Source organism: Heptranchias perlo, chromosome 20, assembly GCF_035084215.1.
Source record: "Heptranchias perlo isolate sHepPer1 chromosome 20, sHepPer1.hap1, whole genome shotgun sequence".
NCBI lineage: Eukaryota > Metazoa > Chordata > Chondrichthyes > Hexanchiformes > Hexanchidae > Heptranchias > Heptranchias perlo.
Window position 1 is genome coordinate 15,126,604 of NC_090344.1, and position 65,433 is coordinate 15,192,036.

At 44.5% G+C, this 65,433-nt stretch overlaps 8 non-coding genes across 8 annotated transcripts; 6 read left to right on the forward strand and 2 right to left on the reverse strand.

Moving 5' to 3' along the window:
- Positions 1-1,166: 1,166 nt before the first annotated feature.
- trnak-cuu (transfer RNA lysine (anticodon CUU)) lies at positions 1,167-1,239 on the forward strand. The gene has a single exon. It is a non-coding gene; the product is annotated as a tRNA-Lys (tRNA).
- Positions 1,240-2,257: 1,018 nt separating this feature from the next.
- On the forward strand, positions 2,258-2,330 carry trnaf-gaa (transfer RNA phenylalanine (anticodon GAA)). Its single transcript has one exon. It is a non-coding gene; the product is annotated as a tRNA-Phe (tRNA).
- Positions 2,331-6,032: 3,702 nt separating this feature from the next.
- trnaf-gaa (transfer RNA phenylalanine (anticodon GAA)) lies at positions 6,033-6,105 on the forward strand. Its single transcript has one exon. It is a non-coding gene; the product is annotated as a tRNA-Phe (tRNA).
- Positions 6,106-10,653: 4,548 nt separating this feature from the next.
- trnaf-gaa (transfer RNA phenylalanine (anticodon GAA)) lies at positions 10,654-10,726 on the forward strand. The gene has a single exon. It is a non-coding gene; the product is annotated as a tRNA-Phe (tRNA).
- A 7,106-nt stretch (positions 10,727-17,832) lies between these two features.
- Positions 17,833-17,903, reverse strand: trnag-gcc (transfer RNA glycine (anticodon GCC)). The gene has a single exon. It is a non-coding gene; the product is annotated as a tRNA-Gly (tRNA).
- A 5,380-nt stretch (positions 17,904-23,283) lies between these two features.
- trnas-gcu (transfer RNA serine (anticodon GCU)) lies at positions 23,284-23,355 on the reverse strand. Its single transcript has one exon. It is a non-coding gene; the product is annotated as a tRNA-Ser (tRNA).
- A 10,521-nt stretch (positions 23,356-33,876) lies between these two features.
- Positions 33,877-33,948, forward strand: trnac-gca (transfer RNA cysteine (anticodon GCA)). Its single transcript has one exon. It is a non-coding gene; the product is annotated as a tRNA-Cys (tRNA).
- A 3,731-nt stretch (positions 33,949-37,679) lies between these two features.
- On the forward strand, positions 37,680-37,751 carry trnac-gca (transfer RNA cysteine (anticodon GCA)). The gene has a single exon. It is a non-coding gene; the product is annotated as a tRNA-Cys (tRNA).
- The last annotated feature ends 27,682 nt before the right edge of the window (positions 37,752-65,433 follow it).

Below are 65,433 nucleotides of genomic sequence, written 5' to 3' on the forward strand. Positions count from 1 at the left end.
TCAATCCTCTCTTCCACGAGCGGACTGAGTCTTTCAACATACAGGTGTTTAATGGCAAGGTGAGTTTAATTTTCAGAAATAATACAGAACAGATTTTGACTCGTGCAAGCTGCACACATTTTATTTTGGAAAAGTAAACTGATTGGAAGAAAGCTGTTACATTGAGTGCGGCAACCTGAAGCGTCAGCTCGATGAATTAGTCCTTGAACATTTGGAGGTTCTGTTTCTGTGGCGCAATTGGTTAGCGCGTTTCGCTGCGAACTGAAAAGTTGGTCGTTAGAGGACACGAAGGCAACCTTTTACCTTAACATTCATTGTCTCGCAAATTCTTGGGTTCGAATGTGTGTCTTGTCTGCCAGAAAATGTACCGCAAGCATTGCCAGCTGAGTGCGTCTGATTTTCCACCATTTATTCTGCGGTTGGATAACAGGCATATGAAAAATATCCAAAAAAACGAGGTTGGCTTGAACGAAGTCGGAATACTACTTGACAGAGAAGGTTCGAAGGTTGCAAGCGAGCTCCTTCACACTGACATGGATATTTCTGCAGTGAGCGACATCAGACTGTTTCCACAATGAATGTCACTCCCTTTATTTTGGAAAAGTGAAATGGTATTCACATTCCAACTGGTTTCAGTTGATTTGTGAGAGATCGCTAAAGGATCAATCTCCGGTGAAGACGGCCTTTTACTCTCTCTCTGTTGGCCGAATCCAAAATGAAATTGGAGCTGGACGAATCATGCAAGAAATCAGGAATCACTTTCGCAAACAAAATACGGCCGAAAGCTGGAACTCTCTCATCCCAAAGGATGTGGATTGTGGTTCAATTCATAACTTGAAGTCTGATATTGACAGATCATTTTTCGATTCGGGTACCAAGGAATATGAGTCCAAGACGGAGAAACAGAGATGAATTGCAGATCAACTCATGATCCAATTGAATGGGGCAGCAGGTTCGAGGGGCTGAATGGCCTTCTCTTGTCCCGATGTTCCGATACTGCTCAGCGCGGAGCTGGACGAATGGTAAAAGACATCAGACTAACTCCAGAATGAAAAAACGGGTGTTCAGAAGTCGATACCCTGAGATTGTGGAACGAACTGAACTCCTGCAGCAAAGCCAACAGTTGTCTCTCTGCAATGATAAGATGGGAAGAATTTCAGCAGTCGGCCCGGCTAGCTCAGTCGGTAGAGCATGAGACTCTTAATCTCAGGGTCGTGGTTTCGAGCCCCACGTTGGGCGATTTGTGTTCTACTTTTCACACTCGGTGATAAAATTTTTAAAGTGCAACCTGTTGTCTCCAGATTCGAAACAGGCACAACCCTGAGCTGTGTGAAAGGAAACCGTGAGCGTTGCCAAATATCCACTCCCTATCGATTCTCCCTTCTCGTTCCCACCACATGGGACACGGACAGGTTATCGGTTCAATTGGATTCACTTTTTGTTGTTATTAAAAATGTTGAAGGTCAGAAAATGTAATATTTAGGAGATGCCAACGCTGGAACAATTCGCCTCTCTGATACCTCCTGATCCCCCCTTACCCCATTTGATTCTCCCTGTGCTCCTTATCATCGCTGATACGCTCTGTCTCTTACCTTCTCCGATACCCTCAGAGAGTCCATGATTCACTTTGAACCTTGTCAGCGCCATTCACCTGCTCTGATACCTATTGATTGCCCCTTACACAGATGCGCCCTGAGCCGCCTTACACTCTCCCTTACTCGGCAGTCCTTCCCCTCTCTCAGATCTTAAAACACTCTCTGATGCCATCTGACTGACCGCTCTCCTCTTTGAGCCCCCTTACACTCTCTGATGCCCTCTGATAGTACCTTCCCCTCTCTGAGATGCCCTTGCCACAATGGATCGCCACTAAGAAGCGATTCGACGCCCTGAGGCCTTCTCAGAAGCAATTACCGTCCCTGCTATCAAAGTGCGGTGTAACTTCACAGGGAGATCTACCGGTCTGTGTTAAGGAGGAGATCAAGAGTTTGATCGGTCGCTGCTGCTTCCGCCTCTGAGAGCTCTGTCGGCGGTCGGTACCGATCTTCCTCCCACAAACTGGGTGTGGATGTATGAGTGCGCTGTTGATTTATAAACTTTGGTAGTTTACGTATGACAACGATGTTTATATATGAACTGTGGGTGTATCTCTACGAGTACGGTGTTTATATATGAATTGTGGAATGAACAGGAGGGGCAATTCCTCCTGGGCTTATATTTTCTTCCACGACAATAACACAAAGTAACCGTTGGGTACAGAGCCGAAATAGCTCAGTTGGGAGAGCGTTAGACTGAAAATCTGAAGGTCCTTGGTTCAATCCCGAGTTTCGGCAGTTTTTGTTTGTTGACTTTCTTCTTCCTTGCTTCGATTCTCGGATTCATTTGCAGTGAAATTTAATTCCCGCCACTGAAGGATTGGGGATTGAATGGAGAGAAATCAAGGATGGGAATTATTAATAACGTTTGTATTTGGCTGTTATTTCACTGTTACCTTCTGCCTTTTTCTCTTGGTTTTGTCTCTCTCGGTGCCAGGTGACTATTTGATTTGTCCGAAACTGTTCCATTTTCCACATCTCGGGGCGGTCAGACCCGCTCTGTCTGTCTGTTGCCGCTGATGATCATTAATGGGAACAGGCCGCGAGTTAAACGTTTATCTGCAAATTGGAGAAAGACAAATCAAAAGAAAGACGTGTTTTTCTTTTGATTTGTCCTCCACAGCACCGAGTTTCTCACCATTTAGAAAATACTCTGATTTATCTTTCTTAGATTTAAAGTGTATGACCTCGGTCTCCCCCACATTGAACACTATTTGCCACAGTTTTGTCCACACACTTAATCTGTCAATTCCCACTTTTCAATTTCCTGCTACCATCTCCGTTTCTTCCTGCGTCACCAGAAGGCTGCGTGTTCAAAACACGGGGTAACCGTTGCCTTTAGAGATGATCGGATTCTGTATCGTTCCGGAATGAATGTTTCATCTGCTTTTTCTCAATAAACAGAACCTTGCTCTAAATTCTGGTTCTCTGGTTCTCAAATTTCAGCAAATCGTTTCATTTTGCCCTCGACTTTTGATCTTGTGCTGCGGATGAAACTTTTGCAAAGAGGGAGAAGAAGTCCCCAAATCGCCCCACGTGTATCTCAAACGCTTTGGGAAGAAGTTCTGTGTCAACAATCAGGAATTTAAAGGCACCTCAATGACCTGCACTTTCATTGAATGAGTTTTTTTCGCCATTGGAATCGACGAGAAATCGCTGTCGGCTTTCATCTCACGGAAGTGGAGAGTGTGGCCGCCTTGTATCGGTCAACGTGTTAGTGACGAGTTTGGGTTAAGCACGGGTCGCGTTTATTTCTGAAATCTCACCAAGCACCGGGGAAAAGAAACTTAGAATCAAACTGTCCCTGTAAGTGATGAATTGAAGGGAATATCGCTCCAAGCAGATCTGGACAATGCGCAGCGCAGCCGCACAGGAGTTACAAATCCACCCTCTCACCACTCGGCAATCGCATTAACTGAACTTTACTCTGGCCCGTGTCACCGCGCTGAAATCGAGTCTTTCTCGGCCACATTTTTTGTTAACATAATAATTACTGGTTCAAGAGTGAAGATTGTCGGCTGCTGAACTGTAAGGGCAAGAGACAACTTTGTAGACACCGTGTAGTGTCACAGATCTGCTGGTTTGTCCTGCTCATTTCATCTTACCTCATTTTCAGCAAACCTGAATATTACTGGAACAGAGAATGGCGAAAATCAGCTCAAAAATCAATCCTCTCTTCCACGAGCGGACTGAGTCTTTCAACATACAGGTGTTTAATGGCAAGGTGAGCTTAATTTTCAGAAATAATACAGCACAGATTTTGACTCGTGCAAGCTGCACACATTTTATTTTGGAAAAGTAAACTGATTGGAAGAAAGCTGTTACATTGAGCGCGGCAACCTGAAGCTTCAGCTCGATGAATTGGTCCTTGAACATTTGCAAGTTCTGTTTCTGTGGCGCAATTTGTTTGCGCGTTCGGCTGCCAACTGAAAAGTTAGTGGTTCGAACCCACAAGAGGACGCTAAAGCAACCTTTTACCTTAACATTCATTGTCTCGCATTTCTTGGGTTCGAATGTGTGTCTTGTCTGCCAGAAAATGTACCGCAAACATTGCCAGCTGAGTGCGTCTGATTTTCCACCATTTATTCTGCGGTTGGATAAAAGGCATCTGAAAAAATCCAAAAAATCCGAGATTGGCTTGAACGAAGTCGGAACACTTCTTGACAGAGAAGGTTCGAAGGTTGCAGGCGAGCTCCTTCAGACTGAATCACACTGACATGGATATTTCTACAGTGAGCGACATCAGACTGTTTCCACAATGAATGTCACTCCCTTTATTTTGGAAAAGTGAAATGGTATTCACATTCCGACTGGTTTCAGTTGATTTGTGAGAGATAGTAAAAGGACAATCTCCGGTTAAGACGGCCTTTTTCTCTCTCTTTGTTGGCCGAATCCAAAATGAAATTGGAGCTGGACTAATCAGGCAAGAAATCAGGAATCACTTTTGCAAACAAAATACGGCCGAAGGCTGGAACTCTCTCATCCCAAAGGATGATGATTGTGGCTCAATTCATAATTTGAAATCTGATATTGAGACATCGTTTTTCGATTCGGGTACCAAGGAATATGAGTCCAAGGCGGAGAAACAGAGATGAATTGCAGATCAACTCATGATCGAATTGAATGGGGCAGCAGGTTCGAGGGGCTGAATGGCCTTCTCTTGTCCCGATGTTCCGATACTGCTCAGCGCGGGGCTGGACGAATGGTAAAAGACATCAGACGAGCTCCAGAATGAAAAAACGGGTGTTCAGAAGCAGATACCCTGAGATTGTGGAACGAACTGAACTCCTGCAGCAAAGCCAACAGCTGTCTCTCTGCAATAATAGGATGGGAAGAATTTCGGCAGTCGGCACGGCAAGCGCAGTCGGGAGAGCATGAGACTCTTAATCTCAGGGTCGTTGGTTCGAGCCCCACGTTGGGCGATTTGTGTTCTACTTTTCACACTGTGTGGTAAAAGTTTCAAAGTGCAACCTCTTGTCTCCAGATTCGAACCAGACACAACACTGAGCTGCGTGAAAGGAAACCGTGAGCGTTGCCAAATATCCACTCCCTCCCGATTCGACCTCCTCGTTCCCTCCACATGGGACACGGACATGTTATCGGTTCAATCGGATTCACTTTTTGTTGTTATTAAAAATGTTGAAGGTCAGAAAATGTAATATTTAGGAGATGCCAACGCTGGAACAATTCGCCTCTCTGATACCTCCTGATCCCCCCTTACCCCATTTGATTCTCCCTGTGCTCCTTATCATCGCTGATACGCTCTGTCTCTTACCTTCTCCGATACCCTCAGAGAGTCCATGATTCACTTTGAACCTTGTCAGCGCCATTCACCTGCTCTGATACCTATTGATTGCCCCTTACACAGATGCGCCCTGAGCCGCCTTACACTCTCCCTTACTCGGCAGTCCTTCCCCTCTCTCAGATCTTAATACACTCTCTGATGCCATCTGACTTCCCGCTCTCCTCTTTGAGCTCCCTTACACTCTCTGATGCCCTCTGATAGTACCTTCCCCTCTCTGAGATGCCCTTGCCACAATGGATCGCCACTAAGAAGCGATGAGACGCCCTGAGGCCTTCTCAGAAGCAATTACCGTCCCTGCTATCAAAGTGCGGTGTAACTTCACAGGTGGATCTACCGGTCTGTGTTAAAGATGAGATCAAGAGTTTGATCGGTCGCTGCTGTTTCCGCCTCTGAGAGCTCCATCGGCGGTCGGTACCGATCTTCCTCCCACAAACTGGGTGTGGATGTATGAGTGCGCTGTTGATTTATAAACTTTGGTAGTTTACGTATGACAACGATGTTTATATATGAACTGTGGGTGTATCTCTACGAGTACGATGTTTATATATGAATTTTGGAATGAACAGGAGGGGCAATTCCTCCTGGGGTTATATTTTCTTCCACGACAATAACACAAAGTAATCGTTGGGTATACAGCCGAAATAGCTCAGTTGGGAGAGCGTTAGACTGAAGATCTGAAGGTCCTTGGTTCAATCCCGAGTTTCGGCAGTTTTTGTTTGTTTGCTTTCTTCTTCCTTTCTTCGATTCTCGGATTTATTTGCAGTGAAATTTAATTACCGCCACTGAAGAATTGGGGATTGAATAGAGATACATCAAGGATGGGAATTATTTATATCGTTTGTATTTGGCTGTTATTTCACTGTTACCTTCTGCCTTTTTCTCTTGGTTTTGTCTCTCTCGGTGCCAGGTGACTATTTGATTTGTCCGAAACTGTTCCATTTTCCACATCTCGGGGCGGTCAGACCCGCTCTGTCTGTCTGTTGCTGCTGATGATCATTAATGGGAACAGGCCGCGAGTTAAACGTTTATCTGCAAATTGGAGAAAGACAAATCAAAAGAAAGACGTGTTTATCCTGCCCAGGGGCAAAGTTACAACGGATGTAATTCAAAAACGGTCCCCGTGAATTTTTCTGTTGATTTTCTTTTTAAAGCTTCGATTTCAAAAGTTACAAAAACGCGAAATAAATAAAGTAAATTACAAGAATCGAGTCCGTGATCATTATGTTACAGTATACTCTTTGCAAACGAGTTAACCGGCCGTACCAACGGCACATTAGGCTGTTTAATTAATTTTTGTACCTGCAGCGATTTCTGTACTTGGACCCCTAAATCTCTCTGCTCCTCCACAGCACCGAGTTTCTCACCATTTAGAAAATACTCTGATTTATCTTTCTTAGATTTAAAGTGTATGACCTCGGTCTCCCCCACATTGAACATTATTTGCCACAGTTTTGTCCACACACTTAATCTATCAATTCCCACTTTTCAATTTCCTGCTATCATCTGCATTACTTCCTGCGTCACCAGAAGGCTGCGTGTTCAAAACACGGGGTAACCGTTGCCTTTAGAGCTGATAGGATTCTGTATCGTTCCGGAATGAATGTTTCATCTGCTTTTTCTCAATAAACAGAACCTTGCTCTAAATTCTGGTTCTCTGGTTCTCAAATTTCAGCAAATCGTTTCATTTTGCCCTCGACATTTGATCTTGTGCTGCGGATGAAACTTTTGCAAAGAGGGAGAAGAAGTCCCCAAATCGCCCCACGTGTATCGCAAACGCTTTGGGAAGAAGTTCTGTGTAAACAATCAGGAATTTAAAGGCACCTCAATGACCTGCACTTTCATTGAATGACTTTTTTTCGCCATTGGAATCGACGAGAAATCGCTGTCGGCTTTCATCTCACTGAAGTGGAGAGTGTGGCCGCCTTGTTTCGGTCAATGTGTTCGTGACGAGTTTGGGTTAAGCACGGGTCGCGTTTATTTCTGAAATCTCACCAAGCACCGGGAAAAAGAACCTTAGAATCAAACTGTCCCTTTGAGTGATGAATTGAAGGGAATATCGCTCCAAACAGATCTGGACAATGCGCAGCGCAGCCGCACATGAGTTACAAATCCACCCTCTCGCCACTCGGCAATCGCATGAACTGAACTTTACTCTGGCCCGTGTCACCGCGCTGAAATCGAGTCTTTCTCGGCCAGATTTTTTCTTAACATAATAATTACTGGTTTAAGAGTGAAAATTGTCGTCCACTTCACTGTAAGTGCAAGAGACAACTTTGTAGACACCGTGTAGTGTCACAGACCTGCTGGTTTGTCCTGCTCATTTCATCTCATCTCATTTTCCGCAAACCTGAATATTACTGGAACAGAGAATGGCGAATCACAGCTCAAAAATCAATCCTCTCTTCCACGAGCGGACTGAGTCTTTCAACATACAGGTGTTTAATGGCAAGGTGAGTTTAATTTTCAGAAATAATACAGCACAGATTTTGACTCCTGCACGCTGCACACATTTTATTTTGGAAAAGTAAACTGATTGGAAGAAAGCTGTTACATTGAGTGCGGCAACCTGAAGCTTCAGCTCGATGAATTAGTCCTTGAACATTTGCAAGTTCTGTTTCTGTGGCGCAATTGGTTAGCGCGTTTCGCTGCGAACTGAAAAGTTGGTCGTTAGAGGACACGAAGGCAACCTTTTACCTTAACATTCATTGTCTCGCAAATTCTTGGGTTCGAATGTGTGTCTTGTCTGCCAGAAAATGTACCTCAAGCATTGCCAGCTGAGTGCGTCTGATTTTCCACCATTTATTCTGCGGTTGGATAACAGGCATATGAAAAATATCCAAAAAAACGAGGTTGGCTTGAACGAAGTCGGAATACTTCTTGACAGAGAAGGTTCGAAGGTTGCAAGCGAGCTCCTTCACACTGACATGGATATTTCTGCAGTGAGCGACATCAGACTGTTTCCACAATGAATGTCACTCCCTTTATTTTGGAAAAGTGAAATGGTATTCACATTCCGACTGGTTTCAGTTGATTTGTGAGAGATCGCTAAAGGATCAATCTCCGGTGAAGACGGCCTTTTTCTCTCTCTCTGTTGGCCGAATCCAAAATGAAATTGGAGCTGGACTAATCATGCAAGAAATCAGGAATCACTTTAGCAAACAAAATTCGGCCGAAAGCTGGAAGTCTCTCATCCCAAAGGATGTGGATTGAGGCTCAATTCAAATTTTCAAATCTGATATTGATAGATCTTTTTCCGGTTCGGTTACCAAGGGATATGAGTCCAAGGCGGGGAAACATTGATGAATTATTGGTCACTTCATGATCTAATTGAATGAGACAGCAGGTTCGAGGGGCTGAATGGTCTTCTCCTGTAATGAATTTCCTCTCCTGCTCAACGCGGGGCTGGGCGACTGGTAAAAGGCATCAGACTGACTCTAGAATGAAAAGCGGGTGTTCAGATTCAGCCACCTTGGGATTGTCGGACAAACTGAACCCCTACAGCAACGTCACCACCTGCCTCTCTGCAATAATAGTATGAGAAGGAGCCCTGCCGCTGGCCCGGCTAGCTCAGTCGGTAAAGCACGAAATTCCTAATCTCAGGGTCTGTGGGTTTAAACCACAGATTGGACGTTTTGTTTTCTATTTTTCACAGTGGGTGATGAAAGGTTCAAAGTGCAATCTATTCTCTCCAGTTCATGAAATCCAGTTATTTAAAAAAAAACACTGGGCTGTGTGAAAGGAAACCGTGAGCGTTGCCAAATATCCAGTCCCGCCCGATACTATCTTCTCATTCCCTCCACATGGGACACGGCAGATACCGTTTCAATCGGCTTCATTTTTGCTGTTATTAAAAATGTTGATGCTGAGAAAGTGTAATATTTAGAAGATGCCAACTCTGGATCCATTCGCCTCTCTCATACCTCCTGAGCCCACCTTACCCTCTTTGATTCTCCCTGAGCTCCTTATCTTCTCTGATACCCTTAGAGATTCCATTGTCCTCTTTCAACCTTGTCAGCGCCCTTTACACTCTCTGATACCCGCTGGGTGCCCTTCACCCACTGATACTCCCTCAGAGTCCTTAATCTCTCTGATACCCTCTGGCAGTCCTTCCCCTCTCTGAGTCCTCAATATATTCTCTGATACCTTCTGATTTTCCCTTCCCTTCTCCGAGCCCCGTTACACTCTCTGATGCCCTCTGACTGTCCCGTCCCCTCTCTGTGATCCCCTTACACTCTAAGATGCCCTCTGAAAGTTCCTTTTTTCTCTGTGAGATCCCCTTGCCGCCAGTGCATCGCCACTAAGTAGCCATTAGAAGCTCTGAACCCTTCTCAGAACCCATTACCCTCCCTGATACCCAAGTGCGGTGTAATTTCACAGGTGGATCTACCGGTCTGTGTTAAGGATGAGATCCAGAGTTTGTTCGGTCGCTGTTGCTTCCGCCTTTCCAACTCCGAAAGCTCCACCGACGGTCGGTACCGATCTTCCTCCTATAAACTGGGTGTGGATTTGTGAGTGCGCTGTTGTTTTATAAACTGTATGAGTTTCTATATGACAGCGATGTTTATATATCAACTCTGGGTTTGTATGTATAATTGTGATGTTTTTATATGAAGTATGGGTTTGATTGGATTAGTGTGATGTTTATGTATTAACTGTCGGTGTGTATATATGCGTGTGATGTTTATGTATGAACTGTGGGTGTGTATATATGAGTGCGGTGTTTGTATATGAACTGTGGGTGTGTATATATGAGTGCGGTGTTTATATATGAACTGTGGGTGTGTATATATGAGTGCGGTGTTTATATATGAACTGTGGGTGTGTATATATGAGTGTGATGTTTATATATGAACTGTGGGAGTGTATATATGAGTGTGATGTTTATATATGAACTGTGGGTGTGTATATATGAGTGTGATGTTTATATATGAACTGTGGGTGTGTATATATGAGTGTGATATTTATATATGAACTGTGGGAGTGTATATATGAGTGCGGTGTTTATATATGAACTGTGGGTGTGTATATATGAGTGTGATGTTTATATATGAACTATGGGCGTGTATATATGAGCGTGATGTCTAAGTATGAAATATGGGTGTATCTATATGAGTGTGATGTTTATACATGAACTGTGGGTGTGTATATATGAGTGCGATGTTTTTATATGAATTGCGGAATGAACAGGAGGGGCAATTCCGCCTGGGGTTATGTTTTCTTCCAAGACAATGACATAAAGTAAAATTTTGCTATGGCGCTGAAATAGCTCAGTTGGGAGAGCGTTAGACTGAAGATCTAAAGGTCCTTGGTTCAATCCCGAGTTTCGGCAGTTTTTGGTTTCGTTTTTTCTTCCTTGCTTTTCAGTGAAATTTAATACCCGCCACTGACGGATTGGGGATGGAATAGAGAGACATCAAGGATGAAATTTTCGCAGAGAGGGAGAAGTCCCCAAATCGCTCAACCTGAATCTCAAACGCTTTGGGAAGAAGTTTCGTGCAAACAATCAGGAATTTCAAGGCACCTCAGTGACCTGCACTTTCTTTGAATGAGTTTTGTTCGCCTTTGCATTCGACCGTGAAATCGCTCTCGGTTTTCATCTCAATTAACCAGATTGGAGCCGCGTTGTATCTGTCAGCGTGGAAGTGACGAGTTTGGGGTAAGCACCGGTCACCTTTATTTTTGAAATCTCACCAGGCACCAGAGAAAAGGAACTTAGAATCAAACTGTCCCTGTCAGTGATGAATTGAAGGGAATATCGCTACAAGCAGATCTGGACAACTCGTAGTGCAGCCGGACACGAGTTCTAAATCCACCCTCTCGCCACTCGGCAATCGCATTAACTGAAATTTACTCTGACCCAGTGTCACCGCGCTGAAATCAAGTCTTTCTCGGTTACATTTTTTCTTAATGTCACATTTAATGGTTTAACAGTGAAAACCGCCGCCCGCTTCACTGTAAGTGGAAGAGACCACTTTGTAGACACCCTGTAGTGTCACAGACCTGCTCGTTGGACCTGCTCATTTCAACTCCTCTCATTTTCTGCAAATTTGAATATTACGGAAATCGAGAATGGTGAATCACAGCTGGAAAAATCAATCCTCTCTACTACTGGGGGACTGAGTCTTCCAACATACAGGCATTTCGGGGCAAGGGGAGTTTGATTTTCAGAAATAAGACAGCACAAGCTGCATACCCTTTATGATGGAAAAGTAAACTGATAGTAAGACAGCTGTCATATTGATCGCTGCAAGCTGAAGCTTTAGCTCGGTGAATTACCGATTCAGGATCTACAATGTGATCTCTCTGTGGCGCAAATGGATAGTGCTTTCGGCTATTTAACTGAAAAAGTGGTGACGACTGGGTAACTTTTACCTTAACATTCATTGCCTCACATTTCCAAGTTTCGAATGTGTCTCTTATCAGCAAGAAAATGTACCGTAAACATTGCCAGCTGAGCGTGGCTGGTATTCCACCATTTGATCTGCGGTCGATAACAGGCATCTGAACAATATCCAAAAAACCGAGATTGGCTTGAAGGAAATCGGTATATTTCTTTACAGACAAGGTTCAAAAGGAGGAATCACTGTTAAAGTAAAATTGTTTTCATATTCCGACAGGTTTCAGTTTATTTTTGAAAGATCATTAAAGGATCCTGCATCGCTGCCTCCGTTAATACCAACAGCTCGAAGCCGCATTTTTTACGCAGCAACAATCTCATCAGTTTTCCGCTGTTCCCCAGCTCCCCGAGTGAGTGAGGCCGTGACAACAGCAACATTGTCCGGCCCTGCTCTCTCCAATCACCGGCTGCCGACGGAAAGCAGCGAATGCAGTCTCAGACCGAGTTTTGCTGCCTCTCCCTGGGAAAATGAATACCACGGCCCGACCAAACCTCCACATACACAGGAGCACGGGCACAGGAAAATCCGGGGAGATTGCATTCTGGTCACTTGGTCTTCCAGCAGGATTTACCAAGAACCAGAGAGAGTGAAACGGTAATCAGGCCCTCCTGAGAAAATCAGGGTCATTAAACTAAAGCTTTTGGAGTCAGGATGACTGAATGGTTTAAGGCACTGCGTTCAGGTAGTAGTTTCCCTTTGGAGGTGTGGGTTTGAATCGCACTTCTGACGTTCAGTCCTTTACAATTACAAAACTATTTTTGTGCCCTCGGCTGGAGGTGATTTTTCTGCTCAGTTGATTTGTTCCTTCCAGAAAACCAACCCGACATCCGTCCCCGGCAGGTTTGTTTTTATTTGTTGTTAGAATGTGTATTGTTGGGGGTCAGCAGAACACGGCCCGTGGAATCAATCCACTGTGGCATTGACCAGTATTGGCCAATACCATAGACAATAGCCTCATCTGGCTAAATGGGAATCCAGAAGTCGTTAACTGCAATTGCGATTATTAAATAAAAACATGAGTAATGGGCACAGACTTTGTGCCTGTGATCTCAACACTAAAATTTGCATGACGTATGCATGTGAACTTTAACCCTTTCTTGTGTTGTTGATAAAATTGTAAGATGGAAAGCAGAGTGTGCGAGTGTTTTGATCGTTGTGAGGTATTTACTTCCTCGGGTACTGAATGGTGGGAGATGTGTGTTATGAGGTATAAACATATGAAGTACATCTCACTGTATATTGTGTGTGTGTAAAATGTTTTCTACTTCAATCCCTTCATGTGGCTCAAAGGGTATCGCCAAAGCCACACCTGCAGCTTGTCAGCAATTTCTATCGGATCACACTGGCATAGAGCATGGCGGAGTTTTATTTATATTCGTTCATGGGATGTGGGCGCCGCTGGCGAGGCCGGCATTTATTGCCCATCCCTAATTGCCCTTGAGAAGGTGGTGGTGAGCCGCCTTCTTGAACCGCTGCAGTCTGTGTGGTGACGGTTCTCCCACTGTGCTGTTCGGAAGGGAGTTCCAGGATTTTGACCCAGCGATGATGAAGGAACGGCGGTATATTTCCAAGTCGGGATGGTGTGTGACTTGGAGGGGAACGTGCAGGTGGTGTTGTTCCCATGTGCCTGCTGCTCTTGTCCTTCTAGGTGGTAGAGGTCGGTGTGCAGTCGCACCCCCAGCTTTGGAAGACAGCGAAACTTTACACTGGCTGCACGAAGCAAGTAACAGCTCTTGGTTGATCCAGATGCATGATTCTCGCTGAGGGGCTTCAGTTGATTAATATCCGAAAGTTCAACGTTCAAATGCCCGATGAGCCTTGATGTCCCACTAATTTGAGTGAAAAGACAGCAATTGGCTTCTGACATCTTTTCAGTATTGCTGTTGGTAGGATTGAATTACATGCAGAGCATGTCTGAGCACCAGAGGACAGAGTGCTGAAGTTCTCAGGGCGCAACACATGTAAAGTAAATAAAATGTCTCAAGATGATGAAGAGATTGATGCTGAATGTGAATTTCCCCCAGGTCAGGCGGTCTCATTGATATTAGATGACGGGATAAAGAACGACATATCGAAGTTTGCCGATGGCCCCAAAATGGGGAGCGTTGTAAGCAGTGTAGATGAACGCATAACATTCCAGAGAAACATTAATATAATAAATGAATGGCCAAAACCGTGGCAAATGGATTTCAATTTTGGCAAGTGTGAGGTCATCCACTTTGGACTTCACAAAGATAGATCAGAATACTTTACAAAAGGTGAAAAATTCGAAACTGTGGAGTTCCAAAGGAACTTAAGTTTCCATGTACATAGATCAATAACATGTCAAGGACAGGTACAGGAAATAATCAAAAAGGCTAATGGAATGGTGGCCTATATATTTAGAGGACTAGAATAAAAGGGAATAGACGTTATTCTAGAGCTACACAAAGCTCTGGTTGGACCAAACCTGGAGTACTCTGTTCAGTTCTGGACACCGAACCTTAGGAAGGATATACTGTCCTTGGACGGAGTGCAGTGTAGATTTACCAGAATGATACCTGGACTCTAAGCGTTAAATTGCTAGGAGAGATTACACAAACTATGGTTCTATTCCCTGCAATTTAGTCGATTAAAGGCTGATGTGATCGAAATTATCAAGGTATTAAGAGGAACTGATGGGGTAGTTGCAAAGAAACTATTTCCGCTGGTTGAGGTCTCGAGGACTTGGGGGCATTGCCAAAACATTAGAGTCAGGACTTTCAGGAGTGAAGTTATGACACACTTCGACAAGCAAAGGGAGGTAGAAGTCTCTTCCACAAACGGCAGTTGATGCGAGCTAAATTGTTAATTTCAAACTCGTGATTGAGAGATTTTTGTTAACCAAAGGTATTTAGAGATATGGGACTAAGGCGGGTTCAGGGAGTTCGGTCACAACTCAGCCATGATCTCATTGAGTTGCGGAACAGGCTGGAAGGACCAAACACCAAACTCCTGTTCCGAAGTTCCTCCTTGGTGCCGAATGCAAAATGATCGTGCATTGGCTGGGAATCGAACCCGGCTGTCCCGCGTGGTAGTCAAGAATTCTACCCCTGAAGCACCAATGCTGGCTTGTGTAGTGCTTGCATGTTTCTAAATGGAATCCTGTCTGAACGAACATGCCGTTTTGCAGCTGCGATGGCCGAGTGGTCAAAGCTGTTGTCTCAAAACTCCAATGGGGTTTCCCTGCCTCGGTTTGAATTCGGCTCGCAGTGCTTCGGCTTAAAGATCTCTTCAATGCTCAAATACATTAAATGGAATTGATTGACCGCGTTTACCTCTCTCTCAGCATGAGAGACACTTCAAAAGTGGCCGGTGCTTTTAAACGGTCGTCCAGTCTTCTCTTCTAAGATTTCAAGACCCGAGAAGGAATCTTTCCAAATCTCTAACTTAAATTCTGCTAGTTTGCAAAACCTGACATTTATACTCTTTATTTTATTTGCATGCATCTCTCCATCTTTCCCTGTCTCTGTCTCTTGTCTCTCTGTGTGACCCCTGATAGACTTCTCAGACTTCCTTGAACGGCGAAGGCTCATCTCACCTGCTACACCAGCAGAGAAGTGTAAAAAAAGGCACTGAGACGGTTGGAAAAGTAAAGGTGCAACCCAGCTGCTGCAGCTATTGTCTACACACTTCAGTCTCTTCGCTCTCACAGTGAAACAAAGCACCGATTTGATTGAAGTATACTTATGGTAGAGTGTATGTTATCACGATGCCGAGACAGACGGCAATCATAACATAGAATCCTAGAAAGTTAGACGATAGAAGGAAGCCATTCTGCACATCGTGCCAGTGCCGGCCGAAAAAGCTGTACCAAGCCTCATCCCAATTTCCAGCGTTTGGTCCCTAATCCAGTTGGTTACGGGTCTTGACGTGTATATTGAAGTTTTTATTTTTCAATGCGATGAGGGTTTCTGCCTCTCCCACCCTTTCAGGCAGTGATTTCCAGACCCCCACCACCTGCTGGGTGGAAAAAAAATCTACCGCTCCCCTCTAATCCTTCTACCAATTATCCTAGATCTATGTAACCTGATTATTGACATCCGTGCTAAGGTAAATAGGTTCTTACTATCCACTCTATCTAGGCCCTTCTTAATTATATACACCTCAATTAAATCTCCCAACAGCCTCCTCAGTTCCAAAGCAAACAACCCGAGCCTATCCAATCCAATCTCATAGCTAAAATTCTCATGTTCTGTCAACAGTGTCGTAAATCTCCTCTGTACCATCTCTAGTGCAATCACATCTTTCCTGCAATGTGGTGACCACAACTGTATGCAGTATTCTTGCTGTGGCCTAACTGTAGTTTCATAAATTTCTACCATAACCTCTCTGCTCTTACATTCTATGCCTCGGCTAATAAAGGAAAGTATCTTGTATGCCTTTTTAACCACCTTAAATACCTGTCCTCTTACCTTCAGGGATCTGTGGACATGCACTCCAAGATCCCTCTTTTCATCAACACCTCTCAGTATCCTCCAAAGCAATGTAGTTTCAAAGCAACCAATTCTGAAACGTCTTACTTGATAATACAAGTCGGACAGATGAAACCAATTTCTTAAAGGGAAACGAATATTGGTGACACTAAATAGTTAGTGTACAACTTGATATTACTGCATACCGGAATAGAAAACGAGGTTGGATGGATAGAAAAGTTCTGAAAGGATGGCTGATCTGCTTTGTGAGACAGCGAAACTTTACACTGGCTGCACGAAGCAAGCAACAGCGCTTGGTTGATCCAGATGCATGATTCTCGCTTTGGGGCTTTTGTTGATTAATATCCAAGAAGTTCCGGGTTCAAATCCCCGATGAGCCTTGCTGTCCCACGACTTTGAGTGAAATGACACCAATTGGCTTCTGACATCTTCTCAGTATTGCTGTTGGTAGGATTGAATTACATGCAGAGCATGTTTGAGCTCCAGAGGACAGAGTGATGGAGTTCCCAAGACGCAACACATGTAAAGTAAATAAAATGTCTCAAGATGATGAAGAGATTGATGCTGAATGTGAATTTCCCCCAGTTCAGGCGGTCTCATTGATATTAGATGACGGGTTAGAGAACGACATATCGAAGTTTGCCGATGGCCCCAAAATGGGCAGCGTTGTGAGCAGTGTAGATAAAAGCATAACATTCCAGAGATACATTAATATAATAAATGAATGGCCAAAACCGTGGGGAATGGATTTCAATTTTGGCAAGTGTGAGGTCATCCACTTTGGACCTCACAAAAATAGGTTAGAATACCTTACAAAAGGTGAAAAATTCGAAACTGCGGAGTTCCAAAAGAACTTAGGTGTCCATGTACATAGATCATTAACATGTCATGGGCAGGTACAGGAAATTATCAAAAAGGCTAATGGAATGGTGGCCTACATATTTAGAGGACGAGAATACAAGGGAATAGACATTATTCTAGAGCTACACAAAGCTCTGGTTGGACCACACCTGGAGTACTGTGTTTAGTTCTGGGCACCGCTCCTTTGAAAGGATATATTGTCCTTGGAGGGAGTGCAGTGTAGATTTACTAGAATGATAACTGGACACGAAGCGTTAAATTGCTAGGAGAGATTACACAAACTATGGTTGTATTCCCTGCAATATAGTAGATTAAGGGCTGATGTGATCGAAATTATCAAGATATTAAGAGGAACTGATGAGTTATTTATATAGAAACTATTTCCGCTCGTTGGGCTGTCTCGGACTTGGGGGCATAGCCTAAAAATTGGAGTCAGACTTTCAGAAGTGAATTTGGGACAACTGTCCACGAGCAAAGGGAGGTAGAATTGTGGAAGTCTCTTCAACAAACGGCAGTTGACGCGAGCTCAATTGTTAATTTCAAACCCGTGATTGAGAGATTTTTGCTCACCAAAGGTATTTCGAGATCTGGGGCTCAGGCGGGCACAGAGAGTTTGGTCACAACTCAGCCATGATCTCATTCAGTTGCGGAACAGGATGGAAGGACCAAACACCAGACTCCTCTTCCGAAGTTCCTCCTTGGTGCAGAATGCAAAATGATCGTGCATTGACCGGGAATCGAACCCGGGTCTCCGGCGTGGCAAGCGAGAATTCTACCCCTGAACCACCAATGCTGGCTTATACAACAGCTGCATGTTTCTCTATGGAATCCTGTCTGAACGAACATGCCGTTTACAGCTCCGATGAACGATTGGTTCAAGCGGTGGTCTCAAAACTGCAATGGGGTTTTCCTGCCGAGGTTTCAATTCTGTTCGCAGTGCTACGGTTTAAAGATCTCTTCAATGCTCAAATACATTAAGTGGAATTAATTGACCACATTTACCTCTCACCCATCATGAGAGATACTTCAACGTGGCCGGTGCTTTTAATTGGGCGTGCAATCTTATCTTCCAAGATTTCAAGACCGAGAAGCAATATCTCCCAATCTGTAACTTGAATTCTGCTAGATTGAAAAACCTGACATTTATACTCTTTATTTTCCTTGCATGCATCCCTCTATCTTTCCCTGTCTCTGTCTCTTGCCTCTCTGTGTGTCCCCGATAGACTTCTCAGGCTTCCTGAACGGCGAAGGCTGAACGAAACTGCAACACCAGGAGAGAAGGTAATGAAAAGTACTGAGACGGTAGCAAAAGTAAAGGTGCAACCCAGTTGCAGCAGCCAATGTCAACACACTTATGTCTCTTCGCTCTCACAGTGAAACAAAGCACCAATTTGATTAAAGTATACTTATGGGAGTGTGCATATTATCACGATGCCGAGGCAGACGGCATTCATATCATAGAATCCTCGAAAGTTACACCACAGAAGGAAGCCATTCTGCACATCGTGCCTGTGCCGGCCGAAAAATCGGTACCGAGCCTCAAACGCCTTTCCAGCGTTTGGTCCCTGATCTTGTAGGTTACGGATCTTCACGTGCATATTGAAGTTTTTATTTTTCAATGCGATGAGGGTTTCCGCCTCTCCCACCCTTTCAGGCAGTGATTTTCCGACACCCATCACCCTCTGGGTGGAAAAAAATTCTTTCGCTCCCCTCTAATCCTTCCACTAATTACCTTAGATCCATGTATCCTGATTATTGACCTCTCTGTTAAGGGAAATAGGTCCTTACTATTCACTCTATCTCGGCTCGTCATAATTGTATACACCTCAATTAAATCTCCCAACAGCCTCCTCAGTTCCGAAGCAAACAACCCCAGCCTATCCAATCTAATCTCATAGCTAAAATTCTCCAGTTTGGCAACATTGTCGTAAATCTCCTTTGTACCCTTTCTCGTGCAATCACATCTTTCCTGTAATGTGGTGACCACACCTGTACGCAGTATTCTTGCTGTGGCCTAACTATTGTTTTATACATTTCAACCATAACCTCCCTGCTCCTATATTCTATGCCTCGGCTAATAAAGGAGTTTATACTTGATGGCTTCTTAACCACCTTATCGACCTGTTCTGCTACCTTCTGGGATCTGTGGACATTCACTCCACTGTTCTGCTGTTTCTCTACATCTCTCAGTCTCCTCCCAAGCAATGTAGTTTAAGAGCAACTAATTCTGAAACGTCTTACTTCATAATTCAAGTCGTACAGTCGAAACCAATTTGGTAAAGGGAGACTAATATTGGTGACTGGAAGTAGTTAATGCACAACTCGATCTTGCTGGGTACCGGAACATAAAACGAGATTGAATGGACAGAAGAGGTCTGAAAGAATGGCAGATCGGCTGTGGGAGGCAGCACACCTTTAAATTGGCTGCACGTTTTTAGTATTAGCGGTTCGTTGGTTTCGGGATATTATTCTCGCTTATGAAGGTTATGCTAGGCGCTATACGCAAGATCTCAGCTTCAAATCCCGCACGATCCATGCTGTTTCACTGCTTTTAGTGAAAAGTCACCAATTAGCTTCCGACATCTTTTCGGTTTTGCTGTTGGTCGAATTGAATTCTGTCCAGAGAATGCTTGAGCTCCAGAGGACAGAGTGCGGAAGTTTCCAAGGCGCAACACACGTGAAGTAAATAAAATGGGCCCGATTTTACCAGGGGTGCGGGTACTCGGCGGGTAGGCCAGCGGGCGCGGTGAAATTAGTGGGTTGCCCGCGCGATCGTAGCAGGCAACACACGAATTGGACCCACTGACCTGCTCCTCCGGGTTCCCCGATGCTGATCAGCGCGTTGGGCGGGCTGCGCATGCGCAATAAGATCTGTCAGCTGGAGGCGCTCTATTTAAAGGGGCAGTCCTCCACTGACAGATGCTGCCACAAACAGCAAAAATTACATCATGGAGCAGCCCAGGGGGAAGGCTGCTCCCAGTTTAATGATGCCTCACCCCAGGTATCATTAGATGGGGTGAGGAGGAGGGGGAGGACAGAGATCTTCCCCCCGGCGGGCGGGAGGAAGCGGCCCACCTCTGCCACCAAGAAGGCCTGGCTCGAGGTGGCAGAGGGGGTCACCTGCGCCACAAACATATCGCCCACCTGCATACAGTGCAGGAGGCGCTCCAATGACCTCAGTAGGTCAGCAACAGTGAGAACACGTTGTCTTTCCCCTACACTACGCCTGCCACAACACTGCCCCCACCCCACATCTCCTTCGGCACTGCCAACACTACTCTGTCACATGACCCCTCATACCCACTCAAACCTCATCCTCAACTTACCTGCACCTACTCACCTCGCGAGTACTCACCCCGCCACTACCACGCAACCCAATCCTCATACAATCTCATGGCTCTATCCCATACTCACCCTCTCGTGCATCTCTCTCACGGCCAGCCTCACTCAACCTGCCACCACCTGTGCTCCAGCCACAGGGCATGCATCACATATGTGCAGTAGGCAGCGTAAGGCAAACGTGTCGTGAGCATGAAGGGGATGCACAAGGGTGTTTGAGGGATTGTCTTGGTTCTTACTTCTATTGAATTAAAGAACAACTCACATCACACATTATATTGGCACCACTACTGCCATGTCTTCGCGAATCCTGTCCGGTTTGTGCAATAATGCTCGCTCCTGGGGATCCCTATGAGGACCCACCACTGATGCCACCCAGTGTGTCACTGCAGAGTGGGTGTAGGTGTATTTGCAGGGTTCTTCTGCGAAGACGACTGAGAGACATCGGGGATGTCCCCGGTTGCAGCCTGGAAGGCTGTGGAGCAGAAGTTCGGGAGGGCAGTGGTGACTTTGACAGCGACAGGTAGGAAGCTGGTGCACGGGCCAGCCAGGAGCAGCTCGGCATAAAAGAGGCTGCAGATGTCCAAGGCTACATGTCGAGTGACGCTGAGCCTCCGTGTGCACTGCTGCTCAGAGAGGTCCAGGAGGCTGAGCCTCGGTCTGTGGAACGTGTGGCGAGTGTAGTACCCTCTGCGACGCATCTCTCTCTGCGGTAGCCCTCCCTCCTGCTGTACAGGTGGATGTGTCACAGCACTGTGTTGTGGAGCTCCACGTGTCAGAGGTGGACGGCGTGGATGGCGAGGCTGGTGAGGCTGGTGATGCCGTTCGCCCTCCGAGGAGGTCATGACTGCAGCTACGGCGGCCCCCATCCGCAAGATGTACATCTGAGGGGTTCCGCAAGGTAGGTACATGTCTCCGGACCCCGGGGTAAGTGTGCAGGTTGGTGACTTCGACCATCAGGAGGAGGGTGGTGGAGGCCAAACTTTGTCCCAAGTGACAGAGCGGCCTCCTGCAATGGCTGAGGGTCTCCCCCCACCCCACCTGTCAAATGGACCTTTGCAGCTTCCACAGGCTGACGGCTGCAACACGTCCATTTCAACTGGGACTGTTTCCCCCAGTGTGTGAAACGGTCCCATGTTTATCCAAAATCACACACAGTCCCTTAATCAGGTCAGTTAATGACCTGAACAACCAAAGTAAATACACTCAAGTGGCATCACGTTGGCTTTAATTGCCTGCGGGATTCCCACCAGCGGGGGCTGCGCACGTCAGCGCGGAACCCGGACGTGGGCGGGATCCGGTCCCGCTCCGGGATTTCGGGATTTTTGGGGCCCCCCCGCCGAGAACGCACCCAGTAGCGGGTGCTAAAATCGGGCCCAATGTATTTATATTTGCAATAGTGCCTCTGCTAGCTCTTCCCTAACTACTTTTGAGATGTATTGATCCACTTTCTCCAGACCTGAGGTTTTGTCCTCTCTAAGTTTGATTAGTTTATTAATTAACTCTCACTTTTTTTCTTCAATGTCTTTACACCTTTTCTGATCTCTTCTTCTAATGTCCTGCCCACCTTGTTAGTCTCCTCTGGTAAATACTGAGGCAAAGTAAGCATTCAATTTTTCTGCCATTTCACTGTCATTATCTTTGAGTTTATCTTGTGTATCCCTTAGTGGCTCAATTAATTTGGTAAGTATCCTTTTGTTATTGATGTGTCTGCAGAATAATTTATTATTTCTTTTTATATTCCTTGAGAATTAATTTCCTAGATTCTCATTGCTTTCTGAATTGTTTTTTGACACCCTTCCTAACCTCTTCCTATTGCCTTTTGCCCAGAGCCTGACACCTCCCTGAAAGTCTGAAGGCTCCTCCAGAGTCTGACTCCTCCCCCAGAGCATGACTCCTCCTCCAGATCCTGACCGCTTACTCAGAGCCTGACTCCACCCTCAGAGTCTGACTTCGCCCCAGAGTCCGGACTACGCCCCCAGAGACCTGACTCCCCCGCACAGTTTCTGATACCTCCCCAATGTCTGACTCCTCCTCCATAGTCTGACTCCTCCCCCAGAGCCTGACTCCGCCCCCAGAGTCTGACCCCTCCCCCAGACACTGTCTCCTCCCCAGAGGCTGATTCCTCCTCCAGAGCCTGATTCCTCCACAAAAGCCGGCCTCCTCCTCCAGAATTTGACTCCTTCCCCTGAGCCTGATTCCTCCGCTTGCCTCAGTTTCTTTGACTTTGATCAGGCACTGTACAGACGCAGAATCTTACGATCATAGACTGGTTACAGCACAGAAGGAGGCCATTTGGTCCATCGAGCCGGTGACAGCTCTTTGTAAGAGCAATCGAGTTAGTTCCATTCCCCCGCTCTTTCCTTGTAGTCTTGCAAATTTAAACCCTTCAAGTGTTGATCCAATTCCCTTTTTAAAAGCTGCAATTGAATCTACCTCCACCGTCCTATCAGGCAGCACATTCCAGATAAGGAACACTTACTTTAAGATAATTAAAAGGTTCCATATGGCGGACAGAGAGAGGAAATGTTTCTATCTTGCGTCGGAGGCCAGAACGAGAGGTCATCGATATCAGATGGTCTCTGATGTGGTAAGAATGAGGAACTCGCCACCTCGAGGAGCAGTCGGAGCAAACAGGACAGATGGATCACAGTGGAAGATGGAGGAGATGAATTGGGGAGGGAGGAGGCTCGTGTGGAGCTTGAACCGTGGCATGGACCAAACGGGATGAGTGGCCTGTTTCCCTGCTGTCGACTCGACGTAAACATCAATCCTGTTGCTGCACGGAAGGCAGACTGAGTTTGTGATTCCCAAGATAAGAACTTAAAAGGTAGAGAGGGCATCTGGATTTGAACCAAAGCCCTCTTAATCAGCAGTCAAACGCTCTACCACTGAGTTACACCCCCCACCTCTATGATGACTTCTTGCACACACAAGTTAACGGAGCTCAGTAACTGGCCGTCACCAATTTTGATACAACCAACCTGAATAGAAGCTTCATCAGTTATTCTGGGAGACAAATAACTATGGCAATCAGAAATGTTTCATGAATGGAGTGAGTCACACTGTTGTATACAGATGCGATGTACAACCCAACATGGACAGTGTTGTCACTGAGCTTCAGTGAACACATCCTTACCACAGAACGCAGAACTCGAAGCACCAGATAAACGACACCTGAATTTCAACGAGACGTTTATCCAGCTGCAGTCAAATGCTCGCTCACTGTGCTCTGCTCCCAGCTCTTTAGATCGTTGCAGTCAACACAAGAAACACCAGGTTCAATGTGCAGTTTCTCAACATCATGCTCTCAGTGCCATATATGGAAGTGTACAGAATATCGCACCAATGTAATAAATATTCATCCAGCAGGCATTAGGCAAGTGTGGACAGGAGGAGACAGTGTGTGAAGCGACTGTAACTTGTATGAAGTCAATAAACTCGTTTGCAGGTTGCGGAACAGAAGCAGGTCTTAATGAATGGAAACGTATGTAAATTGCAGAATTCACATCCTGGCCATGAAATAAGAGGCTGTGAAAGTTCAAAGTGTGAATCCTCCAGGAATTGAAAGTGGAAAATGCGAAAAAAAGTATCTTTTCATCCATCAGATGCAAGCAGAAAGTTCTGGTGACAGGGTTGCGGCCGTCTTTCTCAATCATTATTTTAAACCTTATTATGTTATCATCGCTATTACCTCGATGTTTCCCTACCCTGACATTTCTTAACTCCTCCGTTTCACTTCCCATTACGAGATCCAGCAGTGATTCATCTCTTGTCTGCCTGTCTTTGTTTTATCATTTCATCACTCCAGCCTGCTCTCCCTGCCTCACTCTCCCACTCAATCACTCACTCATTCACTTCTTCAATCACACACTCACTCATTCACTCACACACTCACTCACAAACTCACTCATTCACTCACTTACTCAGTCGTTCATTCGCTCATTCACTAACTCACTCACTCATTCACTCATGCACTTACTCGTTTACTCGCACACTCAATCACTCACACTTTCACTTAATCCCTCACTCGCTCATTCACTCATGCACTCATTCACGCACTCACCCGTTCACTCATACACTCACTCACTCAGTCACTCTCACTCACTCACTCACTCACTCAGTCTCACTCACTCACTCACTCAGGCACTCACTCACTCACTTATTTACTCTCACTCACTCACTCACTCACACAATCATTCCACCCGAAGAGATTGAGAAAGACATAATTAAGACAAGGACCAAAGTGATAAATTGGATCAAAGCTCCTTTTGAGGGGATCAGAATGGAACTACGTCAGATAAACTGGAAAACATTTTGACAGACAAAGAGATAGAACAGCAGAGGGAAAAGTTTAAAACGGAGATCAGGAGAAATATATTCCTCAAAATAACATGAACAAACTAGTCAATAATGAAACACCATTTGGTTGCCCATCCCAATATGTACACAATATATAACATAATAAAATTACATAATATTATAAAAAGGTTATAGGGGCGTTGGAGAAGATGCAAAAAAAAAACGATTTACTAGGATGATACCAGAACTGAGAGGATGTAACTATCAGGAAAGATTGAACAGGCTGGGGCTCTTTTCTCTAGAAAAGAGAAGGCTGTGGGGTGACCTGATAGAGGTCTTTAAGATTATGAAATTGTTAGACATGGAGAAAATGTTTCCACTTGTGGGGGAGTACAAAACCATCGGTCATAAATATAAGATCGTCATTAATAAATCCAACAGCGAATCCAGGAGAAACGTCTTTACCCAGAGAGGTGAAGAAAAGGTGGAATTCGGTACCACAAGGAATAGTTCAGGCCAGTAGCTTAAATGCATTTAAGGGAAAGCTCGATAAAATAACGAAGGATAAATGAATGGAAGGGTTTGCTGATAGGCTTAGATGTAGTATGCAGGAGGTTCACGTGGAGCATCAATGCCGGCATAGACCAGTTGGGCCAAATGGCCTTTTTCGCTGCTGCAGACTCAATGTAATTCAACATAAAGAAGATTCCTGCAGCTGCCGGGAAGGCAGACTGAGGGTCTGACTCACAACAGGATGAACTTAAAAAAAAAGGGGGCGGTTGTATTTGAACCATAGCCCTCTTAATCTGCATTCAAATACTCTACCACTGAACGACACTCCTAGATCTCCGAAGGTTTTTTGCACACACAAGGTAACGGAGCTCAGTACCTGTCCGTCACCAATGTTGATGTAACCAACCGGAACAGACGCGTCATCAGTTATTCTGGGAGACAAACAACCATGGCAATCAGAAATGTTTCATGAATGGAGTGATTCACACTATTGCGCACAGATGCGATGCACAACCGCACATGGAAAGTCTTGTCACTGAGCTTCAGTGAACACAACCTTACCACAGAACGCGGAACTAGAAGCACCAGATAAACGACACCTGAATTGCATCCAAATGTTTCTCCAACTGCAGTCAAATCTCTTTCACTTTGCTCTGACCCCAGCTCTTTCGATCGTTGACGTCTACACAAGCAACACCAGGTTCAATGTGCAGTTTCACAAGATCATGCTATCAGTGCCATATATGGACGTGTACAGCACATCGCATCAATATAATAAGAACATCAGATAAGAACATAAGAAATAGGAGCAGGAGTAGGCCATACAGCCCCTTGAGCCTGCTCTGCCATTCAATCAGATCATGGCTGATCTTCGACCTCAACTCCACTTTCGCTTTCTATCCCCAAATCCCTTGATTCCCCGAGAGTCCAAAAATCTCTCCATCTCAGCCTTGAATATAATCAGCGACTGAGCATCCACAGCCCTCTGTGGTAGAGAATTCCAAAGATTCACAATCCTCTGAGGGATGAAATTCCTCCTCATCTCAGTCTTAAATGGCCGACCCCTTATCCTCAGACTATGCCCTCTACTTCTAGACTCTCCAGAAACATCCTCTCAGTAACTATCCTGTTAAGTCCCCCAATAATCTTGTATGTTTCAATGAGTTCATCCCTCAGTCTTTTAAACTCCAGAGAGTATCGGCCCATTCTACTCAATCTCTCCTCATAGGACAACCCTCTCATCCCAGGAATTAATCTTGTGAACCTTCGTTGCACCGCCTCTAAGGCAAGTATATCCTTCCTTAGATAACGAGACCAATACTGTACACAGTACTCCAGGTGAGGTCTCACTAAACCCTGTACGATTGCAACAAGACTTACTTACTTATTTACTCCAACCCACTTGCAATAAAGGCCAACATGCCACTTGCTTTCCTAATTGCCTAATAAATAAGCATCCAGCAGGGATTCGGCAAGTGCGGAGAGGAGGAGCTCGTGTGCAAAGCAATGATGACACATGTTGAGTCAATACATTCAGTTGCAGGTTTCGGAACAGAAATGGGTCTGTACTAAAGTCACCAAACAATATGCGTAGTGGGGAAAGTAATAAATCAACTTCACCATAAGAGGCTAAAATGACCCAATAGTAAGGTGTTTTGATGGATTTGAACCAAGCACTCTTACGTGATTTCTGGTCAAGTGTTCTATTGCTGAACTAAACCCACACAGGATAATATGCAATGTTACACCCTGGTTCAAAAAAGGGTGTATGGATAAACCCGGCACCGACAGGCCAGTGAGTTCAACCGCAGTGGTGAGGAAGGTTTTATAAGAATAATCCAGGATAGATTTAATAGTCACTTGGACAAATGTGGATTAATAAAGGAAAGCCAGCACGGATTTGTTGAAGGCAAATCGTGTTCAACTAACTTGGAATATAATCATAGAAATGTTACATCACGGAAGGGGGACATTCAACCCATCAAGTCCGTGCCAGCTCTATGCAAGAGGAATCCAGCTCGTCCCACTCCCCCGCCCAATCCCGATAGCCCTGCACATTTTTTCGTTTCAAGTACTTATCCAGTTCCCTTTTGAAGGCCGTGATTTAATCTGCCTCCATCAGCCCCTAGTGCAGTGCATTCCAGATCCGAACCACTCGCTGTGTAAAAAAGTGTCCTCATGTATTATGTACCGACGAGGATCCACAAACAAGTGTTCTTTTATTATTGGCCCGATTGTTCTTCTGTTCAGAGGAATATATTGCTACTGAACTCTATTGGTCTCCGCTTTAAATATTTGCCTCTCCTGTTCTATCTCTTTGTCCGTCAACATTTATTGCAGTTTATCTTCCTGGTTCCATTCTCATACGCTCAAAATGAGCTTTGTTCTAATCTATCACTTTGGTCCTTGTCTTACTTCTGTCTTTCTCAATCTTTTACGGTGGAGGAATTGAGGGAGGGAGTGACTGTGTGAGGATGTGAATGAGTGAGTTACTTAGTGAATGAGTCTGAAAGTGAGAGAGTGTGAATGTGAGTGAGTCTGTGAATGAGTGAGTGAGTGATTGAATGAGTGTGAGATAGGGGCTGGGACGGCTGGCAGTATCAACGAAATCACAAAATGGAGACAGGCAGACAAGAGAGGCATCGTTTCTGGATCTCGTCATGGCAAATAAAACGGATGAGAAACGAAAAGTAATCGTAGGGGAACATGTCGGCACGAGCGATCATAACATAATAGGGATTATAAGAATGATGGAGGAAGAGGGCCAGAAGTTGTCATCAGCACTTGCTGGCTCCATTTTACGGTCAAAGATAGCCTTTCAGCATTTTCCACTTTTATTTCATGGACAATTCACACTTTGAACACTCACAGCTTCTTATTTCATGGCCAGGATATGAATTCTGCAATTTGCACGCTTTCCATTCATTAAGACACACTTCTGTTCCGTAACCTGTAACTGAATATATTGACTTGACACGTATTACAGTCACTTCACACACTATCTCCTCCTGTCCACACTTGCCTAATGCCTGCTGGATGCGTATTTATTACATTGATGCGATATTCTGTACAGTTACATATATGGCACTGAGAAACGGCCCATTGAACCTAGTGTTTCTTGTGTTGACTGCAACGATCTAAAGAGCTTGGGACAGAGAACAGTGAGAGAGCATTTAACCGCAGCTGGAGAAAACTCTGGTTCAAATTCAGGTTCCGTTTGTCTGCTGCTTCTATTTCCACGTTCTGTGGTCAGGATGCGTTCACTGAAGCTTAGTGACAAGGCTTTCCATGTTGGGTTGTGCATCGCATCTGTACACAATATTGTGACTCTTTTCATTCATGAAACATTTTTGATTGCCGTAGTTATTTGTCTTCCAGAATAACTGATGGCGTTTCATTTCAGCATAGCGATATCAATATTGATGATGACCAGGTACTGAGCTCCATCACCTTGTGTGTGCAAAAAAACCGCCTAGGTGTGGGGGTTTAGCTCGGTAGTATAGCATTGGATTGGCGATCAAGCGGTCTTTGATTCAACTTCAGGCGCCCCCTCGATCTTTAAAATGTTTTCTCCAGAGAGTCATACAGTAAGTCTGTTCCTGCAGCTGCAGGTTTGTTATTTACGTTGAGTTGCATTGAGTTCACAGCAGACCATTTGGCTCAAGTGTTCTGTGCCAGCATCCAGACTCGTTCATCTAAAACTCTCCATCGACCGTTCCATTCCTTTCTCCTTCGTGTGGTAAGTTAGTTTCCCCTTAAATGCATCGAAGTTGTTTAACTCAACTATTCCATGTGGTCGCCAGTTCAATATTCTTACAACCTTTTGCTTCAGGAAGTTTCTCCTGAATTCCTTATTGGATTTATTAGTGATTATCTGATATTGATAACCTCCAGTAATGGACTCCCCACAAGTGGAAACATTTTCTCTCCCTTTACCCGATCTAATGTATCCCCTAGTGGTCCTAATAATCTTGCAAGTGTACTTTTGTTATTGATGTGTCTTTAGAATAATTTACTATTTCTTTTTATATTCCTTAAGAATTAATTTCCGAGTTTCTCATCGTTTTCTGAATTGTTTTTTACATCCTTCCAAACCTCTTCCTATTCCCTTTTGCCTGACCAAACCTCCAGATTCTGACCCCGCTCTCGGCGTCTGACTCCTAACCCAGAGACTGGACTGCTACCCCAGAGTCGGACCCCGCTCCTAGCGTCTCACGCCTGCCACAGAGTCTAACCCCTCCATAGAGTCTGATTCCACCCACAGAGTCTTAATCCGCCACCAGAGCCTGATAACTCATCCTGAGCCTGACTCCTCCTCCAGACACTGACTCCTCCCCCAGAGGCTGAATCCTCCCCCAGAGTCTGACTTCTCCCAATGCTTCAGTTGCTTTGACTTTGATCAGTCACTGTGAAGACGTAGAATTATAGAATCATCGATTGGTTACAACACAGAAGGAAGCCATTTGGCCCATCGCACCCGTGCCAGCTCTTTGTAAGGGCAATCCAGTTATTCCCATTCCCCCGCTCTTTCCCCGTAGCCCTGCAATTTTAATCCCTTCAAGTGTTTATCCAATTACCTTTTTGAAAGCTGCAATTGAATGTGCCTCCACTGTCCGATCAGGCAGCGCATTCCAGATCATAAACACTTTCCTTAAAATAAATAATGGCTTTGATAAGGTGGACTGGGAGAGAGGAAATGTTTCCATCATGTGGGGAAGACCATAACGAGAGGTCATCGCTCTCGGATGGTCACCAGTGTGGTGAGAATGTGGAACTCGCCACCAGGAGGAGAAGTCGGAGAAAACAAGACAGATGGGTGAAAGGGGAAGATGGATGAGCACAGGATGGGGGACAGGGACGGAAGGGGAGTGTGATTGGGTGAGATGAAGTGGGGAGGGAGGATGCTCGTGTGGAGCATCAACAGCGCCATGGACCAAAGGAGATGAGTGGCCTGTTTCCCTGCTGTCGACTCGATATAAACATCAATCCTGTTGTTGCAGGGAAGGACGGACTGAGTGTCTGATTCCCGAGCTAAGAATTTAAAAGGAGGAAACTGGATTTGAACCAGAGACCTCTTTATCTGCAGTTAAATGCTCGGTGATGATTTCGTGCACACACAAGGTAACGGAGCTCAGTATCTGGCAGTCACCAATGTTTATATAACCAACCTGAACAGAAGCTTCATAAGTTATTCTGGGACACAAATAACTATGACAATCAGAAATGTTTCCTGAATGCAGTGAGTCACACTAATGTGTACAGGTGCGATGCACAACCCAACATGGAAAGCCTTGTGACGAAGCTTCAGTGAACACATCCTTACCGCAGAATGCGGAACTAGAAGCACCAGACAAACTAAACCTGAATTTCAGCCAGATGTTTCTCCAGCTGCAGTCAAATGCTCTCTCACTGTGCTCTGCCCCAACACTTAAGATCGTTGCAGTCAACGCAAAATACACCAGGTTCAATGTGCAGTTTCACAGCATCATGTTCTGTCTGCCATATATGGAAGTGTACTGAATATCGCATCAATGTAATAAATAATCGTCCAGCAGGCATTAGGCAAGTGTGGACGGGAGGAGACAGTGTGTGAAGTGACTGTAAGTTGTTTTAAGTCAATACATTCGTTTGCAGGTTGCGGAACAGAAGTGGGCCTTAATGAATGGAAAAGTGTGTAACATGCAGAATTCACAACCTGGCCATGAATTGAGAGGCTGTGTGTGTCCAACATGTGAATCCTCCAGGAAAAGAAAGTGGAAAATGCTGAAAGGTCTCATTTTGTCCGTCAGATGGAGGCAAAAATTGGTGGCGACAGGCTTGTGGCCGTCATTCTCAATCATTATTCTAAACTTTGTTATGTTATGATCGCTATTGCCTCGATGTTCCCCGAAATTGACATTTCTTAGCTCCTCCGTTTCACTTCCCATTACTAGATGCAGCAGTGATTCCTCTCTTGTCTGCCTGTCTCTGTTTTATCATTTCATCGCTTCAGCCTGCTCTCCCTGCCTCCCTCTCGCAGTCAATCACGCAAACACTCACTCATTCACACACTAACTCATTCACTCACTCACTGCCACAATCCCTCTACCCGAAGAGATTGATAAAGTTATTAGTAAGACAAAATAATAGATTGGAACAAAGCTAATTTTCAGAGGATGAGATTGGAACTACGTTAAATAAACTGTAAAACATTTTGACAGACAAAGAGATAGAACAGCAGAGGCAAATATTCAAAACGGAGATCAATAGAGTTTACGAGAAATATATTCCTCAAAAAACAAACTAGTCAATATTGAAACACCATTGGGTTGCCCATCCCCATCTGTAGACAATACATAAAATAATAAAATCACACAATATTATAAAAAGGATATCGAGGCATTGGAGAAGGTGCATAAAAGATTTACTAGGATGATACCAGAGCTGAGATGAGACATCTATCAGGAAAGATTGAACAGGCTGCGGCTCCTTTCTCTAGAAAAGAGAAGGCTTAGGGGTGACCTGATAGAGGTCTTTAAGATTATGAACATTTTAGTCACAGAGAAAATGTTTCCACTTGTTGGGAGTCCAAAAGCATAGGTCATCAATATAAGATCGTCACTGATAAATCCAATAGGGAATTCAGGAGAAACTTCTTTTCCCAGCGATCGGTGAGAATGTGGAACTCGCTACGACAAGGAATAGTTGAGGGGAATAGTGTGGATGCATTTTAGTGGAAGCTGGATTAACATATGGGGGAGAAAGGAATAGAAGGATAGGATGATAGGGTCAGATGAAGTAGGGAGTGAGGAGGCTCTTGTGGAGCATCAATGCCAGCATAGACCAGTTAGGCCGAGTGACCTGTTTCTCTGCTGTCGACTCAATTTTAATCAACAAATACAACAATCCTGCAGCTGCAGGGATGATAGACCGACTGAATGACTGCCAACAGGATGCAGTTAAAAAAGGGAGAGCGGATATCTGGATTTGCACCAACGACATCATGATTTGTAGTTAAATGCTCTACCACTGAGCTACACCCCCACATCTGTGATGATTTCTTGCACACAAAACGTAACGGAGCTCAGTACCTGGCAGTCAGCAATGTTAATATAACCAACCTGAAAAGAAGCTTCATCAGGTTGTATTTGCACGAAATCATCACAGATGTCAAGGTGTGGCTCAGTGTTAAAGCATACAACTGCAGATTTTTGTTTCAAATCCAAACGCCTCCTTGCACGTTCAACTTCTTACCTTGGGAATCGTGCACTCAGTCTGCCTTCACTGCAGTAGTAAAATTGTTGTTTATATCGAGTCGAAAGCAGGGAAACAGGCCGACTCGTTTGGTTTCTGCCATCGTTGATGCTCCACACAAGCATCCTCCCACCCGACTTCATCTCACGCGATCTCCCTCCCCTTCCGTTCTTTTCTCCCTCGTCTGCTGCTCCAGCGAAGAAACATAGAAAATAGGACCATATTCGGCCCTTCGAGCCTGCTCTGCCATTCAATATGACCATGGCTGATCCTCTATCTCAATACCATATTCCCGCTCTCTCCGCATACCCCTTGATGCCTTCAGTGTCTTGAAATCGATCTCTCTCATTCTTCAATATATTCAGTGATTTGACCTCCACAGCTTTCTGTGGTAGAGAATTCCACAGGTTCACCACCGTCTCAGTGAAGAAATTTCTCCTCATCTCAGTCCTAAATGTCCTACCCCGTACCTGTGACCCCTTGTTCTGGACCCCTCGGCCAGCGGAAACATCCTCCCAGTATCCAATCTGTCTAGTCCCGTCAGAATTTTTTTGTTTCAATGAGATCAGCTCTCATTCTTCTAAATTCGAGTGAATACAGGCCGAGTCAACCCAATCTCTCCTCTTCAGGGTCAGGCCCTGAGGGCGGAGTCAGATACAGGGGCGGGTTCACTTTCTGGGGGAAGAGTCAGATTATCGGGTCGGGGTGGGTGTCTGGCTCTGAGGCAGGATTAAAGCTCTGGGGAAGAGTCAGGCTCTGGGGGAGGAGTCAGTCTCTGTTCGCGGAATCAGGCTCTGGGGGAACAGTCAGACTCGGGGGAGGGGGCCGACTCTGAGGGAGGAGTAAGGCTCTGGGGAGGAGTTAGACTCTGAGGGAGGAGTAAGGCTCTGAGGGAGGACTCAGACGCTGTGGAGGTGTCCGGCTCTTCGGGCGGAGTCAGTCATTGAGGTAGGAGTCAGTCATTGGGGGAGGAGTCAGTCATTGGGGGAGGAGTCAGGCTCTGGGACAGGAGTCAGACTCGGTGTCGGGTCAGACTCCGGGGGAGGTGGCAGATTCTGGGGCAAGGTTCAGACTCTGGGGGAGGAGTCCGACTCTGGAGATAGGGTCAGACACTGGGGGAAGGGTCAGACTCTGGGGCAGAGGTCAAAGGCTGGGGGAGGGGATCCGACACTGAGTGCCGTGTCAGATTCTGAGGGCGGAGGCAGACTCGAAGGGAAGAGTTAGATTCTGAGGGACGGGTCAGGCTCTGGAGGTGGAGTCATATTCTTGCCTTTCAGAATAACTCATGAAGGTTCTTTTCAGAATGGTGCGATCAATGTTGATGATGGCCAGGTGCTAGACTCCATTGACTTGTGTGTGCTAACGCTTCATGCAGATGTGGGGGTGTAGCTCAGCGGTAGAGCATTTGACTGCATATCAAGAGGTCTTTGGTTCAAATCCAAGCGCCCCCTCTGTCTTCTAATTGTTCCCTGTCGGAAGTCATGCAGTCAGTCTGTTCCTGCAGCTGCAGGATTGTTATTGACATTGAGTCCACAGTTGGTCATTTTGCCCACTTGTTCGATGCCAGCGTCCATTCTCCACACAGGCTCTCATCCTCCCTCGTTCATCTCACCCTTCCATTTCCGTCCCCTCTCGACTTTGAGGGAGTGCCAGAGAGAGATTAATCACCTTCTTAAATATTTCCCACTCCTGTTCTATCTCGTTGTCAATTTTTTTCAACTTCCCCAGTTCTATTCTAATCCGTTCAAAATTAGTTGGTTTCAAATCAATGACTTTGTCATTTGTCTTACTTAAGTATTTCTAAATATTTTACTGAGGAGGGATTGAGGGAGGGAGGGAGTGAGTGAGTTCGTGAGCGTTTGAGTGAATGAATGAGTGAAAGCGAAAGGGTGACGGATAGAGCAGGCAGGAACGATGTAATGATAAAAGGGAGACAGGTGGGCAAGAGAGGAATCACTGCTTGATCCAATAATGGAAAATGAAACGGTGCAGGTAAGAAAAGTAAGTGTAGGAGAACAGCCAGGCACTAGCGGCAAGATTTAAAATAATGATTGAGAAACACAGCCACAAGCCTGTGGCCAGCAATTTCTATTCGAATCCGGAGGGTCAAACAGACGCTTTTGAGCATTGTCCACTTTGGACATTCACGGTCTCTTATTTCATGGTTAGGATGTGAATTCTGCAATTTAGACACTTTTCCATTTGACAAACCAACTTCTCTTCCGTAACCTGTAACTGAATATTTTGACTTAACACATGTTACAGTCGCTTCACACACTATCTCCTCCTGTCCACACTTGCCTAATACCTGCTTGAAGCTTATTTATTGCACTGATGCGATATTCTGTACACTTACATATATGGCACTGAGAGCATGATCTTGTGAAACTGCACATTGAACCTTTTGTTTCTTGTGTTGACTGTAACGATCGACAGAGCTAGGGGCAGAGCAGAGTGAGAGAGCACTTGACAGCTGCTGGAGAAAAATCTGGTTGAAATTCAGGTGTCCTTTTTCTGGTGCTTCCAGACAAACGTTCTGTGGTAAGGATGTGTTCACTGAAGTCTGAGGTAGAGAGTGAGTGTGTGAGTGAGTGAGGGAGGGAGGGAGTGAGGGAAGGAGGTAATGAGGGATGGATAGAGTGAGTGAATTAGCGTCTTCGTGAGTGTGCGAGTGACTGAATGAGTGAGAGCGAGAGGGAGGCAGGGAGAGCAGGCAGGAGTGATAAAACTACAAAAGAGAGACAGGCAGACAAGAGAGGAATCACTGCTGGATCTAGTAATGGGGAATGAAACGGAGGAGATAGGAGAAGTAAGTGTCGGCGAATATCGAGGCACCAGTGATAAGGTTTAAAATAATAATTGAGAAAGACGGCCACAAGCCGATTGCCAGCACTCTCTGCGAGCATCCGAGGGCCAAGTGGAGGCTTTCAGCATTTTCCACATTTATTTCCTGGCGACGTCACACTTTCGACACTCACAGCTTCTTATTTCATGGCCAGGATGCAATTTACACACTTTCTCTTTCGTTAAGTCCCACTTCTGTTCCGTAACCTGTAAATGAATCTGTTGACTTAACAAATATTACAGTACTTCACACACTATCTCCTCCTGTCCGCTCTTGCCAAATGCCTGCTGGATGTTTATTTATTACATTGATTCGATATTCTGTACACTTACATATATGGCACTGAGAGCATGATCTTGTGAATCTGCACATTGAACCTGTTGTTTCTTGAGTTGACTGTAACGATCGACAGAGCTAGGGGCAGAGCAGAGTGAGAGAGCACTTGACAGCTGCTGGAGAAAAATCTGGTTGAAATTCAGGTGTCGTTTGTCTGGTGCTTCCAGTTCCGCGTTCTGTGGTAAGGATGTGTTCACTGAAGTTTCGTGACAAGGCTTTCCATGTTGGGTTGTGCATCGCATCTGTGCACAATATTGTGACTCACTCCGATCATGAATCATTTCTGATTGCTGCAATTATTTGTCTCCCAGAATAACTGATGAAGCTTCTTTTCAGATTGGTTCTCACTTCAGTGATGACTGCCAGGTACTGAACTCCGTTGCATTACTTCATCCGTGGACGATATCAGTGGGTGCATTGCTTAATTGCAGTGTTTCATTGTAAATCAAGCGATCGCTCGTTTAAATCCCGATACTCCCTCTTCTTTCTAAATGATTTTGTGATTCATACAGTATGTCTGAATTCCCTGTAGCAGCAGGATTGTTGTTTACATTGAAGCTTCAGCAGAGAAACAGGTTAGCTATCTCGATTGGTCAATTTCCGTATTTATGCACCACATGAGTCACCTCCTGCCATATTTCATCTCGTTCTATCAGCCATACATTCCTTTCTCTTTCATCTCTTTATCTAGCTTCCCTTTTAAAGCATCTATGCCATTTGCCTCAATTATTCCGTTTGGTGGCGAGTTCCACATTCTTGCCGCCCTTTGGGTCAAGAAGATTCTCCTGAATTCCCTCACAAATGGAAACGTTTTTTCTACGTCTACCCTACCGAACCCTTTCATAATCTTAAAGACCTCTATCAGGTCACCCCTCAGTCTTCCCTTTTCCAGAGAAAAGAGCTCCAACCTGTTTAGTCCTCCTGAGAAGTATATGCTCCGAGTTCTATTATCATCCTTGTGAATCTTTGTTTCAGCTTTGCCAATTCCTCTTCATTCTTCCTAAAATCTGGAGACCAGAATTGTTCACGTTACTCCAAGTGTGGTTTCCTTTTTCACTTCACCTCTGAACTTTCCATTCTCAGCCTGGTTCTGACTTGTATTATCAACCTGACATCTGCCATACGGCCACTTCCTCTGCTTCATTTTATTCTCTATCTCCTTCGTCATCCACAGAGCTCTGGTTTTAGTTGCCCGACCTTTTCCTCTTGTGGGAATGTACACAGACTGTACCCGAACAATCTCCTCTTCAAAAGCCGCTCTTTGCTCGATTACAGTTTTGATTCCATTTTACCAGGGCCGGATCAGTTCTCAATCCTCTGTAATTGACCCTCTTCCAATTAAGTATTTTTACTCTAGATTACTCCTTCTCCTTTTCCATTGTTATTCTAATCCTTATGATACTCTGTTCGCTGTTCCCTAAATGCTCCCCAAAGGACACTTGCTCCACATTAACTATCTCAATCCCTGGAACCAGGTCCAGCATTGCCTCCTAACTAATAGGTTACAGTTGCTTCACACACGAGCTCCTCCTGCCACACTTGCCAAATGCCTGCTGGATGCATCTTTATTATATTCTGTACACTTACATAGATGACACTGATAGCATGAACTTGGAAAACCACGCTTTGAACCTGGCACTGCATTTGTTGACTGCAAGTATCTAAAGAGATGGGGGCAGAGCACAGTGACAGAGGATTTAAAGCAGCTGAAGACCTCTGCTTGAAATTCTGATGTTGTTTGGCTGGTGCTTCGAGTTCCGCGTTCTGTGGTGAGGATGTATTCAATGAAGCCGAGAGACAAGGCGTTCCAAGTTGGGTTGTGCATCGCATCTGTACACAATAGTGTGACTCACTCCGTTCATGATTAATTTCTAATTGGTGTAATTATTTGTCTCCCAGAATAACTGATGAAGCTTCTTTTCATGTTGGTAATATCAACATTTGTGACTGCCAGCTACTGAGCTCCATTACATTGTGCGTGCAAGAATGGTCAACAGATGTGGGGGTGTAGCTCAGTGGTAGAGCATTTGACTGCAGATCAAGAGGTCTCTGGTTCAAATCCAGGTGCCCCTTTGCACATTCTAAGAGCTTCTTTTGGGGATTCAGAAAATCAGTAATCTGTCGCTGTCGTTGTTCATATTGAGTTTGCAGCACAGATTCAGGCCTTTTGACCCAACGGGTCTGTGCCAGCCTTCATGCTTCACACAAGACACCTCCCTCCCTTCTTCATTTGCCCCCATCCGCACACTCTTCCATTCCTTTCGCCCCGTGTGTTTATCTAGTTTGCCATTTCATGTATCGATGTTATTTGCCTCAAGTACTCCTTAAGGTAGCGAATTCCACATTCTTGCAACTCTTTGGTAAAGAAGTTTCCCATGAATTCTCTATTGGATTTATTAGTGACTATCTTATATTGATAACCGATAGATTTAGAGTACCCTACGAGTGGAAACATTTTCTCTCCGTCGACCCAATCAAACCCTTTCATTATCCAAAGACCTCCATCATTTCAGCCATCAGCCTGTTAAATCTATCCTGACAGGTATTATCTTTCAGTTCTGGCATCATCATTATTTTCACCTTCGCCAATTCCTCGATATCCTTTTTATAATAGGGAGACCAGAAGTGTTCACAGTGCTCCAAGTGTGGTTTAACCTAGGATCTCGGACGACAGGTACACAAATCACTAAAAGTGGTGACGACATAAAAAAAACAAGCCAAGCACTGGGGTTCATTTCCAGGGGGATAGAATTGAAAAGCGGAGAAGTTATGTTAAGCATGTATAGTCTCCCTGATAAATACTGAGGCAAAGTAACTATTCATTATTCCAGCCATTTCACTGTTATTACCTCTGAGGATATCTTGTGCATCCCTTGTTGGCCCTATCCCTATCCTGATGTTATTGACGTTTCAGTGCAATAATTGACTATTTCTTGATAATTTAATTTTGTGTTTCCTTTCTGCTTTCCTGATTGCTTATTGACATCCTTCCTAACGTCTTCATTTTCCCCTTTATCATCATTTCATTTATTGTCCATTTAGTTAGAATATGCATTTGTTCAATTTCAATCTTACCCTTATCTCTTTATTCATCCACAATGTTTCATTATTGACTATTTGTTGATTTTTTTCTTAGAGGAATGTGTTTCTCTTGAACTCTATTGATCACCGTTTCAAATATTTCCCAAAACCTGTTCTCCATCTTTGTCAAGATTTTTTCCAAGTTCACCTTCCCAGGTTCCAATCTCATCCCCTCAAAAATAGTTTGTTTCCAATCTATTAATTTGGTCTTTGTCTTACTGATGTCTCTCTCAATCTTTACGGTGGAGGGATTGAGGTAGGGAGTGATGTGTGAGTGAGCGAGGGAGGGAGTGAGGGAAGGAGGAAATGAGGGATGGATAGAGTGAGTGAATTAGCGTGTTCGTGAGTGTGCGAGTGACTGAATGAGTGAGAGCGAGAGGGAGGCAGGGAGAGCAGGCAGGAGCGATAAAATTACAAATGAGAGACAGGCAGACAAGAGTGGAATCACTGCTGGATCTAGTAATGGGGAATGAAACGGAGGAGATAGGAGAAGTAAGTGTAGGCGAATATCGAGGCACGAGTGATAAGGTCTAAAATAATAATTGAGAAAGACGGCCACACGCCTATTGCCAGCACTCTCTGCGAGCATCCGCGGGTCAAATAGAGGCTTTCAGCATTTTCCACTTTTATTTCCTGGCGACGTCACACTTTCGACACTCACAGCTTCTTATTTCATGGCCAGGAGGCAATTTACACACTTTCCCTTTCGTTAAGTCCCACTTCTGTTCTGTAACCTGTAAATGAATCTGTTGACTTAACAAATATTACAGTCACTTCACACACTACCTCCTGCTGTCCGCTCTTGCCAAATGCCTGCTGGATGTTTATTTGTTACATTGATTCGATATTCTGTGCACTTACATATCTGGCACTGAGAGCATGATCTTGTGAATCTGCACATTGAACCTATTGTTTCTTGTGTTGACTGTAACGATCTACAGAATTGGGGCAGAGCACAGTGAGAGAGCACTTGATCGCTGCTGGAGAAACATCTGGTTGAAATTCAGGTGTCGTTTGTCTGGTGCTTCCAGTTCCACGTTCTGTGGTTAGGATGTGTTCACTGAAGTTTAGTGACAAGGCTTTCCATGTTGGGTTGTGCATCGCATCTGTGTACAATAGTGTGACTCAATCCGTTCATGAATCATTTCTGATTGCTGTAATTATTTGTCTCCCAGAATAACTGATGAAGCTTCTTTTCAGATTGGTTCTTTCAACAGTGATGACTGCCAGGTACTGAACTCTGTTGCATTCCCTTGTCTGTGGACGATGTCAGTGGGTGAATTGCTTAATTGCAGTGTTTAATTATAAATCAAGCGATCGCTGGTTTAAATCCCGATACTCCCTCTTCTTTCTAAATGATTTTGTGATTCATACAGTAAGTCTGAATTCCCTGTAGCAGCAGGATTATTGTTTGCTTTGAAGCTTCAGCAGAGAAACAGGTTTGCTATCTCGATTGGTCACTTCCGGTATTTATGCACCACATGAGTCTCCTCCTGCCATATTTCATCTCGTTCTATCAGCCATACATTCCTTTCTCTTTCATCTCTTCATCGAGCTTCCCCTTTAAAGCATCTATGCAATTTGCCTCAACGATTCCTTTTGGTGGCGAGTTCCACATTCTTACCGCCCTTTGGGTCAAGAAGATTCTCCTGAATTCCCTCACAAATGGAAACGTTTTTTTCTCCGTCACCCAATCGAATCCTTTCAAAATCTTAAAGACCTCTATCAGGTCACCCCTCAGTCTTCCCTTTTCTCGAGAAAAGAGCTTCACCCTGTTTAGTCATCCTGAGAAGTATATGCTCCGAGTTCTATTATCATCCTTGTGAATCTTTTTTTCAGCTTTGCTAATTCATCTTTATTCTTCTTATAATCTGTCGACCAGAATTGTTCACGTTACTCCAAGTGTGGTTTCCTTTTTCACTTCACCTCTGAACTTTCCATTCTCAGACTGGTTCTGACTTGTATTATCAACCTGACATCTGCCATACGGCCACTTCCTCTGCTTCATTTTATACTCTATCTCTTTCGTCATCCAGAGATCTCTGGCTTTAGTTGCTTCTTGTGGGAATGTACACAGACTGTACCCGAACAACCTCCTCTTCAAAAGCCGCCCATTGCTCGATTACAGTTTTGATTCCATTTTACCAGGGCCGGATCAGTTCTCAACCCTCTGTAATTGACCCTCTTCCAATTAAGTGTTTTTACTCTAGATTCCTCCTTCTCCTTTTCCATTGCTATTCTAAACCTGATGATACTCTGTTCGCTATTCCCTAAATGCTCCCCCAAGGACACTTGCTCCACATTAACTATCTCATTCCCTAGAACCAGATCCATCATTGCCTCCTAACTACAGTTGCTTCACACACTAGCTCCTCCTGCCACACTTGCCTAATGCCTGCTGGATGCATCTTTATTATATTCTGTGCACTTACATATATGGCACTGAGAGCATGATCTTGTGAATCTGCACATTGAACCTGTTGTTTCTTGTGTTAACTGTAACGATCTACAGAACTAGGGGCAGAGCACAGTGAGAGAGCACTTGATAGCTGCTGGAGAAACATCTGGTTGAAATTCAGGTTTCGTTTGTCTGGTGCTTCCAGTTCCACGTTCTGTGGTTAGGATGTGTTCACTGAAGTTTAGTGACAAGGCTTTCCATGTTGGGTTGTGCATCGCATCTGTGTACAATAGTGTGACTCAATCCGTTCATGAATCATTTCTGATTGCTGTAATTATTTGTCTCCCAGAATAACCGATGAAGCTTCTTTTCAGATTGGTTCTTTCAACAGTGATGACTGCCAGGTACTGAACTCCGTTGCATTACTTCATCCGTGGACGATATCAGTGGGTGCATTGCTTAATTGCAGTGTTTCATTGTAAATCAAGCGATCGCTCGTTTAAATCCCGATACTCCCTCTTCTTTCTAAATGATTTTGTGATTCATACAGTATGTCTGAATTCCCTGTAGCAGCAGGATTGTTGTTTACATTGAAGCTTCAGCAGAGAAACAGGTTAGCTATCTCGATTGGTCACTTCCGGTATTTATGCACCACATGAGTCTCCTCCTGCCATATTTCATCTCGTTCTATCAGCCATACATTCCTTTCTCTTTCATCTCTTCAACGAGCTTCCCCTTTAAAGCATCTATGCCATTTGCCTCAACGATTCCTTTTGGTGGCGAGTTCCACATTCTTACCGCCCTTTGGGTCAAGAAGATTCTCCTGAATTCCCTCACAAATGGAAACGTTTTTTTCTCCGTCACCCAATCGAATCCTTTCAAAATCTTAAAGACCTCTATCAGGTCACCCCTCAGTCTTCCCTTTTCTAGAGAAAAGAGCTTAAACCTGTTTAGTCCTCCTGAGAAGTATCTGCTCCGAGTTCTATTATCATCCTTTGAATCTTTTTTTCAGCTTTGCCAATTCCTCTTTATTCTTCTTATCATCTGTCGACCAGAATTGTTCACGTTACTCCAAGTGTGGTTTCCATTTTCAATTCACCTCTGAACTTTCCATTCTCAGCCTGGTTCTGACTTGTATTATCAACCTGACATCTGCCATACGACCACTTCCTCTGCTTCATTTTATACTCTATCTCTTTCGTCATCCAGAGATCTCTGACTTTAGTTGCTTCTTGTGGGAATCTACACAGACTGTACCCGAACAACCTCCTCTTCAAAAGCCGCCCATTGCTCGATTACAGTTTTGATTCCATTTTACCAGTTCTCAACCCTCTGTAATTGACCCTCTTCCAATTAAGTGTTTTTACTCTAGATTACTCCTTCTCCTTTTCCATTGCTATTCTGAACCTGATGATACTCTGTTCGCTATTCCCTAAATGCTCCCCCAAGGACACTTGCTCCACATTAACTATCTCATTCCCTAGAACCAGATCCATCATTGCCTCCTAACTACAGTTGCTTCACACACTAGCTCCTCCTGCCACACTTGCCTAATGCCTGCTGGATGCATCTTTATTATATTCTGTGCACTTACATATATGGCACTGATAGCATGATCTTGGAAAACCACGCATTGAACCTGGCACTGCATTTGTTGACTGAAAGTATCTTAAGAGCTGGGGGGCAGAGTACAGTGACAGAGCATTTGACAGCAGCTGAAGACCTCTGCTTGAAATTCTGATGTCGTTTGTCTGGTGCTTCGAGCTCCGCGTTCTGTGGTAAGGATGTGTTCACTGAAGCCGAGAGACAAGGCTTTCCAAGTTGGGTTGTGCATCGCATCTGTACACAATAATGTGACTCACTCCATTCATGAAATATTTCTGATTGCCGTAATTATTTGTCTCCCAGAATAACTCATGAAGCTTCTTTTCATGTTGGTAATATCAACATTGTTGACTGCCAGCTACTGAGCTCCATTACATTGTGCGTGCAAGAATGGTCACTAGATGAGGGGGTGTAACTCAGTGGTAGAGCATTTGATTGCACATCAAGAGGTCTCTGGTTCCGAATCCAGGCGCCCCCTTGTACATTCTAAGTGCTTCTTTTGAGGAGTCAGAAAATCAGTAATCTGTCGCTGTCGTTGTTTATATTGAGTTTACCGCACAGATCCAGGCCATTTGACCCAATGGGGCCGGGCCAGCCTTTGTGCTTCACACAAGACTCCTCTCTCCCTACTTCACTTACCCCCAGCCGCACACTCTTCCATTCCTTTCGCCCGCGTGTGTTTATCTCGTTCGCCATTTCATGTATCGATGTTATTTGCCTCAACTACTCCTTAAGATAGCGAGTTCCACATTCTTGCAACTCTTTGGTAAAGAAGTTTCCCATGAATTCTCTATTGGATTTATTAGTGACGATCTTATATTGATAACCGAGAGTTTTAGAGTACCCTACGAGTGGAAACATTTTCTCTACGTCGACCCAATCAAACCCTTTCATTATCCAAAGACCTCTATCATGTCAGCCATCAGCCTGTTAAATCTATCCTGACAGGTATTATCTTTCAGTTCTGGCATCATCATTATTTTCACCTTCGCCAATTCCTCGATATCCTTTTTATAATAGGGAGACCAGAAGTGTTCACAGTGCTCCAAGTGTGGTTTAACCAAGGATTTCGGACTGCAGATACACAAATCACTAAAAGTGGTGTCGACAAAAAAAGAACAAACCAAGCACTGGGGTTCATTTCCAGGGGGATAGAATTGAAAAGCGGAGAGGTTATGTTAAGCATGTATAGTCTCCCTGATAAATACTGAGGAAAAGTAACTATTCAATATTCCAGCCATTTCACTGTCATTACCTGTTAGTATATCTTGTGTATCGCTTGTTGGCCCATCCCTATCCTGATGTTATTGAAGTTTCAGTGGAATAATTGACTACTTCTTGATAATTTAATTTTGTATTTCCTTTCTGCTTTCCTGATTGCTTTTCGACATCCTTCCTAACATCTTCATTTCCCCCTTTATCATCCTTTCCTTTATTGTCCATGTGGTTCGAAGATGCCTTTGTTTAATTTCAATTTTACCCTTATCTCTTTATTCATCCACAATGTTTCATTGTTGGCTATTTGTTGTTTTCTTTAGAGGAATATAGTTCTCTTGAACTCTATTGATCACCGTTTCAAATATTTCCCAAAATCTTTGTCAAGATTTTTTCCAAGTTCACCTTCCCAGGTTCCAATCTCACCCCCTCAAAAATAGTTTGATTCCAATCTATTAATTTGGTCTTTGTCTTACTTATGTCTCTCTCAATCTTTTACGGTGGAGGGATTGAGGTTGGGAGTTAGTATGTGAGTGAGTGAGGGAGGGATGGAGGGAGTGAAGGAAGGAGGGAATGAGGGATGGATAGAGTGAGTGAATTAGCGTGTTCGTGAGTGTGCGAGTGACTGAATGAGTGAGAGCGAGAGGGAGGTATGGAGAGCAGGCAAGAGTGATCAAATTACAAAAGAGAGACAGGCAGACAAGGGAGGAATCACTGCTGGATCTAGTAATGGGAAATGAAACGGAGGAGATAGGAGAAGTAAGTGTAGGCGAATATCGAGGCACTAGTGATAAGGTTTAAAATAATAATTGAGAAAGACGGCCACACGCCTATTGCCAGCACTCTCAGCGAGCATCCGCGGGCCAAATAGAGGCTTTCAGCATTTTCCACTTTTATTTCCTGGCGACGACACACTTTCGACACTCACAGCTTCTTATTTCATGGCCAGGATGCAATTTACACACTTTCCCTTTCGTTAAGTTCCACTTCTGTTCCGTAACCTGTAAATGAATCTATTGACTTAACAAATATTACAGTCACTTCACACACTATCTCCTCCTGTCCGCTCTTGCTAAATGCCTGCTGGATGTTTATTTATTACATTGATTCGATATTCTGTACACTTGAATATATGGCACTGAGAGCATGATCTTGTGAAACTGCACATTGAACCTGGTGTTTCTTGTGTTGACTGTAACGATGTAAAGAGCGGGGGGCAGAGCAGAGTGAGAGAGCATTTGACTGCAGCTGGGCAAAAGTCTGGTTGAAATTCAGGTGTCGTTTGTCTGGTGCTTCATGTTCCGTGTTCTGTGGTAAGGATGTGTTCACTGAAGCTTAGTGACAATGCTTTCCATATTGGGTTGTGCATCGCATCTGTACACAATTGTGTCACTCACTCTATTCATGAAACATTACTGATTGCCCGAGTGATTTGTCTCCCTGAATAACTGATAAAGCTTCTTTTCATGTTGGTTTTTCAACATTGATCACTGCCAAGTACTGAGCTCCGTCACCTTGTGTGTGTCAGAAGCGGGGCTGGTTGTGGGGGTGTAGTTCAGTGGCAGAGCATTTGACTTCAGATTAAGAGGTATTTGGTTCAAATCCAGGTTCCCCTTTGCAATGTAATTGCTTATCGTGTGATGCGTAGGGTAAGTGTACCCTCCCTGCAGAAGCAGGATTGTTGCTTATGTTCTGTTAAGTTATGCCGACAGCAGTTGAGAAGTCCACTCATCTCGATTGTTCCATCCTGATGTTTACGCTCCACATGAGTCTCCTCCCTCCCGACTTCATCTCACCCGATCACCCTGCCCTTTACTTCATCTGCTTATCTTGCTTCCCCTTTAAAGCATCTATGCCATTCGCCTGAACTATTCCTTTTGCTGGGAGTTTCACATTCTTACCAAACTTTCGGTAAAGATGTTTCTCTTCAATTCCGATTGGATTTATTAGTGACTAGCTCATGTTTATGACCTCTCGTTTTGGTCTCCCTCACAAATGGAAACATTCTGACGACGTCTACCCTACCAAACCCTTTAATTATCTTAAAGATCTCTATCAGGTCATCCCCCAGTCTTCTCTTTTCGAGAGAAAAGAGCTCCAACCTGTTGAGCCTTTCCTGATAAGTATTTCCTGATAAGTCCGAGTTCTATTATCATCCTTGTGAATCTTTTTTTGCTGCTTTGCCAATTCCTCTCTAATCTTCTTATAATCTGGAGACCAGAATTTTTCACATTACTTCAAGTGTGGTCCAACCAAGGTTCTATTCCTGCTTATCATCTGGTTTTCAATTGTATCCCTTAGTGGTCTCAGCCCGGATCCCTGTGGAATACCACTTCTCATCTTTTGTCAGTCTGTGTAACTACCCTTACCCTTACTCTCTGTTTTCTGTTTTGTAGCCAGCTTGCTATCCATTCTGATACTTGTCCACTGACTCCACATCCTCAGACCTTAGATATGAGTTTATAATGCTGAACCTTATCGAAGGCTTTTTGAAAATCCAAATGTATTAGGACTACTACATCAGCCATGTCTATTCTTTCTGTTACTTCTTCAAAGAATTCAATAAGATTGCTGAAGCATGACCTTCCTTTCTGAAATCCGTGCTGTCTATTATTTATTATAATTTAGTTTTCTAGATATTTTTTCTATTGCATCATAGAGTAATCATTCCATTATCTACACTAACACCGATTATAAACTCACTCTTTTGTTGCTCCCTGGGCTTGTTCTATCTCCCTTGTTTTATTTTAGGAATAAGATTGCTGTCTATCAGACCTCTCACACTATTCCCTTTTCAATGAATGTTTACACATATGAAAGAATGTCTCCGCTATCTCTTCTCTAATGTCTATTAACATGCGCGGCTGCAATCGATCCTGACCGGGGGTCCTTTCCTCTCCAAGTTTGATTAGTTTATCAATTATCTTTTATGTTTTGTAGTGAAATTGCAGTTAAGGAGGAGGAGTGTGAAACATTGGATGGAATAAACATGTTGAGAGAAGAAGTATTAAGGAGATTAGCATCTTTGAATGTAGATAAGTCCCCAGGGCCGGATGAAATGTATCCCAGGCTGTTAAAAGAAGCAAGGGAGGAAATAACGGAGACTCTGAACATCATTTTCCAATCCTCCCTGGATAAGGCGTGGTGCTGGAGAATTGGAGGACTGCTGGTGTCTTACCGTTATTTAAAAAGGGAGATAAGGATAGACCGAGTTATTATCGGCCAATCAGTTTTACCTCGGTGGTGGGCAAATTATTGGAATCAATTCTGAGTGACACGTTAAACCATCACGTAGAAAGGAACGGGTTAATGAAGGACAGTCAAGATGGATTTATAAGGGAAGATCGTGACTGACTGACTTGATTGAATTTTTTGAGGAGGTAACAAGGATTGTCGATGCCGTCAGTGCATTTGATGTCGTCCACAAGGATTCTCGCAATGGTCGACGGGAGTTTTTATGACTGGAAGGCTATTTCCAGTCGGGTTCCGAATGGCTCACTATTCGGTCCCTTGCTTTTTCTGGTATATATTAATGATTTTAACTTAAATGTACGGGCATGATAAAGAAGTTTGCTGACTTCTTTATCATGCCCCCTAAATTTAAGTTAAAATCATAAATATATAATGAGGAGGAAACCTGGAGACTGCAGGAAGATATCAACGGACTGATCAGGTGGGTAGAAAATTGACAAATTGAATTCAATTCGGACAGGTGTGAGGTGATGCATTTGGGGAGGGCAAACAAGGCAATGGAATACAAAATAAATGGAATGATACTGAGAGGTAGAGGACGTGAGGGACCTTGGAGTGCATTTGCTTTCTTCGCCGAGGCATAGAATATAAGAGCAGGGACGTTATGCTCGAGCGGTATAAAACACTGGTTATATCACAGCTTAAGTACTGCATACAGTTCTGATCACAATATTACAGGAAACAATGTAATTGTACTGGAGAGGATACAAAGGAGAGTGGACGAATGAGTGAATGAGTGAGTGATTGAGTGAGTGAGCGAATGAGTGCGTGAGTAAGTGAGTGAGTGAGTGAATGAGTGAGTGAGTGATTGAGTGAGTGAGCGAATGAGTGCGTGAGTAAGTGAGTGAGTGAGTGATTGAGTGAGTGAATGGGTGAGTGAGTGAGTGAATAAGTGAGTGAGTGGATGAATGAGTGATTGCGAGAGGGAAGCAGGGAGAGAAGACAGGAGCGATGAAATGACAAAAGGGAGACAGGCAGACAAGAGAGGAATCACTGCTGGATCTCGTAATGGGAAGTGAAATGGAACAGATAAGAGAAGTAAACGTTGGGGAACATCTAGGCACGAGCGATCACAACATAATAAGGTTTATAAATATCATTGCGAAAGACGGTCACAGTTCTGTCGCCTGCACTTTCTGACTGCATTTGACGGCCAAAAGTAGTTTATGGAGAATTTTCCACTTTTGTTTCCCGGAAATTACACACTTTGGGCACTCACAGCCTCTTATTTCATGGCCAGGATGTAAATTCTGTAATTTACAAAGTTTTCCATTCGTAAAGACCCATTTCTGTTCCGTGACCAGCAATTGGATGTATTGACTTAACATATAGATTCATAGAAAGGTTACAGCACAGAAGGAGACCATTCGGCCCATCGGGCGCGGGCCGGCTCCCTGCAAGTGCAACCCAGTGACACTCCCCCATCCTATCCCCGTAGCCCTGCAATTTTTTCCCTTCAAGTACTTATCCAGTTCCCTTTTGAAGGCCATTATTGAATCTGCCTCCACGACCTCCTCGGGCAATGCATTCCAGATTCTAACAACTCAATGCGTAAAACAGTTTCTCTCTATCTACTCTGCAAGAAACCTCATGGTTTTGAAGACCTCCATCAAATTTCGTCTCAACCTTCTCTGCTCTGAGGAGAACAACCTCAGCTTCTCCAGTCTATGCACGTAACTGAAGTCCCACATCCCTGAAATCATTCCAGTAAATATTTTCTGCACCCTCTCTAAGGCCTTCACATCCTTCCTAAAGCGTGGTGCCCAGAATTTGACACAATACTCCAGTTGAGGCCAAACCAGTGTTTTACAAAGGTGTAGCCCTGAGAGGGGGTGCAGAAAAAAATTACTAGCATAATTCCAGGAATGAGGGACTTTAGTTACATGGATCGACTGGAGAATATGGGGTTGCTCTCCTTGGAACAGAGACGGTTTTGTCGAGTTTTGATAGAGGTATTCAAATCATGAAGGATCTCGACATGGAAGAAGGAGAGAAACTGTTCACATTGGCGGAAGGGTTAAGAATCAGAGGACATAGATTTAAGGTGATTGGCAAAATAACCAAAGGTGACATGAGGAAAAACTTTTTCACACAGTGAGAGGTTCGGATTTGGAATGCACTGCCCGAGGATGTGATGGAGGCAGATTCAATCATGGCCTTGAAAGGGGAGCTGGATAAGTACTTGAAAGGAAAAAAAAAATGCAGGGCTTCGGGGAAAGGCAAGGGAGTGTTTCTAGCTGGATCGCTCTTGCAGAGAGCCAGCACGGACTCGATGGGCCAAATGGCCTCTTTCCGTGCTGTAACCTTTCGATGATTCAACTTTATGTGTTGGAGGCGATTCAAAGGGAACAGAGCGTGCCGTAAATCGACACACCTCTCAGTATCCTCGCAAGCAATGTCGTTTAAGAGCAATTAATCCTGAAACGTCTTACTTGATAACTCAAGTCCTACACTCGAAACCAATTTGGTAAAGGAAGACTAATATTGGGGACTGGAAATAGTTAGTGTACAACTTGATATTGCTGTACACTGGAATAGAAAACGAGATTGGATGGACAGAAGTGGTCTGAAAGGATGGCCGATCGGCTGTGGGACGCAATGAACTTTTACACTGGCTGCACAATTGAGCGAACAGCGGCTCGTTGGTCTCGGGGTATGATTCTTGCTTTGGGCGTTTCATTGAATAATATGCAAGAGGTCCCGGGTTCAAATCACAGACGAGCCCTCCTGTGTTGCTCCTTTGAGTGAAAAGTCACCAATTGGCTTCTGACGTCTTTTCAGTGTTGCTGTTGGTGGAACTGAATTCTTTCCAGACCATGTTTGAGCTCCAGTGGACTGAATGCCGAAGATTCATCGGCGCAACACACAGAAAGCAAATAAAATGTCTCAAGATGATGAGGAGATTGAAACTGAATTTGCATTTTTCCCAATTCAGGCGGATATTGGATGGCGGGATAGAAAGCCACATATCCAAGTTTGCCGATGACGCCAAGATGGGCAGCATTGTTAGCAGTGCAGATGAAAGCATAAAATTACAGAGATGCATTAATACAATGAATGACTGGGTAAAATTGTGTCAAATCGATATCTGTTTAGTCAAGTGTGAGGTCATCCACTTTGGACCGAGAAGGATAAATCAGAGTATTTTCGAAATGGTGAAAAGCTCGAAAAAGTGGAGGTCCAAAAAGACTTAGGGGTCCATGTGCATAAATCATTAAAATGGCATGGACAGGTAAAAAAAATAATCAAAAAGGTTAATGGAATGTTGGTCTTTATATCTAGACGACTAGAATACAAGGGGATTGGCATTATGATAGTTATACAAAGCCCTGGTTGGACCACACCTGAAGTATTGTATTCAGTTCTGGGCAACGCACCTTCGGAAGGATATATTGGCTGTGGAGTGAGTGCAGCGTCGATTTACTGGAATGTTACCTGGACACCAAGGGTTAAATTAGGCGGAACGTTTACACAAACTGGGGTTTACCTCGAATTTAGTCGATTCAGGGCTGATTTGATCGAATTTTTCAATATATTCAGGGGAACTGATGGAGTAGATCGAGAAAAACTATTTCCGCCGGCTGGGATGTCTAAGACTTGGGGACATAGCCTAAACATTAGGGTCAGGACTTTCAGGAGTGAAGTTGGGAAACACCTCTCCAAAGCAAAGGGAGGGAGAAGTTTGGAACTCTCTTCCGCAAACCGCAGTTGATGCGAACTGAATTGTTAATTTTAAACCTGAGATTGATCGATTTTTGTTAACTGAAGTTATTAAGCGATACGGGGCTAAGGCGATTATATGGAGTTCGGTCACATATCAGCCATGATCTGTTTGAATTGCGGAACAGGCTCGAGGGGTGAAATGGCATACTTATATTCCTCAGCTCCTCATTGGTGAGAATGATTCTGCATTGGCCGGAAATCGAACCAAAGTCTCCCGCATAAGAATTGAGAATTCGACCCCTGCAAAACCAATGCGCGCGTTCTTAATAGCGGCAAGTGTCCATTTGGAATCCGATCTGAACGAACATGCCGTTTACAGCTGCGGTGGCCGAGTGTTTAAAGCGTTGGACTCAAAATTCAATTGAGGTTTTCCTGCCCAGGTTTGAATTCTGCTCGCAGAGCTTCTGTTTCAAGATCACTTCAGTGCTGAAATAGATTAACTTGGAGTTAATTGACCGCATTTATCTCTCTCCCAGAATGAGAGATTCTACAGCGTGGCCGGTGCTTTTAATTAGTGTCGGATCTTTTCTTGCAAGATTTCAAGACCCGAGAAGGAATCTCTCCCAATCTGTAACTTAAATTCTGCTAGTTTGCAAAACCTGACATTTTTACTCTTTATTTTCTTTGTCTGCATCTCTTTCTCTCTCCCTGTCTCTGTCTCTTGTCTCTCTGTTTTGTCCCGATGGACTTCTCAGGCTTCCTTGAACGGCGACAGCTGATCTCACCAGCAACAATAGCAGAGAATGTGAAAGGAAAAAAAAGACTGAGACAGTAGGAAAAGGAAAGGTGCAACCCAGCTGTTAAATTGGTCGCTAATGTATCCACATTCATGGATCTTCGCTCTCATAGTGAATGAAAGCAGCAATTTGAGTAAAGTGTACTTATGGTGGAGTGTAAACTATGACGATGCCGAGACAGACGACAATGTCGTTTCAGAGTAATTCATTCTGTAAAGTGTTACTTGATAATACAAGTCGTACATTCAAAACAAATTTGATATTTTTGATGTGATATAATTAGTGCAGAACTTGACATTGTACAAGAAAGCGGGATTCTATCCACAGAGCGTTCTGAAAGGATGGCGGATCGGCTGCGTGGCAGCGAAATTTTACAGTGGTTGCACGGCTCTGTTGCCAGTTGGTCTTTGGGTCTGATTCTCGCTCAGGGAGTTTCATTGGTTCAAATCCAGGATAAGCCCCGTTGTGTCCCCATTTTTAGTCAAAAATCACCAATTGGCTTCTCACATCTTTTCAGCGGTGCAGAAGGCAGGTTTGACTTATCTCCAGCAGAACATGTTTGAGCACCAGAGGACAGAATGCAAAGGGTTTGTCCACGCAACACACGGAGACGAAATGAAGATAATCTTTCAAGAAGTTGGACAGATTGAAGCCGTCACATGAATTTATCCCAATTCAGGCGATCTCATGGGTGCAGAATACAAAAGGTAAAGGATGCTGCATTGTCCTGGAAACAAACTCATGGTTTACCGCCGGCAGGCAAGGGTTTCACAATGAACCACCAATGCTCACACGGCTGCAGACTGCACGTGTAACGTTGGATACATGTCTGGAACATGCAGACTGGCAGAGTTCCGGTTTGTCCACCTCAAAAATTTCAAGAATTGCCTTCAAGCTGCACCTTAAAATCTGCTCAATCACAGAATTTGGAGATTTATACTATTTTTCTTTGCATGCATCTCGATATCTCTGTCTGCGTTTCTTCCCTCTCTGCCTTTCCCCCTGATGGACTTATCCAGCTTCTTTGAACGGCCAGACGGGTTTCTGGAACGCCCAGGTTTCCAGACTGTAGAATCTTCAGTCCATTTATTGTATTTCGACAGGATGATCTTTGCTATTTTTCCGTCTCCGTTTTCAGAAAATAGAAGCCCAGATGGGATTTCATCTCCTCGGGTCCCGTCACCTTCGGCTAATGGGAATGAACCCAATCTATCATTCGGTCTTAATATCTGTATTCTCATTGCTTAAGAATAAAATTACGGGGTTACAGTTATTTTGAGGGCACATTTTAGAAATTAACACATAACAGACTTATTCGAAAACTAGAAGCACGTAATTAGCTAAAGGATAGGAGGCAGAGAGTCGTGGTGAACGGATGTTTTTCTGACTGGAGAGAAATATGCAGTGGGATCACCCAGGGGTCGGTATGAGGACTATTGCTTTTCTTGTTATATATACATGACTTGGATGTAGGAATAGGGAGTACAGTTTCGAAATTTGCGGATGATACAAAACTTGGCAACCTAGAGCATAGTGAGGAAGATAGTAGCAGACTTCAGGAGAACATGGACAGACTGGTGAAATGGGCAGTCACGTGACAGATTTAACGCCGATCAGTGTGAAGTCATGCACTTTTGGAAGAAGAACAAGAAGAGGCAGTATAATCTAAATGGAACAATTTATGGGGGGTTGCAAGAGCAGAGGGACCTGGGGGAGCATATTCACAAAACAGGGCAAGTTGATAAGGTAGTTAAAAAGCGTATGGGATATTTGGCTTTGTAAATTGGGGCATTGAATTTAAATACAAGGAAGTCACACAAAACCTTTACAAGTCACTGGTTAGCCCTCAGCTGGAATATATTGTACACTTCTGGGCACCATACTATACGAAGGATGAAAAAGGATTGAAGGGGATTCAGAGCAGGTTGACCTGGATGATACCAGGGATGAGGGACTTCAGTTATTTGGAGAGATAGGAGAAGCTGGGATTATTCTCCTTACAGCAGAGATGGTTAACGGGAGACCAAAGAGAGGTATTCAAAATAATGAGGGGTTTTGAAATAGCAAGTAGGGAGAAATTGTTTCCTCTGGCAACTGGGTCGGTAACCAAAGATCATAGATTGAAAATAATTGGCAAAATAACCAGAGAGGAATTTAAGGGTTTTTTTTTCACACAGAGGGTTTGTTAAGATCAGGAACGCACTTCCTGAAAGGGTGGTGGAAGCACATTCCACAGGATCATTCAAAAGGCAATTGGACATGTACTTGAGGAGGACTAATTTGCAGGGTTATGGGGAAAATCTGGGGTGTGGGTCTAATTTGGACAGGACTTCGAAAAATAGCCGGCACAGGTACGATGGCCGAATGGCCTCCTTCTATGCTGTAAGATTCTATGATTCTATGATTATCTTCTGAATCGTTGGAATTGATAATATTTAGTGTTGTGGAGCCAAGAAAATTATAACCATGATATTCGGCTTCTCCATTCCCTTATGAATATCGCAGATTATAATGTCCAGGCGGGGTGGGACTGAATGGTGGATAGAGTGTGGAGATTGGGATGGAAGCCCAGCAGAATGAACTTGATGTCAACAGCAGGCGGTGAACCTTCTTCTCCAGAGAGGATCGTCATTTCAGTTTGACGAACCGGATTCTTTCCCCTCAGTCTGGTTCAGCAAGAACTGATTCGAGTACACCGTAAAGTTCAAACAACTTTAATAGCAGATCTTAGTCTGTGGCTTCAATTCAGATTCCTGAGAGAATCCGAACGATTCTAACAGAATAAGGAGAGACAAAGACAAAGACAAAAACTCATACCTTTATACAAATCCATAGAGGTTGGAACATCATTAACACAAAAGTCAACACCAATCATAAGCCGGGCACAGGCTGCCATGCGGGGTTACATTATTTCCGGCCAATCATAGACAATCCATGTGCTGACCATGTTGCTATTAGACATCAAAGGGGTTACTTCCTCACTTTCCAACTTGGAAGGTTCTTCCCTGTTCCTTCTATTCCTTATCTCCCAACCTGGAATGTCTTTCAACTTTGGTTAGCTCGTTCCCTATATTGATCTGCCATAAACATGGAGACATTCAGACCAGTCCTTGACTCACATCAAAGACCTATCATTGATAAGACAATGCAGGCCTGCTGACTAAGCAACCATATGGCCCAGCAGGAGGGCCAGGCCACTTGTATCAATCTCAGTTACTAACTAATTAACCCTTTCTAACCATTTTGCATTCTGCTTCTTTGCCACATAGGCATTTTAATATTTTACTAAAAACTGACCACGTAGGGATTCTCATTCCCCCCTTTTATCATTTAATGATAACCAACCCTTGTTCACTCATCAGTTCTGCCTAAGCAGAGTCTCTACACGAATCTGTTCCATTGCCGCCTTACAGCAGATTTTAACGCAAGCAACGATCAGGCCAAAAGTAAGTATTGCTACAATTAGAATAACTAATCCATGCATCAAGTACGATCCCCATGAGCCACTGAGGAGCCATTCTAACCAACCTTCTCCCAGGGTCTGGTGTAATTTTGTTACGGCTTTCTGTATATGCTCAACCAGATTAGTTATATTTTCTGAGTTATCTGGTATGTAGGTGCAGCATTCTGATCCAATCAGTGCACAGGTTCCCCCTTTTGCGGCTAACAGGTAGTCTAAAGCCATGCGATTCTGCAAGGCCATTGTCCGAATGGCTATCATTTCTGCATTTGTATCCTTCAGTGCCACTGCGGTGTCATTAGCTACTTCTTCTAATACCGAAGCCATCTGCCGAATTTCCTTAATTGTCCTGGCTACCCCATACCCAGGGAACAAAATAGCGAAATATCGCTCCGTTTCTGTAATTTCCCTTTTAGACCTATATTGGTAATGATCCGCTAGGGAAGGCAAGTGATGAACATGGGGTACTACATATCCTAAATAACAGGACCCGATCCAGTTCTGAGGCAACCATGGGTATGCCTTATGGCCGCATATGAAATACGTACCATTATATGCAGTTAAATTTCCCTTTTTAGCCATATATATAAGAGGCTGAGAGTCAAGGTGATTCCACAGCAACCCACTGGTTTTATTAAGCGTTGGGGCCCATTGGCCCTGGAACATGCCCTGGGTAGTCAGGTTGACTATGGGCGGTAGCCAATAGTGGGTGGTGCTGCAATCACTATGTCCCATAAAAGGGCCATTATTTGGGGCATTCTTATTCCAACATACCGTCCCGTTTGGTCTAGACGTATTGGTCAAGAGCAAGAACGGGGGCTTATGGGCTTGATTGTAATTAGGCTGGTACCATCCTCTAAACTCATTAAGACTATACCCCGCTGATGCCCATTCTATTGTTTCCGGGGTTCCTATCGCATTTCCCGAATTGTTTCGTCTAATAACCCATTCTGCAGATTCATGGGACATAAAGGGAATCGGCTTTAAAGGGATACCTCCCTTGGAATGGATAGGAATGTGAGAACACACCCAACAGCTAGAGATACCCTGCCGTTTGGCATACACATAACTCATGTACAGGAAGGTGTTAACGTGCAGTTCGCGCTTTTGGAGTTGGAGATCTCTCTTTCGTCTCTGTAGCAGCGAACCCCCTAATCTTGGATAGTTAAAAATCTCTATGGGGGCTAACCCATTACGCTTTCTCCCTTGGTTAAATCTCAGGTACCGATCGTACCTCTGTGTATCTCTCTCTTGTTCACACAACTCAGAGGTCTTTTCCCCTTCACGTTTACAAACATAATCATATTTGCACTCAGTCCAATAACAAGGTATTCCTCCATGCGATATTCCAAACTCTATCGAGCGGTGGGGCTGCCTCAGGAGCCCGGCACATCCATGTATCCGGGTGATGTTCCACCTTCCGAATCCGTCTGGGTCATTATCGTTGCATCGAAGTACGTCTCCTTTACATAAGTGGTGTATGCGCTTAGGCTGGTCCCGTCGACATGTTCTCTCTTTGGTTACTCCCAGGGTCAGCAAGAGTTCAAGGCAGAAGATCCAAGGGAAGACTTTCATAACTGGTCACGATACCTATATAGGGAAGATTTCTTAGAAGAAAAGAGAAGTTAGCATTTTAAGTTTGAGACGTGGGACTGATAGTTTTACAGTGGTGGAGGTGAACCCAAGCACTCTTCCCCTCTACCTTCACAGCGGTAGGGGTGGTGAGTAGAACCTGATAGGGCCCCTCCCAACGAGGTTCCAGTCCTTTCCTTGTCCAATTCCTGATTAACACGTACGTTCCCGGTTCAATTTTAGATGGACTGGCGATAGGAGGAAGTTCGACGTAGGCAGCTCGTACCCGAGAGTGGAGGCTTCTCAATGCCTTAGTTAATGACAAAATATAGTTAGTCATTTCTGTCGTCATGTTGTGAAAGTGGACAGTTTTCGGAACGTTTTGATTCCACGGGGTCTTGAGGGGTCTCCCGTATATAATTTCAGCAGGACTTAACCGTGCTACCCCAGCCGGAGTAGTACGTATCTGAAATAAGGCTATAGGAAGAAGTTTAAGCCAAGTAGTACCAGTCTCTGCCTGCAGTTTAGCCAGTTTATTTTTCAAAGTCTGATTAGCTCGTTCGACCAACCCAGCGGCCTGTGGCCTGTAGGCACAGTGTAACTGTTGTTTAATGCCCATTTGGGTGCAGAATTCCTTGTTCACCTGACCCACAAAATGAGGGCCGTTATCTGAACTCAATTGATTTGGGATTCCGTATCTCGGGATGATCTCTTTCATCAGAACTTTTACAACAGTGGAGGCTTTGTTATCTGTTGTCGGATAGGCCTCTATCCATTTACTAAATACATCAACAATAACTAGGACATATTTATAACCCTGACATCTTTCCAACTCAATGTAGTCCATCTGGAGGGTCTCAAAGGGACCTTCCGGCAAAGGGGTCTTTCCCCATTCGCAAGGCACTCCCTTCCCAGGGTTGTATTGTTGACAAATGAGACAGCGACTGATGATGCTCTGAGCTAGGGCTTGCAACCTAGGATGCCACCAAGTGGCCAGCAGCGTACCACTAACAGCTTTGGCACCACAATGAGTTGCAAAGTGTACACATTCAATAACCCATACTGCTAATTTATCTGACATACAGGTCTGCCCCACAGGGGTAACCCATAATTTAGATACACAGTCATAAGTACAACCAAGTTGTTTCCACAATTGTTTATCACAGTCAGGAGCGTCCTCCTGTAATTTAATGACGTCTTGGATGGTTGGCATTGGCTTTTCAGAGGGAGACTTGCTCTGTTTTGAGCTTTTAGTCTGACTCATCATTCTAGGGACAACCACCCTCTGTGTCTGGGACACTTCCTTAGCTTCCTGATCAGCATATCTATTCCCTATATCTACTGGGGTCTGTCCTGTCGTGTGGGCGGGGCACTTTATAACCGAGATCTGTCTTGGTAGCATAAGGGCTTGTAACAAATCTGAAACTAACTTCTGATGGGAAATCTGCGTACCTACAGAAGTCAGAAACCCTCTGTTTTTCCATAACTGTCCAAAGTCGTGAACTACCCCGAAAGCATATCTCGAATCTGTATAGACATTAACCCTTTGGTCTTTCCCGAGGACACAAGCTCTTATCAATGCAAACAGCTCCGCTTGCTGGGCAGAATATGGAAACTCAAAAGCAGCAGATTCGACAGTTTTACCGTCCTGGTCCACTATTGCATATCCAGAAAGTTTCTCTCCAAAGGAACCAATAGAGGCACTCCCATCCACGTACATAGTTATGTCCGGATCTTTTATTGGGACATCAGATAGATCATCTCTGACAGAAGTGTCTTCCTTAATTAAAGATAAACAATCATGTCCTGGATCAGTCTGTTCCATGGGTGGTTCTGTGAGAAAACATGCTGGGTTGATAGTAGTACAATGTTTAAATCGCAGTCTAGGATTATTAAGCAGATATATCTCATACTTATTCTGTCGAGCCATGGTAAGATGTTGAGTCTGCAGCTGTCCTAATAATGCAGTTACCGAGTGTGAACTGTATACAGTAATGTCCTGTTGTAAAGTCAGATTAGCTGCCGACTGTAGGCTATTGTAAATGGCCGTTAAAATCTGAGTACAAACTGGATGTCCTAGTGCTACTGGATCTAACTTCGAAGAGTAGTACGCCACCGGTCTATGCTTGTCGCCATGTTTTTGAGTCAAAACAGCAGTCGAGCAATCAGCGAGGATAGTACAGTACAACTGAAATGGTCTGTCAATCAAGGGTCTCCCCAATGCGGGTGCTTGTGACAAAGCTTCCTTTAATCTCTCAAATGCTCCCAAGGCATCAGAATCTAGTTGAAATTCACCCTCTATGCTGGTGTATGGTGTTAATAATTTAGTGTCCAAAGCAATGTTAGGGATCCACTGTCTGCAATAGTTTACCATTCCCATCCACTGCCGGACCTCCTTTGCAGTTCGAGGCACAGGGAATTGACAGATTGGTTCAATCCTGCTTCTTTCTAGGCTCCGCTCAGTTGCTGAGAGCATAACTCCAAGAAACTTAACCCTCTGTTGGCCCACCAGTACTTTCGACTGGGATACTATGTACCCTAGCGAGGATAAGTGATTTAGCAATTGGGCAGTGTCTTTTCGGTTACTCTGCTCATCAGGGCTGGCTATCAACAGATCATCCACATACTGGACTAGTTCAGACCCTTGTTTCAAAGTCAAGGTCTGTAATTGTTCCTGTAAGCATCTAGAAAATAATGTTGGGGAGTTAACAAAGCCTTGTGGCAGTCGGGTCCAAGTATATTGCTGTCCCTTGTAAGTGAAGGCAAAAAGGTACTGACTTGATGGGTCTAGCGGTAAGGCGAAAAAGGCGTGTTGAAGATCGACTACTGCAAATACTTTGGCTGTTGCAGGAACTTGAGCCAGAATATGAGCTGGATTGGGCACTAGCGCGTGGAGTGGCTGTACAATGGCATTGATTGATCGCAAATCCTGTACTAATCTGTACTGGTCTGGCTTGCCTGGCTTTGGAACTGCCAGTATCGGCGTGTTACACGGGGACTGACATTTAATCAAAATCCCTTGTTTTAGCAACCCAGCGATCAATTTGTCAATGCTTGGTATCGCCTGTTGCTTTAGTGGATATTGTCGAATAGAGGGTAATACAACATTTTCCTGCAGGGCAATATGAATAGGAATCATTTTAACGCATCCCACCTGTGTGGGATCCTCCGCCCACACTTGCGGATTAACATATTCTGGTTTTTCATTGCCCACATGGTGGCGCAATTTTGCCCTGTTAACCCTTGGTGTCTGGTAAAACAGAATAGTCCGACCGCATGACAGGGTCTGTTTCTGTCGATTATTTGAATCAGCTTGTTCGACTGTCTGTTTTATCATGGGTCCTAAATCTTTCGCATGGTACGGGTAATTCACCTCCCAGGTGATATGTGGGGCTCCCTTTATTTCAAAGGGTCCTGGGTCCCATCCTATTGTTTTTGCAGCACCCCGAGGGATGTAACCTGTAACAGGTGCTTCCTTCCACAACTCTGAGGGGATCTCAACATACTCTGCTCTCCCTTCTGGTCCTGTAACCATAGCCCGGCGAATAACCTCCCATTCCGTTCCTATATAGCTTCGGTAAAAGTCCTCCAATTCCTTATTTCTCCCACTCATATCGTAGGCCAAGGTTACATGAAGGGAACCCTCATCTTCGAAGTCTAGAGACCACCATTGTGGGGTGATGGAAACATAACACTGCATTTTGGGAGCCCATGGTTTCACAATCAGTCCTTCGTCCCCGCATTCAATGCTCAGGCGGAATGCACAGAGCAAGTCTCGAGCCATGAGGTTACAGTCTAGTCCACTTGTAATTACAAATTGGTGTTTCACTGACTCATTTCCAAATTGTACTCCCACTGGTTCAGATATCGGGTATTGGCTCACTTGTCCCTGAAAACCAGACAGACTCTGTTTTTCCCCGGACTCAGGGAGATTGAGCTCCGATCGGACAGATGACATGGTTGCTCCGGTGTCTACCAAGAATGTATGTGGGTTTCCTTTAATCATCAGTGACAAAACGGGCTCCTGCTCTGACTGGATCCCGTTTACCACAAGGTTAGCTAGTCAATACTGGGGGAACGGATTGTTTTGGGAAAAGTCCGTATATCTTCCTCGTCCTCGATTCCCTTGCCAACCTCCTCTTCGCTGCCCTTGCATATGGCCCCCTCTTCCCTGTCTACGGGAGGGACATTCCTTGCTCCAGTGGCCTAGCTGACCACAATTGAAACAGGCATCTGACCCTGTTTGTCTCCCTCCTCCTCTTTTCCCTTCAAAATTACGTCTCGGAGGAACGTAGGGTGGGCCATAGTTAGGGGCGGTTGGTCCGTTAGGGTGTGTATCGTACCCATACCCTTCTCCATTAACCCATCCTGGAACACAATACTGAGGCTCCATCTGATATCCTGTTCTGTCTGAGGTGCGTTTCGGCCCTTCCTTTTTCACCACATACTCAGTTTTAACTCTAACTTGGGCCTGACCTTCCTGGTGCTTATTATCCATCCAGTAGTATTTTACTGCCCTATTCATCTGGCTGGAAGTATTCTCTGACCAGTCCATATTATTAGTCCTAATTGCTTGAGAAACCGGAATCGGTAGGCAGTTCAGTAGCATGGCGCAGTACTGTGGTGAGTCTCTTCCCTCACGGTACGCTGTGTCTCCTGATTGATTCCGGTATACTTCCGAGAATCTTTCCAAATATTCATCTGCTCCTTCTCCCTTTTTAGGCCTGGTGTCTAAGATCTTAGTTATGTCAATTGGTTTTTGTAGAGTAGCACTAAGGGCACCCAAAAGACGCTCCTGGCGCTCAACATCATTGTTTGGTATCTGTGCTACCAATGCGACATGAGTCCGGACATTCAATTGGTCCAGGAATTTGGTATGTTCAGCATGCGTTAAAACTTGCTGTATTAGCGACCATAAGTCCCTTGATTCTGCATTATAGACAGAAACGGTAGTCTTAAGGAATTCTATAAATGCGGTAGGTGACTTTCTCCTATCCGGCACCCCAGATAGAATGGCCATTATCTCGTTAGGTTTCCATGGACAGTACACATCTATCGTTCGGGAGTTGCCGGCTACTCCAACATTGTCTGGGTTTGGGTCAAAAGTAGGATTAGGCATCGGCCTCATTGGTAACTGACGAGGGGTCGGCTCATCCCTAGCTAGTGTCTCAGTAGTACGTTCTAAGTTTAGTGATGGCAAGTCGTCTCCTGACTCTTCAGTTTCTGCGTCTCTAAGTCCCTGACTGTCCAATCTCTGATCTCTCTGCTGACTTAAACTAAGTGGGCTGACTGAGAATTTAAATGTTGGAGCCAATAATTCCCTAGTTTTACTTCTAGTACGGGAAGCAACCGGGGAGACAGTTTGAGGCATTATCACAGGGGTCTGAACAGTCTGTACCGTAGGCCCTGAAGAATAGATATTACTGTACTCAGGAGGGGCACTAGGACCCTGGGGAGCTACACGGGACCTACAATTCCACTCATCCAAATCATCATCGTCTCCCCCAGCCAAGGCAAGGCCAATCATTGGATTACATAATCCACTTTTCTCAACCAGTTTGGGCTCGCCCGAAGTCTTTTCAGACCTCTTTTTAGAGCACTTTTCATGAGCACATTCTCCTTTTAGGACCTCTACGGACTTGACCACCCCTCCTTCAGTGAGTCCTATCCCTAACTTCAACGCATTATCCTGCCAACTTGCTAATAACGAAGCTTCTTTCAGTTCTTGACAGTACTGTCTCCATAAAGCAATTAAATCTTTGGCTACTTTATTTCCGTTATTTTTCCAAATTAATTCCTGTGCTTTTATGGCAGTATCTAGGTCTTTAACTCCTCCCAATGGCCATTGACCATTCCCCAGTTTTTTATTCAACCCGCCTGACAATTGTCTAAATTGTTTTGCCTTGTCCGGATATTTTTCACACAAAGTCTGTAAGGCACTCCCTGGTTCTGCAGAGGTATCCAGACAACTACCCATTCTATGTCCCGTTTTCCTTTACTCTTAGTCAACTAATTAATACAACCGTATTTGAACAGAATTCAAAGATGGACCTGACTCCTTGTGCCTCACAATCCCAAGTGCCTTTGGTCTCTACGCCCACTTCAGGGTCCTGACCTTCGCGTGGGGGATCTCCCCTCTTAACAACCGGTCGAAGGCTGCGCGTTGAGACAGGCACTTCCTCCCTTAGTCGATCAGCACAAGCAATCAGTTCCTGTTTATACCCACTCACCAGGAACTCGAACTCTAACTCTCAGTGATAATTTTAATCACTGACTCAAGATTCTGGTTTATAACCAATCACCAAAAACTCGAACTCTAACTCTCAGTGATAATTTTAATCACTGACTCAAGATTCTAGTTCGATCACTGACCCGAAGTTCTAGTTCGATCACTGACCTACCGCTTACAAGTTATTCCCTCAGTCCCTGTACTGACCCTCAGTGATATTCAACCATTGACCTCTTTCTGCTATTTCTGTGTATTCGCCAGACTGACCTGAATCTCGTAAAGACGCCACACGAGTGTTAGCGATTGGACGATTCGTCGTCAGACTTAACAGATTTAGGAAAGCCGATATAGTAAAGAAAAGTTTACTCACACCGGGCGCGCCCTTCCCGTCCTCTGTGTCCAAGACAAACCGCCTCTTACTCCGCGAACTCTCGGTGAACGACCGTTGAAATCCCCGTAAGGGCCACCAAATGACAAACCCATTCTTTCCCCTCAGTCTGGTTCAGCAAGAACTGATTCGAGTACACCGTAAAGTTCAAACAACTTTAATAGCAGATCTTAGTCTGTGGCTTCAATTCAGATTCCTGAGAGAATCCGAACGATTCTAACAGAATAAGGAGAGACAAAGACAAAGACAAAAACTCATACCTTTATACAAATCCATAGAGGTTGGAACATCATTAACACAAAAGTCAACACCAATCATAAGCCGGGCACAGGCTGCCATGCGGGGTTACATTATTTCCGGCCAATCATAGACAATCCATGTGCTGACCATGTTGCTATTAGACATCAAAGGGGTTACTTCCTCACTTTCCAACTTGGAAGGTTCTTCCCTGTTCCTTCTATTCCTTATCTCCCAACCTGGAATGTCTTTCAACTTTGGTTAGCTCGTTCCCTATATTGATCTGCCATAAACATGGAGACATTTAGACCAGTCCTTGACTCACATCAAAGACCTATCATTGATAAGACAATGCAGGCCTGCTGACTAAGCAACCATATGGCCCAGCAGGAGGGCCAGGCCACTTGTATCAATCTCAGTTACTAACTAATTAACCCTTTCTAACCATTTTACATTCTGCTTCTTTGTCACATAGGCATTTTAATATTTTACTAAAAACTGACCACGTAGGGATTCTCAATCACATTACATGAAAGATGTGATTGCACTGGAGACTCGTGATTCCCCAAAACCTTTCTAACATCTACAAGGCATAAGTCAGGAGTGTGATGGAATACTCTCCACTTGCCTGGATGAGTGCAGCTCCAACAACACTCAAGAGGCTCGACACAACCCAGGAAAAAGCAGCCCACTTGATTGGCACATCATCCACCACCTTAAACATTCACTCCCTCCACCACCAGCACACCGTGGCTGCAGTATGTACCATCCACAAGATGCACCTCCCAAACCCGCGACCTCTACCACCTGGAAGGACAAGGGCAGAAGGCACATATGAACACCGCAACCTGCACGCCCACTCCAAGTCACACACCATCGTTACTTGGAAATATATCGCCGTTCCTTCATCGTCGCTGTGTCAAAATCCTGGAACTCCCTGCATTGCAGCACCGTGGGAGAACCTTCACCACACGGACTGCAGCGGTTCAAGAAGACGGATCACCTCCATCTTCTCAAGGGCAATTAGGATTGGGCAATAAGTGCTGGCCTTTCCACCGACGCTGACATCCCATGAATGATTAAAAAAATGTTAGGATTTCCTTCAGTCTGAAACAGAATGTTGCTGGTTGATTAATGGCGATTCGAACGAGTATTCGTCTTTTTTACAGAGTTTAATGAGTTTTGCGAAATTAATACAATAAACTATTTTGTAAAACTTAATTCCCTGAACGGGAATCTGACCCGGCTCTCGCACTGAGAGCATTTGTAGACGGCAGCTATCATCTGAGTTATGCCAATATGCATTTACACAGTGAACTTTTCGTCGTGCAGTAATTATCACGCACGCCGAACACACTAAATAACTCCGGTTCGAAACCGAGCGGAAACATTTTGAAAACGTTATCCACCAACAATTAGTGAATATAAATGAAGCAAGAATTCACTCTGTCGTTAAATATGAAAAAAACACAACACCTCATAGAACCTCTGCACAGTTCTACACAAACTCAAGCATTACAGAGATACCGACAGTATCTCTCCCTCACTCCCGTTTCCTGCCCTAACGGTGCAGAAAGCCCCTCTCAAAGCTGCACATTGCGACTGTTTTCAGTTGATTTGTGAGAGATCATTAAAGAATCCTGCAGCGCTGCCTCGGTTAATAACTGCAGTTCGAAACAGCACTGCATCCATCAGTTTTTCGATTTCGATGTTCCCCAGCTCCCGGATTGAGTGAAGCCACGACAGCAACAACATTCAGGCCGCCTGTCCGGCCCCGCTCTCTCCAATCACACGTTGCTGGCGGAAAGAAGCGAATGCCGCAGAAGAAAGCGCATTTCTGTCCATCCCTGGGAAATAA